Here is a 72,089-nt window from a genome sequence, read left to right as displayed (position 1 = left end):
ATTAATGTAAACCCCCTCCAGCCCCCGCCCCCTCCCAACCTTCCTCCACCACCCACACAGGAGGAGGTTGTGACCCTTGTCTGCAGATCAATCATGAGCTTGCCCTGAGATTTATGCCACTGTGTGTGCTGTGCTGCCTTCTCTCTGCTGCCTGATGCCCTGGTGGCTGGAACGCCGTCTGACAGCTGCAGACGGAGCCGCGGCTGTAAAACTGCACCGTCCTAATCACCTCGATGTGGAATAATCTGCCATAATCAGCCGGGCCTCTGAGGAGAGGCCAAACGACTGATGTCTGTCTCAAAATGCCCTTTTTTTTTTTTACCACCACAGCTGAGTGTTTTATGGTGGAAAGGAGATCAGGGGAGAGAAGATAAAAGTCGCTGTGCTTTTTTTTTTAAAGTCACACAAAGGGGGCGCTATAATAGTCTTCTTTTGCTATTTGGCAGATGGGACTGATGAAAATCAAATTAAAATGTATGTCAAGACATTTATGCTTTTCCTAAAATTGGGAGTAGGATTTAACATTCAAATATCATTCATATTCATATAGTTTATTTAATGTTTTAATCGTTAACTGTACATATCTATCTATCTGTTAATACACATATATATTTTATTTTCAAGGATTCAAGGATTGTACTCAGGTCCTAGTGATTTAAATCAATATATACACATACATATTAATATACTAATATATATATAACATATACTACATATCTATATACATGCAGATACACAAATATGAGATACAATGAGGTAAAGTGACTCATGTTCATATTTATATTACATTGGTATTTATATGTTCTCCTTTTCACACACACAATCATATTTTTTGTGTTTTGTGGTAAAATCCTGGAAAGTAAGGCAACATAGGTTAGTTCAATTAATACCAGGGTTATTATAGTTTTAAAATTTTCATTAGATTTTATTTTTATTTCGTGTTTCAGTTTGCTTTTTGTTGTGTTCTTCATTCATGTAATTCCTGTTTTCTACCACAAGGTGGCACTGTACTGATGTCAAGACTGTGATACACAGTAGAGTTAGATATAGGATTGCTAGTTGTTACTTAACTACGTTTTACATTGTTATTTACTATTGCTTCCTAAGTAAATACACTTGTTGAGGCTCTTGTGTACATTTCAGTTATGAATCAACACTACATTTTTTTTAATTTCAGTTTAGTTTTTCAGGTATTAGGAGGAAAGCCTTGATTAGTTAGAAGCTGTAAAGGATTAGCTAAATGACGCTGACACGGTTAGCTGAGGTACGGTTACCTGTTTGCTAGTAGTGGGATTTTTCCTTTTTAGCTGTATCCCACAAATGTCCTCATCACTCTTCATCACCACACTTTTACTTCTATCTGCTGCGGGGTCGGAGTCTAAATATGTATTGTTTTGTACCTGAAACTTCTTCTTCTTCTTCTTCTTCTTTCTAGTAAATTGTAAAATGCACGTCAAGCAGGCGCCCGCTGTGCTGCCACCTACTGGTGTAATCCCGTTATCTCAAGAAGTCAAACTGAACAGGACACAGTAACAATGGACTGCACTTCAGTTTAGTTTTAGTGTGTTTTGCATTGTTCATTGTATTTTTATTTGGTTTTTAATGGTTTGAGACTAAGCAGATCCTTAGTTGGAGTAAACTCTGTTCTTTTTAACTTTATTATTTATTTTATTTAACAGTGGAAAATAGTTTGTCTGATTTTTTATCTCATTTATTTTTGTTGTTGTTTCATTTTATTTTTCTGCTTTTCATATCTCTATTGATCAGTTGGTTGTTGATTTTAACCCTGGCATATATGATTTTGTGGTGTCTTGTAGGCGCATGTTTACTGGGTATATTCTTATGCATGACACAATGATAACATTTCAATCAATCATATTCATAATCATTATCTCTTCCTCTCTGCTGATGTTTGGGGAGTTTAAACTGGAGTTATGAGGTATGAGCAACATGGATAACTATTATCACATTACAGATAGCCTTCATATGTTTGGCTCACCAGTAATGCACATAGCTGAGTCATGTGTTGGCCCACTATGCTATGATATACACAGTACTAGCACATTGATAGAGAAGTAACCCGTCTGATTTGGAAATAGCTCCCCGTTCACTCCACCGAGGTTCTGACTTGGCATGTGAGTACGATCAATAGCACCCAACACTCACCACAAATCCAGCAGCTGTTTCCCCTGTCGGAGAGAATCTGATGTACTGGTTCTTCAGGCTTGATATTGCCCTAGACACTCTGCAGACAATTCAGCAGACAGCGGAGATGTGTAGGACAAACAGGTTCCCATCCAGAAATATCTAGTGGCATAAAACCTCAGGACTATAAGGAGTTGGAGCCTTGGTGGTTCAGCTGCTTTTCTTTCTGTAACATCGTAAAACTAAATGGGATTGAGTCTGTCCCTTCAACTTACAAGAGAAACTTGCTAATGTTGTTCAAGCCATATCTAAAAGGCAGCCATTGTACAAGTTAAATGTCTTCAAGTGCAAAAAGTAAAGACTGGATCACAATTTAAATTGGAGTTTAAAGCTTTGGTCAAACAGAATTACATTTAAAAACTCATGTGATATCTAAGAGAGATTTAGTTTTAGTCTTAATTTAAAGCTAGTTTTAAAGTTTGGTTCAGCATAATCTAAAGTTAAACCTTGATTTAATTGGGTTTGAAATTTAATCCTTGATGGGATAGGAATCAAGAACTGGCTCCAATCGAGAACCGGTTCCAAATCGGCTGATCAATTGGAATCATAAGCCTCCGAACTTATCTGTTCCTTTTATCGATGTTCCCATCAGTGTCCGTCTATGCTGCTGGGAACTTTCAAGAAGAAGGATTTGTGGCAGTAAAACCGAGACAGTAAATTAAACACACCCAGAATCAGGAGTGTCTGCTGTTGGAGTTAATGGAGCAAACTAACAGTAGACGGTGAACCATTAGCTCTGACCAACCAGAGTTAACAGGCTAGCTGACTGGCCACAATCACTTCTCTGAGTAGAATCACTTCCTCCGGCCTTTTATCTACCAGACTCAGAGATAATAAAACAATTGCACTGATGCTGAACACCTGTGTAGGCCTTCTTTTTTTCCCATGCAGAAAACTGATCAGGAATCGGACAAATAAGCAGAATCGATAAAGGCATCGGTATCAATAAAGGATTATTGACCCCCAATCAATCTCTAGCTGCAACCCAGAGAAAGCCCCACATTTGCTTCCCTTCTATCTGCGTTGAGTTCATTGATTCAGATCTGTAAATGTTGCTGATATAAAATGCAGGTGTGATGATCTCTGTCTCGTCTTCTACCGCCACTTCCCTCCCCCGTCGATAATGAGCCGTGTCTGAGGAAGCCATTAGAGTCAGAGACCAACAACCTCTGTGTTTTACCCACTGAAACCAGATGTACACACAAGACACTCAAATAGCCCTCAAAAGAAATGTTTCCAGAACTAGCAGCAAAGAGAAGCATCATTTTGTCTTCTTACTATGAAGTGAGCGTCTCTGTTTGTGTGCTTGCACGTACTGAAACCGGTGATGCATGTTTCTATAACATCAGATAAAGAAGTGGATAGAAATATTGTAGGAACAGGCCACAGAAAGCGTCCCTTCACTTTTCAAGACATCCGTGGAAAAAGAAGCTTAGCCTGCAGTCTATTTCTGCATTAGTCAGCTCTATTGTGGCACTCTCGCCAACGGAGCACGATAACACACTCTCACTCTCTCACACACACGTCAATGCAAACACAGTTTCACTCACATATTTCAAACCTCAAGAAGAAGCAGCCAAATGAGCGAACATCTCTTCTGACAGCAGGATGATGAAGCGTGAATCACAGAGATGAAACATTTGTAGTCAACCTTTACATGAGGAAGGTTTTTAAAGAAAATAAATGTTCTTTACATGTTACTTGACATCACAGCGGTGCTCACAGTGTTTTAGGAACAGCTCATTAATCAGGGGAATACACAGAGGCCGCCTGGTTGATTTGAATATATTTCCCATCATCACTGGAAAACCGATGAGGCTCAATATTTTCAATATTTCAGTTGCAGAGGTGCTCATCAGTGGGGAAAATGGAGTCGGACTCTTTGTCTCGTTTTGTTTCTCTACCTGATCTCTACATGTGCAGAGGTGTTTTTTTTAATTAACACTTAATGGCTCATTTCCAACACGTTTCTCACTCTGCAGCCTAAACACACAAAGACCTTCAGGCTACATCTGGAACAGGAGCAGATATACATTTACAGATTTAATTTACTGTTGAATTTTACTAGTTTTCCTCCTCTGTTTCTAATACAGTTAGCTTGTTTAATGTAATATCATGATTTTCTTGATGTTTTCTTATTGTCTCTTACTGCAAAATACAAATTTCTAAACAGTTCATAGTCCAAAGTAGTTAAGGGTTCCCTCAACAGATTTTGGATTACGATTTAGATCAATGTGCTAACTATATTATTATCATTATTATTATTTTTATTTTTATTATTATCATTATCATCCATGAACTTGTAGTGTGTGTGTGTCTTGTTTTCATCTGGTTGTCACGCCTTTTATTTGTTTTTAAAGCACAAATGAAGTGACACCTGTAATCTCATTATATGTCAAATATAATGACAATGAAGCTCTCTATATTTCTATTTCTATAATGAAAATGCAGAAAAAAATAGAAATGCATGGCAAAAATAGCATATTGGCAGTATTTTTGAGACTTCCCCGAAATTTCACAAATCATGTTTTCAGGGGAGCTCATGTGCACCCTGATTCAGATGAAAAGGCTAAAAAAATATGATATTTTGTTCTTCTTATTTTGAGGGGGCAGTCGTGGCTTAGGAGGTATAGTGAGCTGTCCACCAGTCAGAAGGTTGGTCACATGTCCAAGTGTCGAATAAATGTAGAATAAACCATGTCAAACACAGCGGTCAGAGCAGGTTGAAGGCCTGACTTTTGACTTGCAGGGAGCATTTCTCTGTTAACCCTCAAGTTTAGGAGCTTTGACCATATTTAACATAACTATCAAACACAATACTAGTATAAAAATGACAGAAATCCACAATGTGTCCACTTTTAAAGACATATAAACACTCTCCTTTGTCTGCTGTGAGCTAAACATGGCTTCCTCTTTGGAGACATATCGCTTTTCCACTACACAGTTCCAGCATGACTTGACTGGACTCGGCTCGACTTGACTGGACTCTTTTTTTGCGTTTCCACTAGAGATAGTACCTGGTACCTGGTACTTTTTTAGTCCTTGCTCTGCTGAAGCGAGCCAAGCCGATACTAAATGTGACGTCAACAGACTGCCGGCCGCTGATTGGTCAGAAGAGTTGTTGCTGGAAGAGTCATGAGCCGTCCCACACAAGAATCAAACCCGGCATTTTTAAATACGGTTTCTCTTTTGTTGCTTTGTGTGTGACAGAAAGCCATGTACAGCAGCAAGTACACCATCGCCTCCATGTCCTCCATTGTTTATGTGTTTGTGTCGCGTATAAAACGAAGTCACGGCAGTTTCGCTGAGCCGTTGCTATGACGACCCCGCCCACGTTGAGTAGGCTACTTCTTTGTAATGGAAAAGGTTGTTCTTGGAACCGTGTCGAGTCGAGTCGAGTCGAGCCGAGTAGTGCTGGAACTGTGTAGTGGAAAAGCGCCAATAAGGTCCAACTATTTAGATTTAGATATTTTGTTTCTCCAAATTTGCTAGCCCCCCAAAAAATTTAGACTTCCCCTTCCTTAAATAAAGCCTGTAACCTCTCTCCTCTTTTCTGTTTCCCTTGTAATTTTCAGACCGTCCCTTTCAATCTCTCCGCCAATATGACCACCTGTCTACATGTGACCAAACTTTCTATAATGCAGAAATCTTGACCTACCTTACGTATATTCGGGTGAACAGTTGTATGGTACAATGAAGCAGAAAGATATGAAATGAATTGAAAACAAAGTCTATTGTTCTAATCTCATCTTGCTAGACTGCAGCTTAACAATTGCTCTTCCAGAAAACAAATTGTTAGTAATTAAGTGGCGGGATGCAGTGAGACGTGTGCATGTTCAGTGGTAATTACAAAACTGCTAATTTAGAGTGTTGCTCCGTAAGCCCATTTAAATTACAGCACTGCAATTAAATTGGCAAAAGACTATAATTACTAACACCACTCACAATATACAGCCTCACAGTCTGTGTCGTGTTCCTGTTTATCTGTCAGAGCCAGTTTGTGCTGCTTCTCATTACGTGCAGATCTTGGAGATGTGGTGCAGAGTAAAAGTAAGCACCAGATTGTTTTTGACTTCATGTGTGACGTGGATTTAATTTAGGTTATTTTTGTTGGTTTTGGTGTTGCAATGGCTAAAAAGAATATCCAGGAACTTGGCAACAACAAACATAACTTTTCTTTTTCCACATAAACTTGACACAGGTCTCTTTTTGGTTTTTGTAACTTGGGTATTTATGAAGAGTTTCCCTTCTTTAAATTGTGCATGTTTTGATACACATAAAAATGCCCTCCTTCAAAATAAAACTTGATCTTAATAATAGCCGATTTGTTTTGTCTGGTTACCTTAACTGGGATTGATTTGAACCAGTGTCTTGTTGTGAGTCCATCAATCTTGAGTCCATCTGTCCAAATCTGAAATCACTTGGAAAGTCCACCTTAATTGACTTAATTCTGTTGGTGTTTTTTTTTTATCCTAAGTGACCATTGACTTATTGCTGCCACCAGGAACACAACAGTACCTAAATTGAATTCATGTGTCATTTAAAAGAAGAATCCTTTTTTTATTATCACAATTTGTTTCATTTTAAATTTAAGTTGAATAGAGCTGATTCCTGACGTGCAGACAGTCTGAATGTTCTGTAATGATGGTTTTATGCCAATCATAAATACACATGCCTCCTGCAACAGAGGATAACTCTGGCAGATACTATTCTTGAGCTTATCTTTGGCTTGGACTAAGACAAAGACAATAGCTTGTACCACTGACTGGCTTGTTTGTGATCAACTAAGAAACAATTGTTCCTCTTTTCAAATCAGAATATTATTTGTATTTATTTCATAACTAAAAATTGAAATGGTCCTTTAAAATCACTTTATGAAGCAGTACCTCATGAAGCATTCTGTTGCTGTTAATGACAAAATGGAAATATTTAATTGTTTTAATGAGCATTTTATATGTCTTGTGGTTTTCTGTTGGACTCCTACAGATGTTTCATTGTTTACTGGATAGTCTTTAAATTTCAGGTTTTTCTCTGTGCAGTTCATTAAATAAACCCTGAATATACCTGATCTTATTGATCCCTACTTTTTAAAACTGACAGTTTTGTAGCAGAGTCTCTTGCAAATCTTTTTAAACTGAAGTGGAAAATAAGGAAATTCCAAGGATATGGAAATCTGCTTTTGTTCTCTCTTTATTAAAGGAGGGCTATCCAACTATTTTAGATAATTATAATTATAGGCCAATATCTAATTTAGCAGTACTGACTAAAAGCCTTGAAGCTCTTGTAAGTGGTCAATTAAAGGCGTTGTATAAGCCATTTTATCAATATATCAGTCAGGCTTTAGAAACATGCCTGTAACTTGAGGCACAGTCATATTTATAACAGGTGAACACGGCTGCAAGTTAAGTTTCTTGAGTAAACCTCTGATGAGTAGATCGAATTTGTTGTTGAGACCTAGAAATTGTGCAGAATATTTTAAATAAGCATAATACCACAGTGCTCATATATTTGTATTATATTAAGCAGTAATGTGACCAGTCTAAATTATTATTTATTGATTCTTACAATAAAACAGACAATCATTTAATGTAATAATGTAATTTAACCCCATGCTCTAGTTTTTGGGGTTTTCTTTATAAGGTAAATGATCTCTCTCTGTATTTAGGGTCCTCTGCTGCCACCGTGTGGAATCTAACAGTAACAGCAGGAAGGCTGATTTATCCCAGTTAATATCTGCTCTTCAAACTGTGATTCAATTCACCCAAAAACAAAATCATTCTTTGAGTAAACTATTGAGATGTAAAACACTTGCACTGTGTTTGAAATGTTTGTCAACTCTCCAGTTTAATGTGATTTTATTTGTGGTTCTTACAACACTGAAAAAATGTGTGTGTTTTTCCAGACTGTGACTATTACTGTGAATAATTAACAGAAAATACTGTAAAAAGGTTATGGTTTGGTGTCAGTTTTATTTCTACATGTGGTGGTTTTATGCATTAATTATTTATTACTAATCATACTTGTCAACATGATCTTTGTACATAAAGTATATTATCACTATCACTTATCATTATGCACATAACTATACTGTATGTCAACATGTAGAAAGAAGAAAAAGAAACAGTGACAAAGCTCAACTTCTTTGTATCTTGTTTAATTCATTGTGTGTGAAAACATGTAAGTCAGAAGTTCAACATGATCAACAGACCAGAAGATGCCACATTATTCCCACAGTTGGCTTGTTTAGACAATATTTAAACATGAGCTGAAAGATCAGTTACAACAACATAAAGACTTCTTATTCACTAACTTTCATCAAACACACATCAAAAGATCAAATGTTTAGCATGTTCCTATTAGAAATGAAACTGTAAAATATTAAAGAATAGTGATGACATGTTAGAAAACATCTGTTTCACATGGTCTTTGTACTTCATCATCATCATCATCATCATCATCATTATGTTTATAGTTGTACACATTAAAAAGTAAAATGAAAAAATATAAAGAAACTAATATTTTCAAAAATAATGAAAAAAGTTAAAATGTTAAAGAATAAAACTGTAAAAAGTAAAAATAAATGTTAATGTAAAAAATGTCATTACATAGCCTTTAAATTATATACTGTAGGCCTTCATCATCATCATCATCATCATCATCATCATTAGATAATTGAACAAAATCTTAGTACTAATACAGAATAAAAATGTAAAAAGTCAAAATGTAAATGTAAAAACTGTCATTACAGAGCCTTTAAACTGTATACTGTAGGCTTTCATCATCTGATTAATAAAACAAAAACCTTTGTATTCATTAAGAAGTAAAGTAAAATAAAACAGAAATACAGAAAAAATATTTTTTTAAAGTTACAAATCAGCATCACATCTTATTAAAAATAGTAAAATAGACATGTTATTATTAGAAATTAAACTAAGAATATAAAATAATAGACATGTTAGAAAACATCTGTTTCACATGGTCTTTGCACTTCTTCATCATCATCATTATTTATATAGTTTTACTCATTAAAAAGTAAAATTAAAAAATATAAAGAAACAATAATATTTTCAAAACACAACAAAACTAGAAAGAAAGAATAAAACGGTAAAAAGTAAAAATACATGTAAAAAATGTCATTACATAGCCTTTAAATTATATACTGTAGGCCTTCATCATCTTCATCATCATCATCATCATCATCATCATTATCTTTAGCACATCATTATGCACTTAGTTGTGTTAAAAGATGAATATAACAAAATCTTTGAACTCATTATAAAGTAAAATAAAAAATAAACTAATACAGAAAAAACAATAATAATATTTTTAAAAGATAACAAAACTGTTTCTGGTGTTTAACTTGACTTGTTCAACACATCATCATCTGTTAAAAATAATGAAAAAAGTTACACATTAAAACATGAAAGGATGTCTCAGTATTTGTTGATGAATCAAAAAGTAATTTATATCAACATGAACACATTTGAACTGATGACAATTAATTTACTCTGCAAGAAAACATGAATAACTTCTTCATTGTAGCATGTTATGATCTGTAAGAAATAAAACTATTAAAAAATGTCAAACATGACAAGCAAAACAAATATGTTTTAGTTGATATTAATGTTTTATCCAAGTTGATCATTTAAAAAAAAAGTATTGATTGATCTTGATTTTGACTGAATCTGCTGAAAGTGTTCAGTCTCCATGTCCTTTAGCTCCTCTCCAAAGTGCTCATTTTTGTTTGAAAGAAACTTGCATATTTCAAATTTGGTTTTGTTTAGATACATTTCTATACTGTTCACTTTATGTTGAAGGCATCTTTTAACCCCTTCAGTGCTTGTTCCTTTGTGATTCTCCTCCAGGCCTCTGGAACATCAGCTGGTTTGGCCTCGTATTGTTGAGCAAATCTGTCATTGTATCGTACCAGTACATACTTCCAGTAGTCAGATGCCTCTATGCTGGGATCTGGAGGAATGAGCCAGTCTGGATAGTAAGTGTAATACTCTTTGTAAGGATGAGGTTCCCATTTAGTATCTATGTTTCTGAATTCAAGTTCACTTTGCACATCAGTTGTACACAGTGTCTCAACCAGCTTCTCAGTGTCTTCATCCCTGTATCTACCAAGACCTTGTGGTCGATGCACAGCTGCATGATGCTGATCGTGTCCTTTTCCTCCAGCCTCACAGGGAACTTTACAAAATGGGCATTGCTTTCCACAACCAAACACTCGCTTGAAAAGCTCATCCTGTGGTTTGATTGGAAGTTTGTTCAGAGTCTCAGTGATGTTTTCAGACTTTAAGAATTCCTCCTGAAGCTGTTTGTTCAAGTCTTCTATTGACATTTTGAGGCTCTTGATAAATGGATGACATGTGCTTTGGATTTGAAAGAGGGTGGTTTTTTCATCCTCCTCTGAGATTGAGATGTCTTTAATCAAATACTTCCGCATGTTGCTGATGAGCTCTGTGATGCTTTCATTGTTGTCTGGCAGTTGAACACCATCTGGTCCTTTTGTGGCCTTCTCTAATGCTTTTGTGATTTTATCAACTATGACTTGAAGGTTCTTCTTCTTCAGTTTGCACACAGTTTTGTCTTTTGACATTTGTTTCTGGATGTGCTGAAATATCCAATCCTTAACATATATTTCATAATTACAAATGTACTTGACAAAACTGTTAAAGTCATCCTTTTGCAGCAACTCTTCCTGAATGTTGTACTGGAAAAAGGAGCGGGAGCTGTACTCTGCTGAATGACAACTTGTCAAAATTTCATCCACAATTTCTATTCCCAAAGATCTATTGATGTACTCTTCCACAGCAGGTTTGATGCAAAACTGGACAAAATCATTTGCTTTGCGTTGACAATGATCTTTCTGTTTGTATAAATCAAGGAAATCTGACAAATACTGCTTCTTGTATTTCTCCAGCTGAATCTGAGGATCTTTATCTGACAAGTATCTTTTATGCATTTTTTGGAATTCCCTTGAGGCAATGCCACAAATATGAAGTTTCAGGTCAATCTCAAACTTTGCATTTGCATTGCAACTTAGTTGAAGGTATTCACCTATTTTTTCAAGAAGATCTCTTGTTAAAGAGTCATGGTAATCTGTGTTTGTCTTTGTTTTATCAAGCAAAAACCTTTTGCAAGACTCAATGACACTGTCAGCAAAGGTTTGCAGATCTCCTAGTCCCCATAACAGAGACCCAGCCTTCTTCAACCAGGAGTCTGTATGTTCACGTGTGGTTTTAAATCGACCCTTCCCAAACTCCTTCAGATCTTTAATGTTTTGAAATTCCTCGTTAACATTCTGGTTTGAGAAATTTCTTCTCAACTGCTCCAGGACACTTGCTGCGATATCTCGCTCTTTCAGGCCAGCCACATTTTTAGTGGCTTCAGTCCACATCTTTTCAAACTCACGTGTCAGCTGATCATCAGACAGTTTGTCTTTGTCTTTACAGGCACTCAGGAGCTTCATGACCTCGTCTTCAATCCTCCCTCTGTATTTCCTCTGAATGTCCAGAGCCTTTTTTGAACTTATTTTTAGCTCAAGAACGTACTCCAGTTTATTTTTCGCTGAATATCGGATTTCGTCAGCAATACTACCGATGCTTTTGAGAAAGTCAGTTTTGTATTTTTCTATCAGATTTACATTCTGATCTTTCTTTTTGTAGTAGTTTTCAAGTTTCTCTTTCATTTCTCTTACTTTAGATTCTATTTTTTTTGACACCTCTGATTTTTTTTGTTCCACCAATATGCTCCAATGCTGGACATCAGATTCATTGTCAGCATTGGTGATTTCCAACTCGGCTTCTTGTTGCCAGGAGAGGATTTCTTTTCTGAACTCCCATTCCCATTCATTGAACTCTTTACACAAATTAACATAGGCCTGAGCCACAAGAGTGTTTCTGAAACTAAAGATGAAGTTCTCATATTTCACAGCTTTCCAGAGACTTCTCATCCATTCTACAAATTCTGGGATCTTTGAGACTCCATTGCTCCTGTTTGTTTTCACCAAAAGATTTTTCTTTAAATCTGCTACAGCTTCACTGTAACCTGTGTTCACTGGTGCCATCGGAGGGGTTCCATGCCAGAGTCCTGGGATGTTCCAGTTGTTTTTGTCCATGTCATAGTCCAGCACATCTGTGAATGCTTTAATAGAAGGCTTCTTTTCCATTTCAGCTGCAATTTGTGTCATTTCATTGAGCTGATCCAAGAGATGCTTTCTTTCTGTTATTGTCTTTGCATGAGCTGAAACTCCAGAAACATTTTGATGCACAAAATGACAAACTGGCTTTTTACCAATTTCCTTCATTCTCAAGAAAGCATGAGCTGCAATTTGCAGGACATCTTTCATTTCTGTTGAGTTCTCCATGGCGATGTTTATAATGGTGACATCACTTAAACCAATCACAAAAGTTGCCATCTGGTTGTCATGCTCATAACTTTCCTCTAGTTCTGCCAGATCAGGAGACTTTAGACCCTCTGTGTCAATGAGAACTATAAAATCACAGTTCAACTCATGTTTCATATCTTCTCCAACTTTGAGGAAGAGCATATAAGCTCCTCTTGTGCATCTGCCGCTGCTGACAGGAAACTGCACACCAAACATGGTGTTGAGGAGTGTTGACTTCCCTGTACTTTGAACACCCAGCACAGTCAGTACTAACAGTCTGCTCTGTTCTCCAACCTTCTTGTGAAGCTCCGTCAGCACATCTGTCACCCATCTCTCTGGGATGTTGGAAGCATCTCCATCCAGGATCTCTAAAGGAAATCCATCCAACAGCATTTCAGCAGCCAGACCAGGGAGACGAGATATTTCAAAAGCAGTGTTTCTTGAGTCATTAATTGAGAACTCATAGATGAGTCCCATCTCTCTCATGTAATGCTCTACTCCTAAAGAGCTTTCCAGCAAATCTTTATCTAACTGTGCAATGAGTTTGATGTCTTTTTTCTTGCATTGCTCTTTGAATTTGTTGCGCAGCTGAGACAGTTCGCTCCGTGAATGTGTATCGAGCTTAAGTTTCATCCACTTAAGAAAAAAATCTCTTTTCTTGTGGTCACTTATGGATATGGTTTTAATAAAACTCTCCATTCCTTTCGACAGTTTTTGTTTGCTTTGTTCCTTCCTAATTTTATCTTTTTCTTCCTGTAGCTGGCATTTATACTCTTCAAGGCCTGAGTCACCAGATTTCAATCTACACTCCTTCTTTTCTAACTGTGATAACCTTTTCCAGTTTTCTCCCTGCAAAGGAAGTTGTTGTTTCTTGTAGTCTGGTATACTCTGCCGCTCAATGGCGACCATGATCTCCTCAGCTGCTTTCTTTTGTTCATCACTTGTGGTTTCATCCACATATAGACCAAGCTCAGCAGCTTTTCGAACCATATTGACAATGTTCAGTGTGGCTGATACGCCTGGCAGTGAGCTCTTGATGGCAGCACAAAGTTTCTCTGTAAGCGCTGCAACATTTACTCTTGAATCTTTAATTTCCACACTGCTCTTTGGTAGCTCTAACTCTTTCAGTGTTGTCTTGATAGACACGATATCCTCTCCAGAGTTCTCCTTGCAATTAACAACCAAGAAGAGTTTGGATTTCACATCTTGAAGAGAAGTCAGAATCTTGTGCTCATTTTCTTCAACTTTGTCCAAGAACACAAAGGTAGCAGTTGACTCTTGAAAAAGAAAATTGAATTGTGCCAGTGACTCACAAATGTCTCCTCTCAAATTGGCAAAGGCAACTGGTCCTGGAAATATGTCAAGATTTTCTCTGCCACAGGGAAGGTACCAACAAACCTCGACCAAACCATTAGCGATTCTTCTTTTAAATGCTCCTCCTTTCATATCTCTGTGTATGAAGATGTTGTGATTCTGTTGGCCACGACTGAGAACATGATTCAACACCTGTGACTTGGAGAGACTACAGTTTTTCAGCCTGACAAAGGTAAAGAATGGTATATTTGCTTGAACAATGTTGTTTTCAACAAATCCTCTTGATTCACATAAATCATGTGGACACCACTCTTTGACGATGTCTCTCAAAGCCCACAGCATCAGAGTAGACTGACTGTTATTGACATAAGGCAACAGCAGTGGGACAGAAAACTGACACATTGACATCTTGAGGGCCATTTCCTGTTGCAAGAAGCTGTCAGCACAAAGAAAGAGTGCAACTATGAGGTCGAGAGGGTTAACCTTGTTGTCATCAGAGTCATCTGCAGTGAGCTGGTCAAAGTCAAACAGATAACTGTTTGTCTTCTCCTCATCATTGTTTGATACTTGTGTACATTTTCTACATTCTGTGTTGATTTGAAAGAGTTTCCTAAGAAAGCACCATGGTATATTCTCAAGTGATTCAACAGTTTCCTCATGAATATTGTTTTTGTTGATTTCCAAGAGAGAACGAAGAGTGAGCTTGTAGGGATAAAATTCCTTCAGTCCCAGTTTGGAGAGAAAGTTGAAAAGGGCTGGGAAAGACAGAAAATATTACTTAATAATTACTTAAAATTAACAGATCTTCTAGGACCTAATGTGATGTAATTATGATGATGACGACGATGATGATAATGATTATAATTATTACATTACTTTTTATATGTGTACTTTTGACACCTACATGTTTGTCTCCACAACATCTGGCATTAATAAGAGTCTTGTTTCACTAATTAACTGCCACTACTAAGTGATAAGTAAATAAATCAGAGATAAATGATTTTAAAGCATATTCATCTTCTCTTCATTTCTCCCCTGTTAGTAGCTACTTATTTTTTATTTTATTCTAACCTTTTGTCTGTGTATTAGTTTTCTTTAAAATTTAAATTATTGTGTTTGCACCATGAATTCCATTTCACCTCCATAAATAAAGTGGAAGCAGAAATTGGTCCAGAGATGGAGATCTTAAAACCTCAGAAGATAAAGATGAACTATTTGCACATGGGTATGTATATTTATATACATATACTTATCTATTTAGGTTTTAGATTATATTTTTTATTCATCACACATAATTTTTAATGTAATTTCAGTATTGTATTGGCATCTTTAATTGTAATATTAATCTTTTAATTTATAACTGGGATTTGTTCTTTGTTTCTTTCTGTTGAATTTATACTTGATAAAACAGTTTTTTATTTCATACACCTGAACTGTGAGTGCATGATAAATCACTGTCAGTCTCATCAATTACTTTCTTTTAATTTTTAAACTTCTACACTTCTTTGTAGTTATCAGGAGTCATTTTTACTGTACTTCAAGATAGATTTATTACAAAAATCACAGAAATCTCATTAAGTCTAGCTATTAGCTCTCCTTCACAGCTCAGACTTCCCCTAAATGTCTCTTGGATAAAAAACAAATCTACACCCATAAATGATGGTAGTCTGTGTAAGAGTGTACTTGGCTAAGCTGAACTCGAATCACTAAACTTGCAGTTATAAGGCATGCACCCTAAGTGGATGGGAGGTTTTTGAGGATGAGAGATTATGGGTCCATGGGCAAGGATGCAACCTTAATGCAATTTTATTTGTTTGTTTAATTTGATGGTTAGAATTATTCAAGTTCCAACATCTATGTTTGCAAACACAGACAATTACTCATATTATCATGTCGACTCATGTTATAAAAAAAAATTAATGCATAACAAATAAATCTTGTGACATTGCAGAAGCTTATCGAAACAATGCCACAGCAAATACGTGCTGTAATCAAAGTTAAAATCGGTCCAACGAAATATTAGAATGTGTGACCTTTTTTTTGGTGGCAATTTTACAAGATTACAAGAATGATGCCATTCTGAATGCATTTAATGGAAACAATGTGAAATGTGAATTGGATAGCGAAGCTGGTTAAAACGTAGTAATTCATTGCTTTATACAAAGACTTTGATTAAAAAATACATTATGATCTGCAAATCAGGATGATCTGTTGTCCATAGCTCTGACCTTTCAGGTAAAAGAGATTAGAAAGATAAATAGGATTAAAAGATTGTTTGACGTTTAAAATGTATAATTTACTTTCTATAACGTTTGGAAAATGCATATTTATGTTTTATTTTGCAATGTTTCCTTGATTCCCTTTTTTCTGAATTTTAAGTATTCGTCTGGTAAAAATGCTGATCTGTTTTTGACTGCTAATGCCTCATTCAGCAGTTAGTGCGAATGTGTGGCTTATGCGCATGTACTGTAACAGTGGAATTTACATTGTGTCCGTGTTCTGTCTTTCTACAGATGTGAAATGCGGGAATCAATTATTTGATACATATGTCGCCACGTCAGATGACATAAATGTCTCCTGGTTAGTACGTAGTGTAAGTACCTGTAGACTCTGGTCCATCTGTGTTCATGGTAGTCAAGGTCAGTCCTTTCTCTTCATTCTCCTGCTCTTCAAAACCTAGAATCACAATTATATATCATCTCTTTTATTTGTTTATTTGTATCTATTTTCATCGTAATAATACATACAAATCAATCCATTAGTCTGTAAAAATATGGCATATATTTCAATTCATTACTAACTTCATACAGTTATGATTAACTTAAAATGAGATTGTATTAAAAAATGTTCCTTTTACATTTTAGTACAAAATTCAACAGAAAACAATAAATTGATGATTGATGATTAATTCATCACTCGCCACTCGCGGAGTGTTTTACTTCACCTGCAGATGGAGCTGAGCTTAGCCGGTATGGGCAGAGACAGAGACAACAGTCTGTCCAAAATCTTCTAAAGTGTCCATTCCCCTGCTCTATAAAACCTGGAGACACAATTATATATCATCTCTTTTATTTGATAGAACCAGTTTTATATTAATACACACAATCCAATCCATTAGTCTGTAAAAATACTGCATATGTTTCAATTTATACATTCATGATCAACTTCAAATGATATTTACTAAAAATATTCCTGTTACATTTGTTACATTATACCATGGGCATCGGAGGCATTACCAGTGCAGGTGTGTGTGTGGTTCCAATCCAAAACTGGACTGGAACCACTAACGCTGCAACTGTAAGACATGAACTGTAACCACTCGGCTACCCGGGCGCACCACAGTATGGTTATTCAACCATTATCTAACAGAACAGTGAGGCTGCTCTCTCTCTGTATTCTGTATTCTATAGACTTTGTAACAAAAACAAAACACAGGCAAAAGAAAATACTAACATTTGGTTAAATGGCAAGCTTTGACTTTAAGTAAGCTAACATCCTTAACATCTTGATGTGACAGTGTGTGACCCACTTTAAGTCCGCTTCCTGACATCTGAACGTCAATTACAAGCCGCTGTCAGCAGCACTCATGTATGAATGTGTGTGAAAGCGGGTTTTCTTTCAACAAGCAAGCAAAATAGACTTGATAACTAAGCACTGACACAGAGGTTTGAAAACAGCCTGATAGCATAGACCAATAGCACAGTGACACACCTTCTTTGTCAGCCTATCATATTGCAGCTGTCTTTTTAAATGTTCTCCCTCTTTCTTTCTGGCGTAACAGTAAGTTAAAAGCTGCAATGGTAGGATAACATTACTTGCAGGCAGGAGCTTCTCGCAGGATTTTGAAGTATCGCGTTAACTCAGAAAAGCTTTTTTTTAAGTGAATGCAATACACTTCCCTATCTATCTATGAATCACAGGAACGGTTGTCTGTCTGTTTGTCTGTTATTCGCATATATCTCAAACCGTTCATCTGATTGATTTCAACCGCGACCAATGTCTTGCTACGGGCGCGAGTAAGTGCAGTGCCAAGTTTGACGTTGTTTGGATAAGAAATGTAAAAGATACAGTTAAATATACAGATAAAAGAAGCACACATTTGCTGTTGGCACTCTAGCTGCTGGCCACTCCCCCTCTCACACAGCACACTGAGCACAGCGCAGGACCAGAGTTAGAGAGGCTATAAGGCAGCGGAGCTTTGGCAGCTACAATGTGAAATACACTTCAGACCCTCAAAAAAATGGATGAAACTTAAAACACTTCGAATAGCCCAGGCTACTTTGTAGTAAACACACACACACAGACATCCCAACTCTCCCGGAAGTTACGGGAGTCTCCCGCATATTGATAGCTGCTCCATGACGTCCGCAAATGAGACACAATCTCCCGGAATCTGGAGTGAGGGAGCAGAGCACGCACTAGAGAGTGTCTGTGCGTGTGTTTGTGTGGCTATCAATGCAGTGTGTGAGAGCAAAGCGTCCTTATAGCTCTGTGTTGGGATGTCTGCACACGCAAAAACAGATTTTGCATGGGCACTGCACTAGTTTTCTAAATGTTAGACTGTGTATTAAAGGCTGTGACACTGTGAAACATCAAATATCAAATCTCTTATGTCTGACGCTGCCCTGTGCACATGAACGCATCATGCTCGCTACGTCTGGACCTACAGAGACATCTAATGGACTTTTTTTTGTGTGTGGTTACTTGGTGTTATTATTTTAGACAGTGACTTTAGGTTTGATAAACAGAAGTTCTATAGTTCTATATGTAAACCCACAATAAGTGGAAGTTTCTCTGAAAATATATTTTTGTAATAAGATTACATGTAGCTACGGTGAGGTTATCAGTCAGACACATGTTAACTTTTTGTGGTTCACTTTTATATTTGTGCTTAATCATTAAATAAGTGAATGGATTTCAATATTGACTCTTGAGAATCACATTTAAAATAGACAGACTGAAACAGTATAAATTCTTGAGGTTGTTTACTAGGGGTGTGACGAAAACGAAAAGTGAATTTTGTCTCGCAACACTATAATTAAGGGGCGCACAAAAAAAAGACGATCGGTTTTCTATCACTCATTCACTTGTTATGTCTTCTTTTTATAAAGTCACGTGAGGATCATTAACCTTGTTGCAGCTTCTACCTGCTGAGAAGATCTCAGTCAGAAGTATGAGATGAGGAGAGGAGCAGGTTAACCTCAGGTCTCTACACTGAGCAAATTTACTTTTTCGTTGTTATTTCCATAAATACCTAAAGTGATTCATTACAAGTTGATTAGTTAAAACATTTCAATTAAAATTTCAATTTTGTGAATTTCAAATAAAAGAACAGTCATTTATTTCCTTATTGAAGTTTTCTTAAAAATATAGTTAAAATCTCATCTCGTCTCGATCTCATGAGCTGAGTGTATCGTCACATCCCTACTTATTACACATTCACACATCTACTGACCAACACCACTGATCTACTGTGTTTCTATTACATACATCTGATTAATATATCTGGTTCAGTTTCTAAAAAAATGTATATAATTGATTGATTTTTCATTACAATCGTATAAATTCCTCTTCATTTATTAAAGCCTCAGAGCTGGTTAATAGGATGAATGTAATCTTCCTGTCTTTACACGGTTAACTAATGTCTCCTTCTGTTTCTCTATGCCACTACAATGCACGAGAATTACATTTTGTATGTGGTGCTCACAGGTGCATCACAAGATTTCCAGGTGTCCTCAAAACTCACTGCCACTGATGATACAGGCACTAAGCAAACTGTTAACTTTGAGATCTGTGTTTGTGGTGGTGAGAGAAAGAGAGAGGGAGAGACAGAATCGAGAGCAGCAGCACACAAACAAAAGGACAAACTTACAGCCTTAAATGTAGGTAATGAGTAGGAGCGTACCTGTAGACACTCGTCTATCTGGGTCCATTGTTGTCCTCTTTCCTCTTTATTCCCCCGCACACCAAAACCTACAGACACAATATCATCTGTTTTGTTTGACACTAGTACTTTGTTTAGTAATACACATACTTAGCAATCCATTAATCAGTCAAAACTGCACATTTTCTATCATTAACTAGACACATTTCACACATCAACTTAAAATTATATTTAAAAAGTTTATACCACATCAAAGTTCAATACAGAAGAGCCAAATAGTTCCAGCATACTGAGGTTCACTGTAACTTACCTCACATCAGGCTTCAGGAGTCTCTGAGACTGTCTGTGTCTGCTTTGATATTTATACTTGAAATCGAAAGCATTTCATACACCTGAACAACCTGTTTCTGTTGACCCGTTTCTTTTAGCTTATTTTGTAATCAGTAAATATTAGCCTGGGGTGTACTCAACTCTTCCATCCATATAGTTTTGATAGAATGATGATATGATAGAATTCTAAATTATTAACACATTTATATGCAGCCTCTTACTGACCATACATGCAGATTTTATTTGGTTATGAAGGTAAAATCCACTTGTCTAAAAGACAAGATTCAAATCTTTGTACACGGTCGCCCATAAAGTTAGAATAATTTCTACATGGTGTGTCCTTTTCTTAAAGAGTCAGTTAATATTGAAACACAAATACTATTCAGAAATCTCTGTCAAAGGGTCATCGGACCCCACTGGGATGTTTTATCATTCTCTGATGATGCTCTGTTTGAGTGTTGCCATTTTTCTGTATAATCGATAATTTATCTGAACAATATTCTCAGCCTTCGTAACGTCTGTACGACACCACATGGACATGCTGGACAAGTTCTCTGTTCAAGTTCATGTTTCTAAGGCAACCGTCTGTCAGGCTGTCACAAATGCAGTATTTGAAGGTGATTGATAGCCAAGTGGTTACTGCGCATGCTTCATAGTGACAGTGTTGCTGGTTCGATACCAGTGAGGAACTTTTGCTGTCTCTCTCTCTCGCCTCTATACCAGCTACTGTTAAATTAAGGTGAAAATGCCCAAACATAAATCCTTAAATAAAACTAAATTTGACTATTGCACTTAAATGTTTACTCTTTTGTAGTGTTGTATGTATAAAGGCATAGGTGTTGCTTTCAAATAGACCATTTCAAATACTGGCAGTGTTGGGATGGCTGAAAAATTCACTTTCTTTTTTGCTTAGAAGATTTCATCAACTACTGAAATATATATAACATGTTGAATGTAGCATTTAAATGCTGTTTAATGAGGCAGGGCAGTAGGCCTACATTTTGTACCTGTTGGGGTCTGCATGAATATTAAATGTGCCACACGCACACACATACACAGAATATAAATGTTGAATAAGTCGACGACTCAAGACAAAATGTTTCCTTTTTTCATGAATACTCAATGTTGACTGTCAGTAATTTTCTGCCACATCAGCTCATGTTCTTTTGCTGCTGCTACTGTATTGCTTTTTTTATTAAATATATATTCATCATCTGCATGTATTCATTAATATTTCTAACTCCTTTTGGGGAGAAGTAGGAGGACTGAGCCCTTTGTTTCTCCTGTTGTCATGGTGAATCTTGTTATCTGTGCTCCATTGATGAGGGCTTGGTATCTCCTCATGCACGAGCTTCACTCAGAGTTACTTTGACTCAGAGTTGATTGAACTAACTGTTAACACTTATTCTGAAACTGAAAACTCTGAGTTTGACAGCTCAGAGTTGGTCAACCTAGAGTTAAGGTTTTAACTCAGAGTTAGTTAAACCTGCTTCCTGAAACAGGCCCCAGATGTGGGTGAGGTAACCAATTATTTATCATTAACCAATTAATCTTCTCAGAGGTACTAAAGAAAACAATATCGGCAATGTGGTTATTTTAATCATTTATGTGGATTAATTTGATCTCTATGCACCACTGGCGGACTGTACATCAGGAGCACTGGGACAATTCCCGAGGCCTGTACTACGACGCTGGATTAACGTACCCAGGATATCTCTCCGTTACCTGGGTTGACTTACCTAGACATTCACAATCCTGATAAACAGTACTATGAAGCTGGTTATCAACTTGCGAATTGAACCCAGGGTTTTCCAATCTGGATCTCTGCACGCTCACATAAAGGGGAGGTGTTTGCAGCGCCTGACCAATCACAAACATGCAGAAACCCTGCAGAGCAGACTACTTTACCATGGAGGAGCAGACAATTATTCTTCAACAATATGAAGAATTCAATCACATCATCCAGGCCAAAAACAACACTGTTGCCACAGCAACCATGAAGGAGTGCTAGCAGAAAGTTACCAACATTAAGTTAGTTTAATTCAATTCAAAATATAAACCTATTCTGCTTCAACTATTTGAGTGAATGATGTCAAACCAACTGTATAACATACAGACTAATATCCCTCATGTGCCACAAGGATTCTTTTTTAAATATATATTTTGGTCAATTTTTATAACAAAAAAAAAAGAATAAAATTCTGCTTTTCTGCACTTTTGCAGCTATTACTCTCAAATTGTTCTTATTGAGACTTTTTGTTTCCTGACACAAGTTCTGAAACTGGAGGTTATTTATGTATTGTATATGTAAAAAATTGACGAAAAGACATATTTGAAAAATAAGCCTGTTTGCACATGAGGGATATTAGTCTGAATGTTATACAGTTGGTTTGACATAATTTAATAGGTTTGTATTTTTAAAGTCAAATGAATGTTGAATATTAAACTAACTTAATGTCACTTGAAAATCATTCTGTACCTTTCATACAGGATCATCTAAAGGATTGCACCTCCCCAGAGGCGGTCCTGGCTAGTCTTGCGCCCTGGGCGGACCGACTATCGGCGCCCCTCCCCACAAATCCTTCATCACACAAAAAATAAGATAAATAAATGAAATATAGTATGTAAACACCAAAGTAAATTACACACATCCGTCATCATACAAATGAATAAAATAAAATAAATACATGAAAAATACTAATAATTAACGTAATCTGACAGACTTTCACCCTTTTTACAACTGGCATTAAAATGTTTTCTGGGTGATTAGATTGCTATCAGGGACTGCTTGACCACATGAAAGTGCAGGTGTAAAGTTATTTATTTATTTATTGCATTTTCACATAACCCAATTACTTACATGTAGCTATAACGGGTCTGTATTCATTTTAAAAATGTATTACTATTTATTTGGAAGCAGCAGTTTGTGTTGTGTGGCCTGGGATCATAATCATCACAGGTCAGTCTATCCCCCGCCCCTCTCCCCCCCTTGCTTTTCCTCTGAGAATGAGGGTAGCCTATTAAAGCCCATAGACTGTATATAAGATAAGTTAAAGCCTTGGCTGTACATCCATGGCTGAGGCTGTATCTGTTGACTGTTATCACAGTGGAAGGCTAAGCTCGAGGGGTGTGGCGATGACATGATCGAAACGCAGGTATGCGTTTTCACCATCCAAACGAACACTCAAGGGCTGCGTTTGCGATTTTTTTAACCTGGGACCAGGTTTCAGAAAGCTTCGTTTTCAGGCAATGCGTTTACAGTATTCATTTGGACGATCGGCCAAAACGATGCAAAACATCTGTGTTTAAACCAAAAAGCGTCTCCGTGTGGATGGCCCCTGAGACTCACTCACAACCTGCTCACAGCCTCTGCAGTCGCAAGTTGATCCCCCTCCCTCCCCTTTGCCTTTTCTTCTGACACACACAACCTGTAAACATGACTGTCAGCAGCAAGTTGACGTGATAGTAGGGGCGCCTCATCGCCCACTGCACCAACTTGATGTGGAAATGAGCGATATTAGTATAGAAAACTGACGATTTTTGTTTTTGAGGACCCACGTTTCTTTTTTTGAGGAGTCGGACAGACTTTTTTTTTCTTTTCTTTTTTTTGAGAGCGCTCGTGCGCCCCCAAGTAGATTGCGCCCTGGGCGGTTGCCCACATTGCCCATAGCAAAAACTGCCACTGCACCTCCCTAAAAACTCTTATCCAGAATAAGTTACAATGGTGATTTACCCCGGTAAGAAGTGAACCAGTGTCGTAGGATGGAAAACCCAGGGTTAACCCTGAAGATACCTAGATCAGAGAAAATCCAGCTTCGTAGTACAGGCCTCCGGTGGCCTGGTGTTCGTTCTGACCTGACTGAAGTGAGTCAACTTCACCAGCAATGATATTATGAGCAAGAATGAGTTGCCGGACGCCTGGGGCCTGTTTCAGGAAGCAGGTTTAACTAACTCTGAGTTAAAACTTAACTCTAGGTTGACCAACTCTGAGCTGTTAAACTCAGAGTTTTCGGTTTCAGAACAAGTGTTAACAGTTAGTTCAATCAACTCTGAGTCAAAGTAACTCTGAGTGAAGCTCGTACATGAGGAGATACCAAGCCCTCATCAATGGAGCACAGATAACAAGATTCACCATGACAACAGGAGAAACAAAGGGCTCAGTCCTCCTACTTCTCCCCAAAAGGAGTTAGAAATATTAATGAATACATGCAGATGATGAATATATATTTAAGAAAAAAAGCAACACAGTAGCAGCAGCAAAAGAACATGAGCTGATGTGGCAGAAAATTACTGACAGTCAACAGTGAGTATTCATGAAAAAAGGAAACATTTTGTCTTGAGTCGTCGACTTATTCAACATTTACATTCTGTGTATGTGTGTGTGCGTGGCACATTTAACATTCATGCAGACCCCAACAGGCATAAAACGTAGGCCTACTCGGCAGCAACTGAATGTGAAATATAAAAATATAGCTCAAACAAGTAAGGTATTGATTACAAACATTTGTGGTGTTGTTTAGCCTGCCCTCATTAAACAGCATTTAAATGCTACATTCAACATGTGATATATATTTCAGTAGTTGATGAAATCTTCTAAGCAAAAAAGAAAGTCAATTTTTCAGCCATCCCAACACTGCCAGTATTTAAAATTGTCTATTTGAAAGCAACACCTATGCCTTTATACATACAGCACTACCTTTACATTACAAGTGTAAACGTTTCAGTGCAATAGTCAAATTTAGTTTTATGTTTGGGCACTTTCACCTGCCTTGGAAACATGAACTTGAACAGAGAACTTATTCTGAACTGAGAGCATGTCCATGTGGTGTCGTACAGAAGATACGAGGGCTGAGAATATTGTTGAGATAAATTATCGGTTGTACAGAAAAATGGCAACACTCAAACAGAACATCATCAGAGAATGATAAAACATCCCAGTGGGGTCCGATCACCCTTTGACAGAGATTTCTGAATAGTATTTGTGTTTCAATATTAACTGACTCTTTAAGAAAAGGACACATCATGTCTAACACCTCCTTCAGTCTGCAGGCTTTAACTAAAAAGGTGGAGAAACTCAGGGTTAGTTGAAGAAAACCTGCTAGCGAGCAGGTTAGGTTCACGGAGTATGTTGCCAGGGTAACTGACTCAGAGTTAAGCTGAACTGGCTTTGTGAAACCGAAAAACCAGAGTTTCCCCTCATCTCAGGGTTAACTAACTCAGAGTTTTCACTAAACCTGCTTTCTGAAACAGGCCCCTGGTGATATAGACACTGATACTGTGTGATTAAAAGCAGCTGAACAAATCAGCGTCATCTGAGAAAGAATTGGGTTTGATCATTGTAAACCAAAGTAAAAGAATCAGCTCCTCTGTGCTGAGGCTGTCACAGTGGAAGTCCTGAGTATCACATTATTATAATTAATCATCTTTGTACAAATATTCCTTATTCAATTGTTTTTCTCCCATCAGGCACAGAACAGAAAAATCACTGATAAAAGTATGACTCACCTTACATTCATCAGTCTGGGAGTTGTTTTCACCCATGCAGCACTCAGCTGGTGAGGTGTCTATTCATCCTGGCTGTGGATAAAATGCTGCACTTCTCTGCATATGCCAAGGGGGTCCTGCATTTATACTGAAGCCACTTTCACTTTTAGTTTGCACGTAATGGTCATCTGGTTTCTCTGACACAAACCCTCCATTTACTGTAAATCACATGATGAAACTTAAGCACGTCTTTGTGCAGAGTTGAAAACTACAATAAAATAAAATAAAATAAAAAATTGATTCAGGGTTAAATTTTGTCAGATTGACATTTCATTTTAATGAAAAACAAACGTTCATTGAAATACAGTACACCAACACATTTGGGACATAAGACCAGAAACAAACACAACTCTCAGGCAAGGCAAGTTCATTTGTTTAACACATTTCAGCAACAAGGCAATTCAAAGAACTTAAAAAACATAAAACTAATCAAAACAAATGCAAAAGCAATAAAAGGCAATAGAAAAAAAAACATTTAACTAGAAACTAATGAGTTGAATAGAACATAAAAGTAAGGTCAAGTAGAACAGGAGATAAAAGTAGAAAAAAGAGAATGAAGTTATTATGTAGGGTAAGATAAGCCTAAATGTTTGATTTAATAAAACAGCAACAAACTGGATTTATTTTTATAAAGTGTTCTACATGACCTTTTAAAATGACTATGTCAAAATTAAATTGACCGATTAATATAAGATACTTAAGAAAAGTTTTTCTACCTTCAGATATAAATTCATAACTACTTTACCTACATGGGTTTGGTTACCCTGCTCTGAATTGCATCTCAAAGACTTGTTAGTTAGTCATAAAGGGGTTTCCAGCATGGAGAACAGAGGCGGCCACCCCTAACAATGTCCCCACTTAAAATGGCACAGCAATTCAGGAGAAAATTCAACATAAGTCTGAATATCACCTTTATGCAGCACCTGAACTTCTGGTGGCTCTGCAGCTCAAACACTTTAAAAACAGCAGATTTGACCTTGGCGTAACTCAAACAGTTAGCAGCACTTTACACCATATATGGTTCTGGAGTCCTACCAGTAAAGACACACTGAAGCATTAAATCCTGTCCGCATCTGGCTAGTTCTCTGTTTTTCAGAGTTTCGTATCTTTTTTTCAGGGTTTCAAATCTTTTTGTCAGAGTTTCAGATCTGTTTTTTCAGAGTTTCAGATATTTTTTTTTCAGAGTTTCAGATCACCATTTTCAAGGTTTCAAAACTGGATAACAAAATTATACTGTGGGAGAAGGGTTAGGGTTAGGGTCAGTGTGTTAACCCTGTGTGGTTGAAACACTGTAAAGACAGTGTTTTAGTTGTGAAGAAGGAAAAGAAAAAACTAACAAAATTTGCAGAGATTTGAAATGAAAATTCAAATACAAAATAATGTTTTCAGAGATTTTAAATTTTTTTCTGCCTATCAAAAGACTATATGGGTCAATGACATGACGCCTACATTTGCAGTCTGACTGCATTTTATTCAGTTAGAAAAAGGTTTAAATGGATAAACAAATACCATATATATGTAGTGGCTTTCCTTTATATGTACTCACTTTAAGTTTTCAAAAACCACAAGTTATTAGTAAGTTTGCTGTTATTTAAAGTGATAAAATATCATGTGGTGCGACCATCTGGCCATGACTCCTGTTATGAAAACGTATTTGAAATGACTCCAAATCTATTCAAATTTATGTTCTGCCCTTTTTGGCATGTTTTCCAGACTGTTTTATATTACTGTACAAAATTACAAACCATTTGTATTTATTTTTCCATCATAACATGTAAAAAAACTTGGTTTGACGATGATGATTTTATGAAATATCATGTGGTGCGACCATAAAGAAACTCTGGGACTTTTATGATAAAAATCATTCAAAGGCAGGATGCTGCATCATACACTAGTTTGCCAAGGACCCATGGATGCAACAAGCAGGTTTGTAACTCGTTCTAAAATATGGAAAAATTAAGCTTTTTAATGGCTGCTATGTAGTTGCCATATTTTGACTCAAGAAGACAATAAATATGACGTTATTTCTAAAAATATATATTTTCATTATAAATTTCATAGTGACCTTTTTGTGGCAAGCTACCTTGTTTTGTTTAGGTGGTCAATTCTGTGCCTGTAAATTTTGACTGAACTTGAAAATATCATGTGGTGCGACCATTGCAGAGTGTTTTCAAAGACAGATATGTCCAAGATTAGACACTTTTATATTCAGTCAATGATTTATTTACATGAATTCCTTTATTTTAGTATTATTTGGAATATATTTGTATGCAATGTGAGTCATTTTTTTCTAAGATTTCAGAAGCAACTGTTCACATTTAATTTTTGTATTATATCATGAGAAAAATGCAATGTCACTTTGGCAATTATGCATTTATTTGTAATGATTATTTATTTCGAACTGTTATAATCTATTTTACCAGATCACACTCCCATGCAAGGTAAAAACTGCTTGTGATTGGCAGCGTGTTAATTCTGACCCTGCAGTAAGAGCGGTGTACCCTGCAAGGAGAAGACAAAGGTAAAAATTGTAAAAATGAAAGCCAAAAATAAAGCACCATGAAGTACATATCGCTTCTGGTATGTTTTTCAATACCTGTAAATGTAAATGATATTGACTAATCTGAATTACAAAATAGTTTTTCTTTTAAATTACTGATTAAAGTGGGTTCACTGGAGTTGTAACTGTTTTTTTCACTTTTGCATGACTGAGTACTACAGTTTATATTATAAAGTTATATTCAGGAATACAGATCATCTTACTTTAGGTTAAAGACTGTATACGATAGAAACGTGAATGTGAAAATGTGAGTCTACCACGTAACATGAAATCAGAGTTCTCTTCTGCATACAGAGGGAAGTCTGAACTAGGGTTGGTGACCGTGATGATGGTCACAGAGCAGATTGTTGCAGGCTGAGAAATGAGGAAGTGCAAACTTCCACTTTACCTAAGCTTCTGTTTACATTCAGTTGTGTCAGCAATCCACCAGCTTTCTCTTTGAGAAAGCAGTTGGGAAAGCTTCAGTTCCTGTGTGAATTGAAACTAAAGAAACAACATGAGAGTGTTGTAACACACTATAGACGTTCACTGAGATCTGTTTTTTAAAGATAAGAATTTTATTGCAGAGAGGTCAAAACTGTATGAGGTGGAAATACGACAACTATCTACAATTAAAGATTCTGTGTGTTTGAATTCAATTGTGTAGCACAGTGGCTGCCACAGAGGGTTCCCTCAGCAGAGAGCAGAGACAGAGTTCAATAAACCCTTTATTTGCCAAACAAAAAAGTTGCACAAGTCCTGTGTGTTGCTGTTGCCCAGTGTTCAGGAACATGGATCTCTGCACGCTCACATAAAGGGGAGGTGTTTGCAGCGTCTGACCAATCGCAAACGAGAAACTCTGCAGAACAGCCTACTTTACCATGGAGGAGCAGACAATTATTCTTAAAAAATATGAAGAATCCGAACACATCATCCAGGCAAAAGCAACACTGTTGATGCAGCAAAAGCCAGGAAGGAGTGCTGGCAGAAAATTGCCGACTCTGTTAATGCGTAAATTTGTGAGATTATACAATATTAATTTATTGGACAATATAAAAACGGACAGCACTCTGATCACTCAATTTCACTTTATTACAGCACAGACGTTTCAGGCAGAGCGCTTCCTCGGTGCCCTTCCTGTCGTTTATATTTTCCATTGAGTTCTTTTGAGGCTCAGCACCCTCTGTGTGAGCACGTTTTGTGTTGGAATATCAATTCCTCACCATGACAGCACAAGTAGTTGTGCCCCTCTTAGAAATTGAAAAAGAACTAACACACCTTGACACTAAATCTTCTGCTATCTCTAACACCTTGTAGAATATTCTTAAGATGAAGCATGAATATAATAACATATTGTCTGATCAGGTACGGGACCAACTGTTTAAACAAAAACAGAAACCATTAGAACTAGGGGACAAGCCCCAGAAACTGTTGGACTAGCAGCTGAGAGGTTTGCAGGCGAGCAGAGCTATACTGAACTCTGACATGAAAATGTTCACAAAATTACTGGCAAACGGGTTAAACAAACATATTGCCTCCATTATTCATACAGATCAAACTGGCTTTATCCCTGGAAGATTCTCTTTAGAACTCGTTAGAAGACTAATAACATAACGTACCATAACTACAAGATGGATCAGAAGGTGGCTGTTCTCTGCTCAGCTAGAATGGGCATATACGTACATATGTTGATGGTCTTGGAGGATGTTGGATTTGGTAGCCAGTTTGTCTCATGGGCCCACCCCTCTTCTTCCATTCTTACAAACCAAGAATGGTCAACTCCACTTACATTACATCGTGGGACACACCAGGGGGGTATTCCAGGTAAGAGGTTCAACAAACTCTGAGTCTAACCCTGAGCTCTGAGTTGACTTACTCTGAAATGGGAAACTCTGAGTATCCAGTTCCAGAACAGCTGACCTGAATTAGTTCAATCAACTCTGAGTGTGTCCACCTTGAGTTTGGCGCGTGCGCGACCACTAGAAAAAGCCATCATCAATGGAGCGCCGATACCTTAGTTCACCATGGCAACTGCTGAGAAAACAAGCTCGAGTTACGTCACCTCACTGTAACTGGAGCTCCCCCTGCAGGTCTGTGGCGAATATGAACAAATGCTTCATTGCTGTAGACGCAGATAAGAAGCATCATGGGAGAAAACGCATTTAACGAATTTGGAAGCAGGTAAAATGAAATAAAAAACATAATTCAGAAAAGTAAGGCACATTTTGCTGGGCCATGATTGTACCTCGCTTTGATTTTATTCATAGTTGACGTAGGCTATTAAACAAAATAAATATTCATTCAGTGGCTATTTCAACATGTAGTAATTTAAACCCCCAACAGAAAGCTGTTTAACATATGTCCTCTCATTTAATATCCTGCTTAGTAGATTAACATTTTACACTATTTTACTTCTTGTACATATTGGAGTCATTGATTTTAAGACAAAAATGTGACGATGTGTACAATAAAATACTTCCTAAAAATAAGATTAACAAGAAGGCAGATATGGCCGGAGAATGTTAAGATGAGATGATTGTAGATGTTCCTGTTTTATATTATAACATGTGTTTGAGACTCTCTCTATTTGTCTCTATTTATATTCTAGCAACACTTGTATTGAAATAGGCTAAGTATCCACTAAATAGCTACATAAATATCTCACATATAGGCCCGTTAAGGAGGATGATAAGTGAAACACAAATTCAATTTAGTGAAGATAGAGATCTGTGTTTGTGGTGGTGAGACAAAAAGAAAGAAATGAGAGCAGCAGCACACAAACAAAGGGATGTACCTGTAGACTCTTGTCTATCTGGATCCACTGTTGTCCTCTTTTCTCTTCATTCTCCTGCACACCAAAACCTACGGACACAAAATCATCTGTTTTGTTTGATAGTAGTAGTTTGTTTAGTAATAAACATACTTAGCAATCCATTAATCAGTCAAAACTGCACGTTTTTAACTAGACACATTTATTTTCAACTTCAAATTATATTTAAAAAAAGTTATGCCACATCAAAGTTCAATACAGAAGAGCCAAATAGTTCCAGCATACTGAGGTTCACTGTAACTTACCTCACATCAGGCTTCAGGAGACTGAGACTGTCTGTGTCTGCTTTGATATTTATACCTGAAATAGAAATGGAAAGCATTTCACACACCTGAGCAACCGGTTTCTGTTGATCTATGTTGAGAATATGGAGGTTAGCTTATCAAACTATATGCCTGTGGAAAAATTCACTAGCAGCCATGATTATGATCATTGTTAGATTATCAGAGATCACTGAACCATTTGTTCTTCTCTTCCTTGTAGTTCTCAGTGTACTGACAGATTGATTGATAAGGATTATTTTATATGTAGGAAAGCACCACCCACACACTGGAATATGAAGACAGACAACAATGTTTTGGATGTTTGATGTGACATCAGGTTGGTCTGGTTTTATGTTTTATACTCAACAGTTTAGTTTGTCATGTAAAAACTTGCCAGCTCTTCCAACCATGTAATTTTTCAGGATTCAAGTCTTGATGACTTTTAGCAAATCAGTTTAAACATTACTTTTGTTTCATTTTATTTGAGTTGTTGTTTAAGTTCAGTTGACAAGTTTGATCATGAATGACAAATCTTTGTACTTGCAGTCCATCAAGTGAAAGAATTACAGTTAAACATAATAACTGACATACAGACTGATTAGATTTAAATTCTGTAAAATTAAGGCACAACGTTAGAAAATATGATTCACAGAGTGGTATACAGGTATTTGGAGGGTTATTCTTACATGCTGGAATATCTCTCTATTTTTTGTTTCATCGTCACAGTTTTTGAGATATTTGTATTAAAACATTTAAAAGACTTTATCAGTTTCATGTCATTCTAAAAAACACCCTTACTTACTCTGGACAATTCACAGGACATATTCCCAACAATTCATTTTCGCAGTATCACAGTCACACTTTCTTGAACAACATTTTTTTAAATGAAATCCCATTCATCTTCACTGAATTGGGTTGGCACCAGAAGTATTACAAACACATTTAAAACACTAAGCAAATAAAATGAAAATGTTTTTGCATGGTCATTGCCAAATAGGCATAACCTCAAGTCCTCTTTGCTCCTTATGCACTCAAAAATCATTGGGCACATATTTACATATGCTGTGGGAATGTCCTGGGGTCCATTCATTTTGAGTTGATGTGGTTGGAGTTCTCTCTGTAATAATTGAAAAAGAAATACCATGTTTGCCACACATTCTATTGTTAAATCATTCATCTCTTAGTTTGAAACTGCAGACAAAAAGAGTTCTTTTGGTTGGTTTAACTGCGGCAAAGACATTATTAGTAAAGAGATGGAAACCCCCCCATAAACTTAATTTACCAATGGATGTTTTTTTTTTATGAGTTATTATCTCTTGAGTCAGCTAATGCTCGTGCACAAGGAGCAAAGATGGAGAATATAGAAAGCCTGCAGAGATCAGCTCAAAAATTGAAATCCCTTCTTTAGACATTTAATTGTTTTAAGAAAGTACATTTTGGTAGCTCATTTCATATTCAATTCTTTATCGTTATGAGATTAGGTCAATCGTTTAATTAAAAAAATTAATTTAAATTTTTTTTTTTTAATTTCTTCCTCTTTTTGACTTCTTCTATTAGATACATATAGGTTATATTGTGAGGCTATTGGAGGGATGAATTTACAGGGACTGATGGGGATCTGTGGGAGGGATAAGGGTGTGTTGTTTTTGTCTTGTTTATTTTGTTCTGGAGTTTCTTTTTTGGGGTGTATGTTGTTGTTGTATTGTACTTATACCACATGTGCACTTCATGAATACATATGTATTCATGTGTATACATACGCAATAATTAATGACATATATCTCTATACTGTTTACACGTATGTGCATGCTATCTACAATTGTTTAGCTCAAGGTATAGACAAGAATTAGTGAATATATTTGAATTTAGTGTATTGATGTGTCAATGTGGATTGGTTTAATATGTGGTTTTCATGTGAAAAATCAATAATAAATTGGTCACAAAAAAAAAAATCTGAATGTTAAAGTGTTTGTCCTGTGGAGCTGTCAGTTAATATAATAACTAATATTCAACAGTTTAAGTGACTCCTGACTCTCTATTACTTATTGACTCATGTGACAATTTAATTTTGACACTCCCAGTCTCTCTCATTGTGCTTAAGATGTAGAAAATTCCTGTTTTATATTCTAACATGTTGATTGAGACTCTCTCTGTTTGTCCAACATATTCTAACAACACATGTATTAAGACAGGCTAAGTATCCACTAAATACCTACATAAATATCTCACATGTAGGCCCGTTAAGGAGGATGATAAGTAAAACACAAATTCAATTTAGTGAAGATAGAAAGAATACATTTATTAAACACAAAAATAAATAAATAAATCAAGATTTTACAGTTTTGTATGTTAACTTAAATTTGACCAACTGAAATAAAGCCCTTTTTTCAAAGCTTTACAAATATTAAACCAAAATAAATAGATAAATTAAATTAAATTGTGCATCTTTCAGCTCTTTTTGTTATCCAGATAGTATCACATTGAAACATTTTTAAAGCCCTTCTTTATTTATTCCTCAGTTGCTAATTGTTTTTTTCTTTGCAAGTATAGTTCAGTTCAGTAAAGTCAGTAGCCAAAGTCTCCTTTTTTTAGTCGACTATGTAGCTTCAGTTCAGTTAGGAGCTTCCTTATTGTCCTTTTATTTTGCTTGAACTTATCTGACATCCAAGTGAAGATCCAGAGCATCCAAGTGCAGCAGCGTCCTGGCTCAGACTCTCCCACACGGACAGCAGGGGTCGCTGTTTTACCTCCAGCTCTCTGAAGATCCTCATTGTCTTCTACAAAACAAAAACAATACCTCAGTTAATGTCAAATTATTTACTTATTTTATGATGCAGATTCATATCAAAATATTATGGTTATTTCTACCCTTTTCTGACCTTATTTCTGGTTTAAATGTTAAAAACAGAACATAATATAACCATAAATAATAAAAAAATAAATCTATGAGGCAATAATGTCTGCTAGCAATAGTATCTCACATCTCATATTACTCACATCACACACATTTTTACAGTGTCTCTGTTATAGTCACAAACACGTTTCTCTGATTGTTTTTTCCACCTACAATCATGACGTGAGCATTAGCGAACATCAGTTTCTTAATCTATCACTGAAAAGAAAAACACACTCACCGGAGAATTTGTCATCAAAAACACATCTAATAGCGATCCTCCTTCATCCTCTAGCAAACAACAAGATCCTTAAAACAAGGTAGGTCTCTTCTGGACAACTTTAACATCGAAGTTTAACAAATATAACAAGTTTTATATTTCGTTATATACAAACTATCTCCTTCTCCCTCTCTGCTAGTTAATGAGGCTCTTACAGGTGTTTACCGCCACCCGCTGGACGTTTAGTGAAACTGCAAAAATAACATTAACACTGAATTAGACTGAATATCTGTTAAATTTAAGTAAATGGGAGTTATATATAAAATGTTTTCCACCTTCAATCATGAAGTGAGCATTAGCTAACATCAGTTTCTTAATCTATCACTTCAAAGAAAAACACACTCACCGGAGAATTTGTCATTAAAAACACATCTAATAGCGATCCTCCTTCATCCTCTAGCAAACAACAAGATCCTTAAAACAAGGTAGATCTCTTCTGGACAACTTTAACATCGAAGTTCAACAAATATAACAGGTTTTAACTTTTTCTCATGCTCGCTATATACACACTATCTCCTTCTCTCTCTCTGCTAGTTAATGAGGCTCTTACAGGTGTTTAACGCCACCCGCTGGACGTTTAGTGAAACTGCAACAATAACATAAACACTCAACTGGACTGAATATCTGTTAAATTTAAGTAAATGAGATTTAAATATGAATCTATATAAATACACAATACAATATGATTCCATAATATACAACGTTAACATCGAAGTTCAACAAATATAACAAGTTTTAACTTTTTTTCATGCTCGTAATACACAGGCTCTTTCTACAGGTGTTTACCGCCACCCGCTGGACGTGTAGTGAAACTGCAACAATAACATAAACACTCAACTGGACTGAATACTTGTTAAATTTAAGTAAATGAGAGTTATATATGAATCTGTATGTACAAAATAAAGATTTAACTTGAGCTGTAAGTTTCTTATGTCTAATGTAAACAACTATAAACAAATGGACTTAAACAATAGCTTAGAGTCTGTTAAATTTATGGAAGTTACAATATTATAACCTCGTATGTACTTTTCAACCCATCAAAACTAATCACACTTGGCTTAATTTAACAGGAAATGTCATTTGAAAATGTAGTCATATACTAATGTCAAGGTTTCCACATACTGGGAAGAGGTTTACCATCAAACAATTCATAAATAACATCAGTAATTATATGCTTACATGCCCCTGTGGACAAACAAAGAGACAAACATCAAATCTCAGAACAGTGGCACAGGTAACATAGAATATGTCACAGCCAAACACTATCATGAAGCCTGTCATGGCTCTCCAGCCACTCTGCATTTAATTGGACTTGAACATGTAACTCCTCCAGCCAGAGGAGGCAATCTACCAAAACTACTCTATCAGAGACAGATTTACTGGGTTTCAACATTCAACACAGTGACACCTGCTGGACTGAATGATGACTTTAGTTTGAAATGCTTCCTCAGAGCAACTAGAGAACATGTTACTTCAGATAGAACTGTTAAATTGTATGGTGTTTGCCATTTTATCTGTTATTAGTAGGATATTATAGGCAAGGCAAGACAGCTTTATTTATATAGCGCATGTCATACCCAATGGCAACTCAATGTGCTTCACATAAAAAAACATTTAACTTAATTTTAATTTGTCATAACTTCTTATGGTTTTTAAAAATATTTCTGAATATTTCCAGGTTTTATATGAAAATATAAATATTTTGGATCCCTTTATGTAATTTTTTGCTCTCTTTTTCTAATGATGAACAAACTGAAAAATTATAAACTGGTTATAATACATTACATAGTAGACAATAAATTAATCTCATCATTAGCATTGTAGATTATGTTGTGTGTTGATGACTGTGTATCTCTGTATATCATGCCCTCATTTCCTCCCCAACATAGCGATGCAGATAGCCAAACCAACTTTTCACTATAAGATAGACAACTTTTATGAAGGTTTAGTTGTTGTCTTCAGTGGCAGAGTGTAAATTGAAACAGATAATACAATTATTAATGTTAATCTGAATGTTTTTTAATTAATGATGCAGTCTGGTAATAAATGTTGCATCTTTTACATACAGTAGGAGATATGGAATTTGATGTCTCCATACGTCTCTTGTCAAGACACTTACAGATGTGAATACACTAATACAAAAGGAGACAGTGGTGGCAGGTTGAATATGATAACTACACACATATTTATAAATGTCTGTCTGCTCTTTTGTTGTGGAAGGAGGTTAGCAGCATAATACCATAGTGCTCAGATATTTGTATTATATTAAGTAGTAATGTCACCAGTCTAAATGATTATTTTTGGATTCTTACAATAGAACAGACAATCATTTAATGTAATAATGTAATTTAATCCCATGCTCTAATTTTTGGGGTTTTCTTTATCAAGTATATTATATCTCTCTGTATTTAGGGTCCTCTGCTGCCACTGTGTGGAATCTAACAGTAACAGCAGGAAGGCTGATTTATCCCAGTTAATATCTGCTCTTCAAACTGTGATTCATTGTTTCACTTTGTATTCACACAACAGATAGTCTCGAATCCTCTTCAGAGTTCATGAGGAACATTAAATTAACAGAGTAGTGACTCCATTTGTTAAAGGAACAATTCACCCAAAAACAAAATCATTCTCTGAGTAAACTATTGAGATGTAAAACACTTGCACTGTGTTTGAGATGTCTGTCAACTCCCCAGTTCAATCCGATTTTACTTGTGGTTCTTACAACACTGAAAAAATACATTAAATTAAATTAAACAGCAGTGTTTTTTTCCAGAAAGTGTGACTGTTACTGTGAATAACATAAAATACTGTAAAAAATGTCAAATGTGTTCAGTAGAAAGTTTTTACACTAAGAATAGTTGATAATTATGTGGATTATCAGAGTAAATGGGGATATTATTTTTAGAAAGATGTGGTACTATTGAACTCTCTTAGTCTCTTAAGTGTCACTTTTAATGAATTTTCATTGTAATGGGGTTTTGACAGAAAACTCAGGGATATATAACTGAAAATAAAACCAAAAGTAGATGTAATAGAATATTCCAGCATGTAAGAATAACCCTCCAAATACCAATGCACCACTCTGTGAATCATATTTTCTAACACTGTGTCTTAATTTTATGCAGTTTAAATCTAAACAGTCTGTAGTGTTGATTAATAATGGATAACTGGTGTTGACACTGTTGACCCATAATGCAATGCACAATGGAAATAAAGGATCTACTGACAGCTGGTAAAGACTTACACCATTGTTGTCAGTAGTGCAGTGGCTTTGATCACAGCTTTAAAAACACTAAAGTAATACATTTGTAGAATTAAACTATATACTCAATATTTGTGAATTTATCAGATTATAAATTGGCAATAGTGTCCTAAAGTTATAGTTTGGTGCATTATATATTTCTACATTCCACATGATCTTTGTATATACAGTATATTATCACTATCACTTATCATTATGCACATAACTATACTGTATGTCAACATGTAAAAAGAAGAAAAAGAAACACTGACAAAGCTCAACTTCTTTGTATCTTGTTTAATTCATTGTGTGTGAAAACATGTAAGTCAGAAGTTCAACATGATCAACAGACCAGAAGATGCCACATTATTCCCACAGTTGACTTGTTTAGACAATATTTAAACATGAGCTGAAAGATCAGTTACAACAACATAAAGACTTCTTATTCACTAACTTTCATCAAACACACATCAAAAGATCAAATGTTTAGCATGTTCCTATTAGAAATGAAACTGTAAAAATATTAAAGTATAGTGATGACATGTTAGAAAACATCTGTTTCACATGGTCTTTGCACTTCATCATCATCATCATCATCATTATGTATATAGTTGTACTCATTAAAAAGTAAAATGAAAAAATATAAAGAAACGATAATATTTTCAAAAATAATGAAAAAAGTTAAAATGTAAAAGTTAAAAAAGTCAATATAAATGTAAATGTAAAAAATGTTTTTACATAGCCTTTAAATTGTATACTGTAGGCCTTCATCTTCATCATCATTATCTTTAGTACATCATGATGCACTTAGTTGTGTTAAGACATGAATATAACAAAATCTTAGTACTAATACAGAATAAAAATGTAAAAAGTCAAAATGTAAATGTAAAATCTGTCATTACAGAGCCTTTAAACTTCATACTGTAGGCCTTCATCATCTGATTAACAACCAAAAACCTTTGTACTCATTAAACAAAATAAAATTGATACAGAAAAAAATATTTAAAAAAGTTACAAATCAGCATCACATCTAATTTAAAGGAGTAAAATAGACCAGACGTGTTCTTATTAGAAATTAAACTAAAATATAAAATAATAGACGTGTTAGAAAACATCTGTTTCACATGGTCTTTGCACTTCATCATCATCATCATTATATTTGCCACGTGTCATTGTGAACATCGTAAAATAAAATAAAAAAAGTTAAAATATTAAAGAATTAAACTGTAAAAAGTAAAAATAAATGTAAATATATAAAAAAAAAATGTTTTCTGGTGTTTAACTTGACTTGTTCAACACATCATAATCTGTCAAAAATAATGACATCGCCATCATTATGTATATAGTTGTACTCATTAAAAAGTAAAATGAAAAAATATAAAGAAACGATAATATTTTCAAAACACAACAAAACTGTTTTCTACGGAGCCCCAGATATGTCATGGGGGGAAAAAATAATAAGTTGTGGCCACGTAATATTAACTCGTTCCCACGAAATAGTAATTCGTTCCCACGAAATAGGTAATTTGTGGCCATGAAATATTAATTCGTTCCCACGAAATATTAATTTGTGGCCACGAAATATAGCTGTGCACAGCTGGATGAGCAAATCAAGCGCAACTGCTCAAACAGGAACAGCTGTCACACAATGGACAGGGATAGTATGGTAGAGTGTTATTTTAGGCTGGGAATGAAATACAAAGACATTTTGAAAAGCCTGGCATTGGAGGGATTCATTATTAGCGAGAGGCATCTCCACAGGAGTTGCGCTTGATTTGCTCATCCAGCTGTGCACAGCTATATTTCGTGGCCACAAATTACCTATTTCGTGGGAACGAATTACTATTTCGTGGGAACGAGTTAATATTTCGTGGCCACAAATTACTACTTTGTGGGAACGAATTGCTATTTCGTGGCCACAACTTATTATTTCCCCCCCCCATGACATATCTGGGGCTCCGTAGTTTTCTGTCAAAAATAATGAAAAAAGTTAGAACTGTAAAGAATAAAACTTTAAAAAGTAAAAATAAATGTAAAATATGTCATTACATAGCCTTTAAATTATATAATGCAGGCCTTCATCATCATCAACATCATCATCATCATTATCTTTAGTACATCATTATGTACTTGTGTTAAGAGATGAATATAACAAAAGCTTAGTACGAATACAGAATAAAAATGTCAAAAAATGTCAAAATGTAAATGTAAAAAATGTCATCTGATTAATAAAACAAAAACCTTTATACTCATTAAACAATACAATAAAAATAATACAGAAAAAAATATTTTTAAAAGTTACAAATCAGCATCACATCTAATTTAAAGGAGTAAAATAATGGCCATGGCCTTTGTACTTCATCATCATTATATTTGCCATGTGTCATCGTGAACATAGTTGTGTTACAAGATGAATAATACAAAAAAGTTAAGTAAAAGTTTAAAAAAAAAAACAAATACAGAAAAACAATAATATGGATTTTAAAATATAACAAAACTGTTTTCTGGTGTTTAACTTGACTTGTTCAAGACATCATCATCTGTCAAAAAAAATGTCTCATCATTAATTTTTTTATTTAAAAGAATAAAATAAACAATAAAAAATATGTTAAATATTTAAAAGTGTGAGTAATAGTTTCTGTGCTTTCTTCTTTGTTTCATGTTCAACTTCTAAACAGCAGAACCAAAAGTCAGTTGTATCAATATTTGTTATTCATTGACTGATAGTAACCTTTAGAAAGTTAACTGTGAACAATGAATAAATCTATGGAGGACTGAAAGTGCCAAAATGAAATAAATAAATATACTATATATATTAAATAATTACTTAAATGTGTCATTAATTAATTAAAATTGGAATGAAATACATAAATGTTTTATTAAATGTGTCATTAATTCATTAAATACCAATTCATTTTATGTAAAAAATATACTTAATTATTTCACTATTTAATTAATTATTTCATGGTCCTGTGTTGCAGCGCATCATGAATTTATTTTATCTGTCAAACTCACCCATCAAAGTCAGTGGGCGGGACTAATGCTGATCTAGCCTGATCCATTGCTTTGGTCTGAAGTAACATGCCTTCGTCCCTGCCCGAGCTGAAATCATCAGGCTGAAGCGGATTTCATTTTAGCTCTAACTCTGTAAATAAACCACTTTATCCACATTTCTAACCTTTTTAGGAAGAAAGTAAAGTAGCCCTTTAGATCCACAATGTGACGCTAATTTGTCCAAATAACACCTGTTTAAAGTTTTGTTCCTGCAAATTCGGAGGTAGCCGTAGTGAGTAACGCACTTCCGGTAATTTTCACAAAATAAAACACCCGTTGCCTTTTATTATTAAGAAAACCATAACGATAGAATCGGTGCTTTTATTTTGAAAACAGGAAGTGAACATACCCTCGCTATAGCTAACTTGAAACAATCGAGGTGGTGATCTGTGACGTTTGTATTTTGGGTTTTTTTCAGAAGTTGCGTTGCATCTTGGGTAATGTGAGTGTGAGTAGTAGTGTTGCATCTTGGGTAATGTGAGTGTGAGTAGTCAGCTCTTGATGCATACTCTGCATTTCTGGAGAATCTAGTAAACCATCCAGGAACTTCTCACATACTCTAAATCGCATACCACAGTTGAAACACACTAAACTACTCCATGAGTTGCTGTAACTGGTGCACTTAGATCATATGTAGAGACTGTACAAGTTTGATCAAGAATCATTGAAGCAGACTGATGTGCAACCAGGACTTCCGTCTCTATACAAGTCAATGGAGAATTCACCAATTTCTCACTTGATTTCTAACCTCAGTAAACGTTGGTCTCAATCGCTAGTTTAAAGCCTTCTTCAATGCAGTATGATGTTCATTTGGGACATTTTGGCCTCCCTGATTTTATATTTGACGATAAAGCAGGGTATGCATTGCTGCTTCTCTCAGCAGCTCCAGGCAAGATTTAAAGCCATCTTGTCCTGCACCTCGCACGCTCTGGACTTTTAGCGTTGAAGAAAAAGTTTTGTTTGACAGAGTATCTAAAACCAACGTAGATGTGAATAGCGGTGTTTAGGAGTGTGTTCACTAGCTCTGCATCAATCCATTATATGGAATCGATATGCCTTGACTTGATGTGCAGGGTAACCAATCAGGTATTAGGAATCCGCCCACTGACTTTGATGGGTGAGTTTGACAGATAAAATAAATTCATGATGCGCTGCAACACAGGACCATGAAATAATTAATTAAATAGTGAAATAATTAAATATATTTTTTACATACAATGAATTGGTATTTAATTAATTATTGACACATTTAATAAAACATTTATGTATTTAATTCCAATTTTAATTAATTAATGACACATTTAAGTAATTATTTAATGGTGTATTTATTTATTTCATTTTGGCACTTTCAGTCCTCCATATAAACCATGCTGACATCTTCATCATCATTATTTTACACACTGGTTACTATTCACATAGTCATATATCAATATGAACAAAGAAAAAACTAAACAAACATTTGCAATCATAAAAACAAAAAATACAACAAATATTTCAAATAGTGACCCTTTTTTCATGTGGTCTTTGTTGTAAATCTTTATAATTGTCATTATTCACTTGAGAATACATTCAAACTTTAAAAAATGAAACAAAACATGTATGATCACAAACCAAAAAGTAGATCTTGAAAAAAACGGTTTAACTGTCTGACATAACTATTTTTATATTTTCATCTTCTCAACGACTTGAATCCTTTCAAAATCAACCCACGTGGTTCAAAAACATTTGTACGTTTGTATGTGTAAGCATCTTTTAACCCATCCAGTGCATCCGTCTTTTTGATTCTCCTCCAGGCCTCTGGAACATCAGCTGGTTTGGCCTCATATTCTTGAGCAAATCTGTCATTGTATCGTACCAGTACATACTTCCAGTAGTCAGATGCCTCTATGCTGGGATCTGGAGGAATGAGCCAGTCTGGATAGTACGTGTAATACTCTTTGTAAGGATGAAACTCCCATTTTGTTTCCATGCTTTGAAATTCACGATCCCCATGTACGTCAGTTGTACACAGTTGCTCAAACAAATGCTTAGTCTCTACATTCCTGTATCTACCAAGACCTTGTGGTCGATGCACGGCTGCATGATGCTTATCGTGTCCTTTTCCTCCAGCCTCACAGGGAACTTTACAAAATGGACATTGCTTTCCACAACCAAACACTTGCTTGAATAGCTCATCCTGTGGTTTGATTGGAAGTTTGATCAGAGTCTCAGTGATGTTTTCAGACTTTGAGAATTCCTCCTGAAGCTGTTCTTTCAGGTCTTTTAATGACTCTTTGAGGCTGTTGATAAATGGATGACATGTGCTTTTGATTTGAAACAAGGCGGTTTTTTCATCCTCCTCTGAGATTGAGATGTCTTCAATCAAATACTTCCGCATGTTGCTGATGAGCTCTGTGATGCTTTCATTGTTGTTTGGCAGTTGAACACCATCTGGTCCTTTTGTGGCTCGCTCTAATGCTGCTGTGATTTTGTCAAGTATGACTTGAAAGTTATTGTTCTTCAGGTTGCACCAAGTTTTGTCCTTTGACATTTGTTTCTCAATTTGCTGAAGTATCCAATCCTTAACATATATTTCATAATTACAAATGTACTTGACAAAACTCTTGAAGTCATCCTTTTGCAGCAACTCTTCCTGAATGTTGTACTGGAAAGAGGAGCGGGAGCTGTACACTTCTGAATGAGAACCTTTAATTGTATCCACAATGTGTATTCCCAAAGATCTATTGATGAACTCTTCCACAGCAGGCTTGATGCAAGACTGGACAAAAGTATCTGCTTTGCGCTGACAATCATCTTTATCTTTGTACAAGTCAAGAAAATCTATCAGGTATTGAGACTTCTTTTTCTCCAGCTGAGTCCGAGGATCTTTATCTGACAAGAATTTTTGATGCATTTTGAGGAATTCCCTTGAGGCAATGCCACAAATGTGAAGTTTCAGGTCAAACTCAAACTTTGCATTTGTTTTGTGACACTTGTAGCTTTGATCGAGTGATTCATTAATTTTTTCAAGAAGATCTCTTGTAAAAGAGTCTTGGTAATCTGTGTTTGACTTTGCTTTATCAAGCACAAACCGTGTGCAAGACTCAATGACACTGTCAGCAAAGGCTTGCAATTCTGCCCATATTAAATGTTTAAGCTTCTCCACATAGGAGTCTATATGGCTATGTTTGGTTTTAAATTTATCCTTCCCAATTTCCTTTAGATCTTTAATCTTTTGGAATTCCTCATTTACATTCCAGTTTGAGAAATGTTTTCTCAACTGGTTGAGAATGCTTGCTGCGATATCTTGTTCTTTCAGGCCAGCCACATTTTTAGTTGCTTCAGTCCACATCTTTTCAAACTCGTCTGTCAGCTGTTCATCAGTCAGTGTGGAGCCTTTACAAGCACTCAGGAGCTTCATGACTTCGTCTTCAATCCTGCCTCTGTATTCGCTCTGAATGTCTTGAGCCTTTTTTGAGTTAATTTTTAGCTCAAGAACACAGTCCAATTTATTGTTTGCTGAATATTTGATTTCCTCAGCAAGATGACTGATGTTGTTGAAAAAGTCAGTTTTGTATTTTTCTATCAGATTGATGTGCTGGTCTTTCATCTTGTAGTAGTTTGTAAGTTTCTCTCTCATTTTTGTTTGTTCAGATGCTATTTTTTCAGAGAACTCTAATTTTTTCGAATCAACCAGTGTGCTCCAAGTTTGAAAATGAGATTCATTGTCAGAATTTAATATTTCCAACTCTGCTTCTTGTTGCCAGGAGAGGATTTCTTTTCTGAGCTGCCATTCCCATTGACTGAACTCTTTGCAAAGGTTGTCATAGGCCTGAGCCACAAGAGTGTTTCTGAAACTAAAGATGAAGTTCTCATATTTCACAGCTTTCCAGAGACTTCTCATCCATTCTAGAAACTCTGGGATCTGTGAGACTTCATTGCTTCTGTTTGTTTTCCCCAAAAGTTTTCTCTTTAAATCTGCTACAGCTTCACTGTAACCTGTGTTCACTGGTGCCATCGGAGGGGTTCCATGCCAGAGTCCTGGGAGGTTCCAGTTGTTTTTGTCCATGTCATAGTCCAGCACATCTGTAAATGCTTTAATGGAAGGCTTCTTTTCCATTTCAGCTGCAATTTGTGTCATTTGATTGAGCTGATCCAGAAGATGCTTTCTGTCTGTTATTGTCTTTTCATGAGCTGAAACTCCAGAAACATTTTGATGCACAAAATGACAAATTGGCTTTCTCCCAATTTCCTTCATTCTTAAGAAGGCATGAACTGCAATTTGCAGAACATCTTTCATTTCAGTTGAGTTCTCCATTGCAATGTTAATAATGGTGACATCACTTAAACCAATCACAAAGGTTGCCATCTGGTTGTCATGCTCACAACTGTCTTCAAGTTGGGCCAAATGTGGAGACTTTAGACCCTCTGTGTCGATGAGAACTATAAAATCATAGTTCAACTCATGTTTCATATCTTCTCCAACTTTGAGGAAGAGCATATAAGCTCCTCTTGTGCATCTGCCGCTGCTGACAGGAAACTGCACACCAAACATGGTGTTAAGGAGTGTTGACTTCCCCGTACTTTGAACACCCAGCACAGTCAGTACTAACAGTCTGCTCTTTCCCCCAACCTTCTTGTGAAGCTCCATCAGCACATCTGTCACCCATCTCTCTGGGATGTTGGAAGCATCTCCATCCACGATCTCTAAAGGAAATCCATCGAACAGCATTTCAGCAGCCAAACCAGGGAGACGAGATATTTCATCAGCAGTGTTTCTTGAGCCATTAACTGAGAACTCATAAATGAGTCCCATCTCTCTCATGTAATGCTCTACTCCTAAAGAGCTTTCCATCAAATCTTTATCTAACTTTTCAATGCGTTTGATGTCTTTTTTCTCACACTGCTCTTTGAACTTGTTGCGCAGCTCAGACAGTTTGCTCTGTGAATGTGCATTAAGTTTGAGTTTCATCCACTTAAGAAAAAAATCTCTTTTCTCTTTGTCACTTGTGGATACGGTTTTAATGAAACTCTGCATTCCTTTAGACACTGTTTGTTTGCTTTGCTCCTCACTCATTTTATTTTTGTCTTCCTGTAGCTGGCATTTATACTCTTCAAGGCCTGAGTCAGTTTTCAATCTACATTCCTCCTTCTCTAACTGTGACAATCTTTTCCAGTTATCTCCCTGTAAAGGAAGATGTCGCTTTTTGTAGTCTGGTATACTCTGCCCCTCAATGTCGACCATGATCTCTTCAACTGTTTTCTTTTGTTCGTCACTTGTGGTTTCATCGACAGATAGACCAAGCTCAACAGCTTTTCCAACCATATTAACAACGTTCAGTGTGTGTGTTACATCTGGCAGTGAGGTCTTGATTGCACCACAAAGTTTCTCTGAAAACTCTGCAACATTTGTGATTGAGTTTTTAATTTCCACTCTGCTCTTTGAAAGCTTTAATTCTCTAAGTATTTTCTTAACAGACATCATGTCCTCTGTAGAATTGTCCTTGCAATTAACAACCAAGAAGAGTTTGGATTTCACATCTTGAAGAGAAGTCAGAATCTTGTGCTCATTTTCTTCAACTTTGTCCAGAAACACAAAGGTAGCAGTTGACACTTGAAAAAGCAATTTGAATTCTGCCAGTGACTCATAAATGTCTCCTCTCAGATTGGCAAAGGCAACTGGTCCTGGAAATATGTCAAGATTTTCTCTGCCACAGGGAAGGTACCAGCAAACCTCAACCAAACCATTGGCAATTCTTCTTTTAAGTGCTCCTCCTTTCATATCTCTGTGTATGAAGATGTTGTGATTCTGTTGGCCATGACTGAGAACATGATTCAAAACCTGTGACTTGGAGAGACTACAGTTCTTCAGCCTGACAAAGGTAAAGAATGGTATATTTGCTTTGACAATGCTATCTTCAACAAATCCTCTTGATTCAGATAAATCCTGTGGACGCCACTCTTTGATGATATCTCTCAGAGCCCACAGCATCAGAGTAGACTGACTGTTATTGACATGAGGCAACAGCAGTGGAACAGAAAACTGACACATTGACATCTTGAGGGCCATTTCCTGTTGCAAGAAGCTGTCAGCACAAAGAAAGAGTGCAACTATGAGGTCAAGAGGGTTAACCTTGTTGTCATCAGAGTCACCTGCAGTGAGCTGGTCAAAGTCTAACAGATCACCGTTTTCCTTCTTTTCATCATCATTGTTTGGTACTTCTGTAAAGTTTCTGCATTCTGCGCTGATTTGAAAGAGTTTCCTGAGAAAGCACCATGGCATTTTCTCCAGTGATTCAACAGTTTCATCATAAATACTGTTTTTGTTTATTTCCAAAAGGGACCGAAGAGTGAGCTTGTTGGGATAAAATTTCTCCAGTCCAAGTTTGGACAGAAAGTTGAGAATGGCTGGGAAAGAGAAAAAATATCACTTTAAAAATGAATAACCTTATCTGACTTCATATGTTTGATTCTGTGGGCCTGGGTGTGTAAAAAACGTGTGCAAACTTGACATCACCTGCAAAAAATGTGCAAGCTGATCTAGCGTCTTTCAAATGTGTAAGATGATACACGCTGTCCATTTAGTACAGTAGTTTGCCTTAATGAATATGTAATATGGGGCGTTTTAACCCCAGTGTGCAAAATACAGGGATTGTTTTTTTTAGCATTATAGATCTTCGAGTATTCTGGTGGTGGTCATACTGTAGCACAATCAGTTCAAACAATTGACAAAGTACTCTTTGGTAACCTAAATATTCTGCCTGAGCATTTGTTAATGCACCTTAGCGCAATATTTTTTCATTTGAAAGTGGGGTGCATCTTCTATACCGGTGTGTCCTATACAGCAGTAAAATACAGAGAGAGGTTGGATCTGCATATGGTTAAAGGTCTGTAAAAGGCTCCACACTAAGAATGATAACTATAATTATAAAGATAATGATTTGAGCGTCCACACTTATGAACTATAACGTCCTATGAACAGTGGTGTAAAGCATGCACTGCGCTCCAGCTGTGTCTGCAGCTAATGACAATAGACTATTGATGAGCCATTAATGATGTATGTTGTACAGAAAAAACAAACAAATTACTGGTTCACCAAATTGAGGGGTACAAATGGAAAATGAAATGAAATGGAAATTAAATGAAAAATAGAGTGATAAATTATCAAATGATTTGATTAATTTAAAGTCTATTTGATTAAAACAGTTGTGATATAATGAAAACAGAGTCATGTTTCATCATTTTCTCCGTACATCATTAATCACTGACAACACAAAACTTTTAATTCATCATTAAAAAAGGCCTCAAGGGTGGAAGTAACAAAAAATAACTTTTCAATTGGTTTGATAAACTTCATTCTACTATTCATCATTCACCACACCTAACTGACATTTATCGTTTACAGCCAGCAATTTTTGTTACTTCTGCCCAAATGTCAATCAAAAACCACGCCCACTGACTAGCTGATCAAGTTTTTTGCTCTTGTGAGCTTAGATATAGAAATGTATTTATTCTTTTAATATTTATTTTGTACAATTTTTTTTTGTAAATATCTGTTTTCGGGAAGAAAAAAACTCATGTCAAATTCCAAAGTCATGATTTTATAAGTAGATACAGGTCTCAGTGTCTAACAGAGCAGAATTTTGGCTGATAAAATGGGAAAGAGAAATGATTTGATACGTAGAAACACAGAATAGTTACACCAGAAAGTATCGAGAAAAGACATTAGAAAAATAAGGGATCTGTAGTTTCTATTTCTTCATCACAGAATATAGCTATTTTGTTTAAAGTTTAACATTTGTCTAAGGAGTTCTTCTGAACTATATACATTGTTAAAACTGATATATATATATATATATATATATATATACAGTCCTGCTCACCATTATTGGCACCCATGAAGTTTAAGTACATAATGTGGAATATCTTCTGAAAAAAATGAATCAAGTGAAATATTTTTTTTCTATAGAGAACTCGTGTTTGAAACAAAAGAGCAAATGATAAACAACAATTTAAAACAATACACAAAGGGAGGAAAAACTAGAAGAAAGTAAAGCTTGCTGTGTCACTGGTGTTGGCACCCTTTGCTGTAAACCAGTATGGAAACACATTATGACACACCTGTGGTAAATCACAAATGAGAATCACCTGTGATAAATTGTCTGTGCCCATGTAACATGAGTTAGCCTATGAATAATGACTTCCATGTTTTAAAAAGCCATCTGTCATCCCCCGTTCCTTTGTCATAATGGTGAAGACAAAGGAGCTGTCTGAGGACATCAGAAGTGTGATTATTAGCAAACACAAGACCTCCAAAGGGTATAAGGCCATCTCCAAAGACCTTGGTATCCCTGTTTCAACAGTGCATAATGTTATTAAGAAGTTTGCCAAGCATGGAACTGTCAAGAACCTCCCTGGACGTGGGGGGAAGAGGGAAATGTATGAGAGAAGTCTTCGAAGGTTGGTGCGAATGGTGGAAAGAACACTACGTCAAACATCCAAAGACCTGAAGGCCAACCTGGAACAGTCTGGGGTCATGGTTTCAACAAGTACCATACGCTGCACACTAAACCAAACAGGGCTTTATGGGCGGAGGCCAAGGAAGACACCATTGCTGAGGAAAAGACATAAAAAGGAATGACTAATCTTTGCAAAAGAGTACCTGGACAAACCACAATCCTTCTGGGAAAATGTTCTGTGGACAGATGAAACAAAAATAGAGTTTTTTGGCAATGCACTCCAACAGTTTGTTTACAGACGCCTACAAGGAAAAGAACACCCTACCAACAGTAAAGCCTGGTGGAAGATCCATAACGCTGTGGGGCTGCTTTGCTGCATCTGGTACTGGAGGCCTTGACCGTATCACAGGAATCATGAAATCAGGGAATTATCAAAAAGTTTAGAGCGAAATGTCCAACCCAGTCCAGTGTGAGAAAACTTGGTTTGAGGCGAAGATCATGGGTCCTCCAGCAAGACAAAGACCCAAAGCCAACATCCAAAAGCACGCAGGAATGGTTGAAAAGGAAAAAATTGACTGTTTTAAAATGGCCAGCAATGAGTCCTGATCTCAATCTGATTGAAAATCTTTGGAATGAGTGGAATCTGGCATTGGAGAAAAGAAACTTACAAACGTTCAAGAGCTTGAACAATTTGCAAAGGAAGAAGTGGGAGAAAATACCAGCTAAGAAGTGCAAGAAGCTTATAGATGGCTACAAGAAACGTAAATATTAAAGAGGGGTGCCATTATTGCTGCACATGCAGTTTTTTCCTGTTTCTAGTAAATTGAAAAAACAATTTTCTTTGTAAAATTACTTTGGACCTCCAATTAAAAGATCCTGATGATATAAATTTGGTACATTTCCATTTATTTCTGAAGATATTATACAGGTTATGCAAAAAATGAAGGGGTGCCAAAAAATATATATATATACTGTATATATATGTATGTATATACATATATATATATATATATATATATATATATATATATATATATATATATATATATATATATACATATGCAAATAAAAGCTGAGAAATATTTTTTTCCCCTCAATGATGCCTCTTGTACATCGTCTTATTATCTTCTGGGAGATGTCTGTGTCATTTCCAATCAAGAAAAAACTTGCCAGGGGTATGAAAAGTTTCTGGATATATATTATGAATAATAATAATCATATGTATATATATATATATATATATATATATATATATATATATATATATAATTATTATTATTATATATTATATATCATATATATATATATATATATATATATATATATATATATATATATATATGTAATATATATATATATATATGTAATATATATATAAGTACACACACAAAAGTGTTAGGCCACCACCATCAAACAAACAAACAAAGTACAGGAACTATGTACACAAAATTTAACATTAATTATTAAATATTATTATTAATTAAGGCTCCATTCAAGTGTAAGAGGAGGTAGGGCTGGGCGATAAACCGAAAATTTATCAATACCGAAATTCACGACGATAACCTATGTTGGTATATTCGGTTTTTAACCTCTTAACGCACGCTGTTCCACCTACGGGACGGGACGGATGTTAGGAGGTAGCCACACATTCTTCTGAATGTTTTAAACACCAACCCTTAAACATATATACTCATGCCATACATTGTTGGAAAGCTTAGATTCTCCTAATTCATTCGAGACCACTCACGACTTATATGGTTGCTCACAGCCGTAATAGTATCAGCGATTAGCTTGGCTAGCCACTCAGCTAAGTGAGAAAAGCTATAATGCCTACATACCTTCAAAGTCTTCCCTTTATCCACAACGATCATCTTATGACACAGGACTTTCTGTACAGCTCGCCAAGTATCCATTCTTGTGAAATATGAAATCCGTTTCCATAAAACCGAAATACTTTCCTCAATATGTCCATGTATTTAGTCCAACACGTAACGTAATAACACAAATAACAAACCATATACGGTCCGTTTACGTAATTTCCTGACCTGCACGTCCATCTCAGAGTACACGTGACTAGATGTTTACGACCGTGAGCCTCTCCTGCTTCGACACCACCAGTCTATGGACACCACACACAAGCCAATCGGTGCTTAGGATTAGGCAGTACATGTTTCCAAAGCCAATGAGGACATGTGACCGACGACAATGACAACGTGGATTTGATTGACAGCTGTTCCAGCCTATGGAAATATTCGGTGAAATTAAGTTGATAACCTTTTAGCCAATAGTCTGAGGTTTCCAACGGTGTATGACACTAAGCTATCAAGTTTAGCTGTCCATAAACAAACTCCAAGCGTAACCTGCGTGCGCCCGGTGCGTAAAAGAGTTGAACCATATATCATTACGCACACGGCATTTTGGTACACGGTTGGTTCTTCTTCGACTTGACATATGACTTATAGCAAAATAAACAGATAGATAGATAGATAGATAGATAGATGGATGGAGGACAGTTCAAACGTCGAAGCGGGAGCTGCAGCGCTGGCGGCAGAGGTACACCTGGTGGAGGAGGAGGAAGAGCAGCAGCTTGTTCCCAAGAAAAACGTGTCTTCAATCGTGTGGCAACATTTTGGTTTCAAAAGGGAAGATACTGCTCAGAAAGATGTAAAATGTAAGTTGTGCAAAAAGACTGGCAATACGTCTAACCTTGAAGTGGAGAAATTATGCTGCCACAGCCCCATCTAGTGGCCAAACTTTTTTTAGCGCATGGGGTGGTGGTAGTCAGAGCGATAGATATAACATATGTTATATCTATTGCTCTGGTGTTAGTTATCGTCCATTTATCATTATCGAGGTGAACTGCTCAATATATTGTGATATTGATTTTAGGCCATATCGCCCAGCCCTAAGAGGAGGTCACACTAAATACCTCCACTTTAACCTATAGAAGCTGTTTTCTTTTCTGTTTTTTTCCCTTCTGTGTTTTAATACTGCATACACATTTCCTGTATTTTCTGGTTGTATTCTAATTAAGAGACTGAGAAATAATTAAAAATGGAAATGATAGCCTTGCTAAAACAACAAGTCTAATGGTGGCCAAAGACTTTTGCACAGTACTGTATATATAAAAGCATGACTTTGCCAATCTCGGGACCCATCAGCTACAGGCCAATGTTTCTGGGCTTCAGGTGTAGACAGCAGCTACACTGGATACTCAGGCCAAGACATGCTCTTCAGTAACATGACACCTGTCATTGTTTACTGTTCAGTTTGCTACTAGCCAAAGCAAATGGTAAGGACAAGTTACTTACACTAATCGAATGTCCACACAATACACCAACATCAATATTTTTTCAGCTAATCTACATCCAGATGACACTTGGCACTTAGTTCTGCTCCTTTAACTCCCTACATTTACTATTTACAGTAAACCAAACATATAAGTAGAAACCAAAACGCTTTCAATATTAAAATCTTGTTCCTTGCCAACAGATTCTCCATTTATATGCAGATAATTATTTATAGAGATTAATAGTTTCCTTACCTGCCCTGTGAAGAAAAGCATGGCCAAATTCCTCAGCAATGATCTGGAATGAGTAGAGAATACATTATTTGTGACTAAAGACAATTTACTTTATGTAAATTCAGACTGTATCAAACCAACTGTGTTCTCCACCTGTGATGTGAGGAACTTCTGTATCCTGCAGCAGAGGAAAGGTTCCTCCAGTATGCTGCTGACTGAGGGTCTCTCTTCAGGATCACGTTTCAACAGCTGATTCAAGAGGGAACGCAGTTCTTGGGAGTAGTGATCAGACACAGGAGGGTATGAGCCACGAAGGATCTTCGTACGTGGCTGCTCCCAAGGTTCAACCTCAAACTGAGAGGAAACATTAGTGTTGCTTTCGTCAACGAAAATTATGACGAAATATCTTCGTCAATGAACCTTTATCACGTGACGAAAATGAGACGAGACGCAACGAAAATGCTGATCACGTGACGATAACAATAATAAAATGTGTAATCCCATTTTGTTGACGAATAAAAACGAGACGAAAATGTGGTTTACAAAATAAAAACTATGCTAAAATGTCTCTTCATTTTCGTTGACAAAAACTTGACGTTGACGTTGTTTCGTCTCGTTTAATAGCTTTTATTATCATTATTTTGCCGTGTATTTCTGTTTCCTATGACTCCTCTGGGGCTGAGCGACGTCACTTCCTCAATCCTGACGAGAGGTATTTGGATTCATTTCTGAAAATGCAGCTCAGGTACACAACTTAATAAATAAAGGTGACACAGAGGAAGGGACCAATGGCCGCCCAGCCGGGGATTGTCTTTGGGACTGAAAGAAAAAGAAGACACGACATTTGGACACACTTTCGTTACATAGACGTGGAAAAGAAAACAGAATGTGATGTGGAAAAAGATGGGGAGGAATGCGGCCACAAAATCACAGGGAAAAACACCACGAATCTTAAGAGACATCTCAAGGCATTCCATAATGAAATTGAGGTAAGTCAAGACATCATTGTAACGTTCATTTATGTTTTAGAAAGTTCATGCCAAATGCCAACTGACGAGACTGGTTAATGTTTCACATTTTAACTCTAGCTGCAAGTTTTAGTAGAAGGGGATCATCCCTATGTTCCCTGGGTCCTATGTTCCCTGCTTTGTATGTGACCGGGGAACATAGGGATGATCCCATCTACAGTTAGCCTGTTAGCTGAGTTAGCCGCCGAGCTAACAGCGGAGTTAGCCGCTGAGCTAGCAACCGAGTTAGCCACGATCAGGGAACATAGGTACGCTCCCAGTAGAAGTTAGCGACTGGAGCTAACGACATGGACAAACGTGTGTTTGCGTATTTGTTGTGAAAGAGTGAAACGTGGGTTAACATGAGAGAGAGAGAGAGCGAGAGAGAGATTGTGTGACTAATGCTACCCACACACCAGAAGACTTTGAAAAGATTTAGAAAAGACTCTCAGCTCACATCTAAGGACTAGTGTTTAGAGTTTTTAGTCTCAGACTAGATTTTACAAAGACTGTGAATCTTATAGGGTCACTATTTACAAGACTACAACTTGATTATTTTAGGGGTTTTTTCCCATCATGCACAGCAGAAATTTTACAAAAATGGAGGAGAATCAGCTTTTAGCTACAGCTGCAGTGGTTTATATCAAAGAGGCATAAAGTATTTTTAAAATTTCCACCCCTTCATTCAAAAACAAAAACATTTTTTCAAATTGACAATGCAAAAAAGTGCTCAAACATGTTACTGCTTGGAAGTCCCTGAGTTGTTAAAGTAATATTAAATTATAAATAATAATTTAAACAAAACAACTACTGTAAATGTTAATGTCTGATAGCTTAATATTTACAAGTGCTGCTTCTGTTCTGACACTGCATTTATTTCTGTTCTAGATTCCAGAAAGAGCTTCAGTGAAGCAAGTCCCACCCAAGCCAATGGACAAGCCAACTACTAGTGCTGTGGATTTCTTTGCCACAAAGATGTACAGCAGCAACTCCCCAGAGCAACGCACCAAAGAGGAGGGGATCGCACAGTAGATAGGCCGCACAGGACTCCCAGCACAAATTGTTGAGGATGAGGAGTTCATCGCCATGATGGCAAAAATGGACAAAAAGTTTAAAGTGCCAAAAAGACAGAAAATGTTAAACTTAATTGAAAACATGTACAAAACATGTACAACATGTACAAACATGTACAAAGAAGAAAAAGAAAAGGTCAAACAAAACCTGGCCAAAGCACGTAGAATAACAACAGGGTTGGATATATTGGACTAAAAAAGGGCTTACAGCATCCTTCCTGGGAGTCATTGTGGTGCCTTTTTATTTAAATGGATGTGTGTGTACTTGTAACATATTTTGTTGGTAAAATAAATATGTTGTAGAACATAATAATTCAAATCAGAGCGTCTTCCGTGTCTGAAATGGATGTATTCTTGAATCTATAAGCTAACAATTGGGTTTGGCTAAAAGAAAATGTTGGTTTCATCTCTCTACCACTAGATACTTATACTATATTGACAGGGTTAGATAGACTAACATTACTGAAAAGCAGGCCTGGACTGGGACAAAAATTGGGCCCTGGACCTTTTGGTCCAAACCGGCCCACTACAATCCGCACGCAGATACTGTGCCAACTCGCGTTGATGTACATTTAAACACACAAGCCCTTAATAACAATAGTATACTGAACAATATCCCTTATATTCTGGAGACTTGAATAGGCTTGAATTAGTTTTAACTGTATCATGTGAAACTGTTGAACGAGCAATAAACCATAAACACTGACTGAAAAAATATGTAAAGCATCATAGATTACATATATGTTATGTTGTTAGATCAATGAAGAAAGGTGCATGTTGACACTTAAAACACTTTAACCCTAACCCTGACCTGATATGGGGGAAGTCATTATAGGAAGAAATGATCAAAAATTGTGAAAATATCAGGTCTATATGCTCAAACCACATCACATTGCAACATGTGAGTTGTAAACTTGCAGTTTTGAAATTGTGTGTGGAATCCTTTGATGAAAATAGTGGTTAAGTGGTTAATAAAAGCTAGGGGCGGACTAGAACATGCGTGGGTGGGACTCCTGGGTCTGTGTAGCCTTAGGTATCCTTTAGACAGACAAGCCAATGGGCCTCTGCTATGTCTGCAGGCTGCAGCGGAGCTCTGTGGGCCGGTGCATATCTCTGTCCCTGGGCCGGGAGAGTTACCCATAGACTGTATGGAGTTACCATGGCAAGACGCAGCAAAAACTAAATGAACAAATAAAAAATAAAAAACGGGCAGCCCATTATTGATCGGCCCACCGGGAAAAATCCCGGTACTCCCTATGGCCAATCCACCCCTGCTGGAAAGAGATTAATACAGTTTTCTTTGACTAAAACTAGACTAAAATAGTCAGGGACAATTCTGACTAAAACTAGACTAAAATGCTCAGACTTTTCGTCGACTAGAAAAACTTGATTAGACTAAAAGGAGTATGAACATGACTAAATAGTTTTAGTATAAAAACTAAAACGACCGCTTGACACAAAGACTAGACTAAAACTAAAAGTAAAATAGGCCGCCAAAAACAACACTTGGAAAAACATGTAGTTATAACCACTGCAGTAAATAGGAGGAAAGAAAGGATGACCCATTCTTGTTTGTCAACCATTAGACACACAGAAGAGATCTAAATCATTGTGTGAGAGAGCATTGCAATACTGTTTATGATACATTCAATCTACATGAATTAGTTAACCTCTCACACACAGGATACTTACTGCAGGCTTAAGAGTGCACATTTCATACAGGACACAGCCAAGGGCCCAAATATCACTGAAAGTCAGAGGAGAGAGCAGACAAACAGACAGGCTGGGATCAGTTCTCTGTATCTCAGTTTCATTACTGAGAAAAATATAAATTGACATTGAGATTGAGAGGTTTAAGTTTGTTAACAACGTTCCAATATATGACATAGTCGATACCCAATAATAAATCTCCACTGAGCCAACAAACCCAGACAGCCTTCACTCCATGACTGCCTGTCTGGCCTCCATAATGTAAGTCATGAGATGAGTGAAAACTCTTTCAAACTGAATGAGGACAAAATTGAGATACGTTGATTTTATACTGAAATACCATTTTTAGTAAACTCAGGAGCTCATCAGACCAAATCTCAAGTGAAAAGTTTAGATATTTCGTTTTAAACCCCATGTTAGTAAAGTGATCCAGGCAGCTTTCTTGCACCTGAGAAATGTTGCCAAAGTACGGCCATTTTTAACCCAACAGTGTGTTAACTAAGAGATCACATCATTCTCATTTTAGCTGATTGCACTGACTTCCTGTTTCTTTTAGAATTGATTTTGAATAAAAAAATAAAAAAATCCTATCAACCACAGAAAGTCCTGAGATCCTCCACAGCTGATCATTTTATCGTGTTTGAAGCTCCACAAAGGAAGAGGAGAAGCTGCTTTCATATTTGCACCAGAAGTGTGGAACACCCTGTAAACTATACAGGCAACCTCTGTGGACATATTTCAAAAAGAACTTAAAATATACACGGTCACCCATAAAGTTGAAATATTTTTTTTACCTCTTTCCATGAAATGATTGTGAAAATGTGATTTATTCTTGATAGATAAAGTGTATATATTCTCAAAATTGTGTCTGACAACAAAATGATTCCAACTTTATGGGCGACCGTGTACCTTTACGGCAAAGCTTTGAATTAGTCTTAATTAGGTTTTTTTTAAATATAGTTTTTAGTACAGTTTTCCCTCTATGCTTTTGAATTTTACTTGTTGTACTTGTTTGTTCTTATTTTATTGTTTCAAATGTAAAGCACGTTGAGCTGCAAGTTATTGTTATTATTATATTTAAAAAACACAACATATCAGACTTTATGAGTTATTGAATGATGGAGTTCTGGACTTATGGCCATTGTTGTCCCTGATGTTGATGTGACTTTAAATTAAATAAATTAATATTAACTTTATTGTCCTGAAGGAACTTTGTCTTGGGCTAAAAGTGTTGAATATAGCTGCACATAAACAATAAACATGACAGACAGTGACAGGACCAAAACATGCAAACAGTGAACACAATAAGTATTCAATGAGGTAGGTGAGTTTCATACTGCTCATAGTTGAATATTGCACATATTTTTAAATAAACATGGACATATTAAAGCACAAGGTAAAGAAAAAATATAATAAGCTACATAAAACCATTCAAGTAAAACCTATTAAATAACCCTTTAAAAAAATCCTAAAGCATGAGCAATAATAAATAGTAAGTGATAAATACATAAAAGTGATTTCAAGCTAAAAGGGATATTTGCTTAACAAACAGGTTTGTTCAGTAAAGAGAAGATATATTTTAACAACTCCCAGAAGTCATCCTGAATGATTTACAGTCAGTGCAGTGAGGAGAGAACTTGTCCACCTGATTATTATTAAATGTTCTTTTACACCATAAATAAGACAAAAACATTATTACCTTTTGTTGTTATATGGTTTCTTCTCATACATCTCTGGTGAAAGATAAAGTCTTGTTCCTATGCATGTTGTTGCCAGTTCTCCAGTGCTAGAAATAAGATGAGAATAGAAATCAGACTGTATTATGATTAACTATTTCCATTTTAATATTGGCTCTACAGAGATCTGCAGATCCACAATATTTTACAAACCTGTTCAGCACTCTTGCAATTCCAAAGTCCCCAAGCTGTACAGTCCCATCTTTAGTCAAAAATATGTTCTGCAGACATCATAAAAGAGATGTGATGTCATTATCATCAAAGTATAAAACACACATAAAAATGCATCACTGAGTCAAGATCATGAGAGGTATGAAGTAATACCTCTGGTTTGATGTCTCTGTGGAGGATTTTTCTATCATGGATGTGTTTTAGTGCCAGACAAATCTGCACAAACCAGTCCAGGATCTAAGAAAGACAGAGGAACGTGAAGACATACTTAAAGTATCAACTTGAACTATACACATCATTTGTAACTATAATGACAGAAAAAGCCAGGAAATAAGACACGGTCGCCCATAAAGTTGGAATAATTTTGTTGTCAGACATGTTCCTCTTTTTATTTTCTATTTATACACATCAGTAATCAGCTTTGACCAGGTGCAATGTCAAACACAATTTTGAGAATATTTACACTTTATCTAGCGACCGTATATAAGGACATGACAAGATTTTAAATACATTTTAAATACATATACAGTGAAGTGAAATAGAAAGTGTTACTTGATGAATTGTATCCACATGTTGAACAGTTTCACCGTAAAGATTAATAGGCAGATCCTAAACATCCATCATTATCTTGAAGAGTTAGTAGCTTACTTGCTCTTCTGAGAAAAGTTCTCCTTTCTGAGAGTTGATCTTCTTGGAGAGGTCTCCACTCTCACAGTAGTCCATCACAATACACAGACAGTTCCTCTCTAAAAGATATTTTATACAGCATAAGGAACATACAGGCAAACATCTGTGTATCAGGATATCTTTGCAGTCGATGATCTCTGTGATTCTTTGAGGTTACAGCTAAGATGTTGGATCATTCATACCTTCAAAAGATTCCTTATACTGGACAATGTTGGGATGACTCATCTTGGAAAGGACTTCAACTTCTTGTTGAGCTTTCTCTCTCTCTTCAGCTGACATCTGTCCAAGTGAGAACAGATAAAGTGAAAGAGGAAAGTAGTGAAGAAGAGATCAAATGAACACTGAAATAGTGGAACATGTTGCATACGGTGCTTACATCAGATATGTCATCATGTATCTCCTTGATGACATATTGGTGTCCATCCTCTTTGGATTTGACAAGGTTGGCTGTTCCAAATCCACCTTTCCCAATTTTCTTCACCTGTTCATACTTGTCCATTTTAGTAGAATGACTGTCACTGCATGTTGGTTCTGCAGAGAGATGAAAGAGAATATTGTAAAGCTGGAGCCTATCGGAGTTTCATTTCAAGAAGTACAGAGACTGTAAAAACTTGATTTAATACATTTTAGTGAACTTTAATCATTTGGACTGTGTGTCATCCTGTAACCTTTCTATATTTGGATTAGCGTTACCAATGTCAAAAAGACAAAAGCTCACTTTTAACTGTTGTTGTGTGTTGATAACCACAACATCCTGGGCTACACTGCCAACCTGCTCCAGACCAGGTTCAATTTGGAGAAACATGATCCAGCTTACTACATGTGAGCTGGATCATGTTGCAACATCAACAGTACAGCACAACAGTTTTTACAACACTTCTGTCCTACTGGGCAGTAAACAAGAGATTCATCTGCAGCAGTGGGCAGTCTGGTCATTGGCTGCTTGCTGCAAGACCTCCAGCCACCGGTGTCTCTGCTTCTGATGCATACGGAGGACTCAGCTCCGCCCCTGCTGAGACTGAGCAGAGGACGAGAAACTAACGTTAACCTCTGTTATAGTTTGCTGTCATTTGTCAGTTGATACTTTTTTCCTCTGTTCTGTATAAAAGGTCCAGACACTAAACGGAGGACAGTTGTCCCACCAGTAAGCGGATACAGAGGTAGTCACAGAGTCGGTGTTTCAGTTTCATTGATTACCGTGTTAAATGGCGACTTTCACGTAGGTGTTCTCTTAAAAGCCTTTAGTAGTTTAATCCATTTTAAATACTCATCTGTGTTTACTATCTAAGTTATGCTAAAGTTCAATTGTGCCAGAAGAGTCATTCACCTCTCGTAACGTATTTTGTAATGTGAGACAGTCACGACTTAACACGGTCACCAGTTAAACCGAAACATCGGATCTACTGACGCTGTGGTCGAGTGAGCTAGAGAGTGAATGAAGAGAGGGAGCGCTGACAGTCAGAAAGCCGTGAATCAGATCAATAAAACCAGGGGCGATTCTAGGATCAGACCTTTAGGAGGGCTCAGCTCCTAATGAGAATGTGACATACAATGATCTGCAAGTGTTCAAACCTCCTGCTAAATGACTCATTTCACTAGATAATGTAAATTACAACAAGAAATATTAATACATAGAGTGTTCCACTATAGTGTCCAATAATAATAATAATGGTTGAGAATAAACAATCACAGATTTCTACAGACAGCAGGGTTTCCCACCGCCAGGCTAAGCATCATTTATTTATTTATTCAAAATAGTTTTTTATACCCCAGTAAAAAAGTTGAAAGTCCAATGGCGACAACTTATTAACACGTGAAAACATGGCGGGTCTGAGGTCATTTGTCTTTTTATCACCTAATACCCCACACCCCACAAACTACTGACTGTCACTACACGCAAACTAGGCTACTTGATTTTTCTTCCGAAGTCGGACTAACAAAGGTGGAGACGTTAAACCCGCTGGTTCACCTGAGCAGCCTTCTCCGTGCCGGATTTAATCAAAATCGGTCGGTGGACCCGAAATTCAACGGATGGCTGTGCGTGACCAAGTATGGTAAGTTTTATTTTGTTTGTTTTGTACTACGTGAAAATATTAACAATATTAAGTGCACTAATTTCACATTGGTTTAGTAGTAGAACACCGCTATTACATTCAGTGTTAGATAAGTTATGCTGTTACCTGTTTTAATAAAGTCAAAGAACAGGATAATACACTGTGATTATTTTGTTTTCACTTCTCCGCTAGCAGTTTATGTATGTATACATTTCCTAATGTCAGATATGTGATTATTTTTCAATAGACCAAGAAACGGGCTGCAAGGGAAAAGCCTTGCTGCCTGCCTTAGGATCAAAATAAATGGACCCCTGTAGCTGAGATTGACCAGAAAGCCCTGGAAGTCTTCTTTGAGAGACCCAGAAGGATGACATGTAGTGATCCAACCTATGGATCCAACATACAATGTGCCAAAAAAAGTAGGAGAGGCCAAATGATACATACCTCTTAATATCAGTGAGCCTCTGTCCCCCTTGGCTTTAGAGTGGTCAGTCTCTCTTGGTTGATTTTCGAGGTTTTTTTTAAAAAAAATTATTGTTATTTATCTTACAATGTGACCAGCATTACAAGTCTTGCATTAAGATTCACGTGCCATCAGGATTTTACTTAAGTTATCAGGTGCAAACATTTATTTAACAGTCACTGTGTCACTGTTTAGAGCAAGTAACTAATTGGATGACCCAACATTTCCTTCAATTAAATCAGGACAAAACTGAGGTCATTGTTTTTGGCAATAAAGAGAAGAGGATTGCTGTCAGTAAACATCTCGAGTCACTCTCTCTAAAAACTAGGGACCAAGTCCGAAACCTTGGCGTGCTGATAGACTCAGATTTGACTTTCAGCAGTCACATCAAATCAATCACCAAAACAGCCTTCTATCAGCTTAAGAACATATCTAGAGTGAAGGGTTTTATGTCTCAAACAGACCAGGAGAAGTTGATTCATGCTTTCATCTCAAGTAGACTCGACTACTGTAACGGTCTTCTGACTGGACTCCCACAAAAAAGCATTAAACAGCTGCAGCTCATTCAGAACGCTGCAGCTCCAGTTTTAACCAGAACAAAGAGATCAGAGCACATTACTCCAGTTCTACAGTCTTTACACTGGCTCCCAGTCAGCTATAGAATAGATTTTGAAGTTCTGCTACTGGTCTACAAATCACTGAATGGTTTAGGTCCAGAATACATTAATGACATGTTAGTAGAACATAAACCCAGAAGAGCTCTGAGATCTACTGACTCAGGTCAGATAGTTGAGCCCAGACTTCAAACTAAACATGGTGAAGGAGCTTTTAGCTGTTATGCTGCACACAACTGGAACAAACTACCAGCAGAACTGAAATCAGCCCCAACCGTGAACACTTTTAAATCCAGGTTAAAAACACTTTTCTTCTCCTGTGCTTATGATTGAGCTCTTTTAAAGCACTTTACATTTTAATCTTTCATTTGCACTCTATGTCCTTTTAATGATTTTAAAGCAAATCATTATTTTATGCTGCAATCTTATATTTAATGCTCAATTCTAGAATTTTATGTATGTCTTTCTATTTTTCTGTACTTTGTTTTTATTATGGGGGGTGGGGGGGGGGTTAATTGTATGTTTTAATGTCTCTGTTTTATGTAAAGCACATTGAGTTGCCATTGTGTATGAAATGCGCTATATAAATAAAACTGCCTTGCCTTGCCTTGCCATTTATTTTGATTGTATTTTTAGTATTAAAACATTAGTGTTGGACAGTAGTTCAAGAGTGGCGCTTTTGTGAGACTATAGTTGGTGCTTAATTATTGTCAAGTTTTCTGGGGGAAACATGGAGAGGTTAGGGTTAGATAGTTAATGAACTCTGAGGGAAAGACAATAGTAATGACAGAACTATTCAAACTACATTAAACCTGTTAAAATAAAACCTATTTGAATTTTAAGTACCACAATGTTGTTTTAAGCTACATCACACATAGCTCTAGCATGCAGTGTGATGGCCCTTTGATTTTGCCATGGCCCTTAGATTTGTGTTTTCCTCATGGTTGCTGTGTTTGGGTTTTGTCTCCCTTCAAGTGCCGGTAAGTGGAGATGAAAGTAGTGCAAGTGGGTGTGCCTGGCACCTGTTCTTCCAGAATGCATTGAGTATTGTTCACCCTCATTCCTTTCTGCCTCACCTTATCGCTGACTTTCCCCTTTCACAACACCTTCCTTTGCTTTTGTGGCTCCTCTCTTTGGCATATTACACATTCACACATCCACTGACCAACACCACTTACCTACTGTCTTTCTATTACATACATTTGATAAATACGTCTCGTTCAGTTTCTAAAAAAAATAATATAATTGATTGATTTTTCATTACAATCGTATGTATTCCTTTTCATTTATTAAAGCCTCAGAGCTGGTTAATAACAGCAAATTGAATGTAATCTTCTTGTCTTTACACAGTTAACTAATGTCTCCTTCAGTTTCTCTATGCCACTACAATGCAGGAGAATTACATTTTACATCACCAGATTCCCAGATGTCCTCAAAACTCACTTTCATGATACAGGCACTAAGAAAACTGTTAACTTTGAGAAAGAGAGAGAAATGAGAGCAGCAGCACACAAACAAAGAGACAAACCTACCCTTAAATGTGGTAAATGAATAGGAGCGTACCTGTAGGATCTCGTCTATCTGGGTCCATTGTTGTCCTCTTTCCTCTTCATTCTCCTACACACCAAAACCTACAGACACAATATCATCCGTTTTGTTTGACAGTAGTAGTTTGTTTAGTAATATACATACTTAGCAATTTATTAATCAGTCAAAACTGTACATTTTCTATCATTAACTAGACACAAGTATTTTCAACTTCAAATTATATTTAAATAAAGTTATGCCACATCAAAGTTCAATACAGAAGAGCCAAATAGTTCCAGCATACTGAGGTTACCTCACATCAGGCTTCAGGAGACTCTGAGACTGTCTGTGTCTGCTTTGATATTTATACTTGAAATAGAAATCGAAAGCATTTCACACACCTGAGCAACCGGTTTCTGTTGACCTTTCTTTCTTTTTAGCTTGTTTTCATAATGGGTAAATATTAGTCTAGAGTGTACTCAACTCTTCCATCCATACAGTTTTGATGATATAATTCTGAATTATTAGCACAACTATTTGCAGCCTCTTATTGATATAACATATTTTATTTGGCTATGAAGGTAAAATCCACTTGTCTAAAAGATAAGATTCAGATTAACAAAATATGGCAGAAATGTTTCTATAACACCATCATCTAAAAACAATAACTGAGCAAATGAATCAATGAGCAAAATGAGCAATCTAAATTATGTTGAGAATCTGGAGGTTAGCTTATCAAACTATATACCTGTGGAAAATTTCACTAGGAGCCATGATTATGATCATTGCCAGATCATTGTTAGCTTATAAAATATCACTAAACCATTTGTTCTTCTCTTCCTTGTAGTTCTCAATGTACTGACAGATTGATTGATTGACAAGGATTATTTTACATGTAGGAAAGCACCACCCATGCACAGGAATATGAAGACAGACAGACAACAGTGTTTTGGATGTTTAATGTGACATCAGGTTGTTCAGATGACAAGTTTGATCATGAATGACAAATCTTTGTACTTGCAGTATCTCCACATAAAATTCCATCAAGTGAAAGAACTACAATTAAAACATAATAACTGAAAGCTATATTTCAGCTGATATTCAAACTATGTCACTTACACAAATTATAACTAAATGGAGTTTAGACTAAAAATACGTTTTATTTGCATAACAGCTGACAGATTTATTACAGTTTACAGGTTGTTCTTGTTTTATGTTTTATACTCAACAGTTTAGTTTTTCATGTAAAAACTTGCCAGCTCTTCCAACCATGTAATTTTTCAGGATTCAAGTCTTGATGACTTTTAGCAAATCAGTTTAAACATTACTTTTGTTTCATTTTATTTGAGTTGATGTTTAAGTTCAGATGACAAGTTTGATCATGAATGACAAATCTTTGTACTTGCAGTATCTCCACATAAAATTCCATCAAGTGAAAGAATTACAATTAAAACATAATAACTGGCATGCAGACTGATTAGATTTAAATTCTGTAAAATTAAGGCACAATGTTAGAAAATAGGATTCACAGAGTGGCATACAGGTATGTGGAGGGTTATTCTTACATGCTGGAATATCTCTCTATTTTTTGTTTCATCGTCACAGTTTTTGAGATATTTGTATTAAAACGTGACATCTAATAGACTTTATCAGTTTCATGTTGTTCTAAAAAACACCCTTACTTACTCTGGAAAATCCACAGGACACATTCTCAACTGTTTTTGTTCACAGTATTTTCTGTGGATTATTCACAGTAACAGTCACTCTTTCTTGAAAAACACTTTCTGTGACCTCCACAAATGAAATCCCATTCATCTTCACTGAATCGGGTTGGCACCAGAAGTATTACAGACACATTTAAAACACTAAGCAAATAAAATGAAAATGTTTTTGCATGGTCATCAGTAGATTCTCTGTAATTTGGTGCTTAAGTATATTATATTATTATCACTATTTTTACTGTATGTTGTGTTATATGGACCTGTGTCTGCAATAAAGTTTATTATTATTATTATTATTATTATTATTATTATTATTATTAATAAAACATATAGTAGATTAAAGGCTAAATCTGTTGTATGAATAAATAGTTCAGCACCACGCCACTATTCGAACAGCACACAGTGAATGCAAGAAAAACATAGTGATACAATGCTGAGCAGTTCAGCTTTCTACCACATGAGGGCACAAGTGTCCAATCTACAGTACAGCTTTTCAAATGGGAAATTAAGAGGTCATATTCTGTATTTAAAGAGAGCGCAGTCTTACATATATTAATAACTCAGGTCAGATCGAACAAGATGAGAATATGTTTTAAAAATCTGAATGTTAAAGTATGAGTATTTGTCCTGTGGAGCTGTCAGTCCCTTATTATTAAACATCATAACTAATATTCAGCAGTTTAACGGACTCTTGACTCTCTATTACTTATTGACTCAGGTGTCAATTTAATTTTGACACTCCCAGTCTCTCTCATTGTGCTTTTAGATGTAGGAAAATTCCTGTTTTATATTCTAACATGTTGTTTGAGACTCTCTCTGTTTGTCCAATATTCTAACACTTGTATTGAAATAGGCGAAGTATCAACTAAATACCTACATAAATATCTCACATAAAGGTCTGTTAAGGAGGATGATGAGTAAAAGACAAATTCAATTTAGTGAAGATAAAGATCTGTGTTTGTGGTGGTGAGAGAAAGAGAAAGAAATGAGAGCAGCAGCACACAAACAAAGGGATGTACCTGTAGACTCTCGTCTATCTGGATCCACTATTGTCCTCTTTTCTCTTCATTCCCCTGCACACCAAAACCTACAGACACAATATCATCTGTTTTGTTTGATAGTAGTAGGTCGTTTAGTAATACACATATTTAACAATCCATTAATCAGTCAAAACTGCACGTTTTTAACTAGACACATTTATTTTCAACTTCAAATTATATTTAAAAAAGTTATGCCACATCAAAGTTCAATACAGAAGAGCCAAATAGTTCCAGCATACTGAGGTTCACTGTAACTTACCTCAAATCAGGCTACAGGAGACTGAGACTGTCTGTGTCTGCTTGATATTTATACCTGAAATAGAAATGGAAAACATTTCACACACCTGAGCAACCCGTTTCTGTTGATCTATGTTGAGAATATGGAGGTTAGCTTATCAAACAATATCCCTGTGGAAAATTTCACTAGGAGCCATGATTCTCTTCTTCTCTTCCTTGTAGTTCTCAGTGTACTGACAGATTGATTGATAAGGATTATTTTACATGTAGGAAAGCACCACCCACACACTGGTATGTGAAGACAGACAACAGTGTTTTGGATGTTTGATGTGTCATCAGGTTGTTCTGATGACAAGTTTGATCATGAATGACCAATCTTTGTACTTGCTGTACCTCCACATAAAAGTCCATCAAGTGAAAGAACTACAATTAAAACATAATAACTGAAAGCTATATTTCAGCTGATATTCAAACTATGTCACTAAATGGAGTTTAGACTAAAAATATGTTTTATTTGCATAACAGCTGACAGATTTATTACAGTTTACAGGTTGTTCTGGTTTTATGTTTTATACTCAACAGTTTAGTTTGTCATGTAAAAACTTTCCAGCTCTTCCAACTACGAGGATTCAAGTCTTGATGACATTTAGCAAATCAGTTTAAACATTACTTTTGTTTCATTTTATTTGAGTTGATGTTTAAGTTCAGAAGTTTGATCATGAATGACAAATATTTGTACATGCAGTCCATCAAGTGAAAGAATTACAATTAAAACATAATAACTGGCATACAGACTGATTAGATTTAAATTCTGTAAAATTAAGGCACAATGTTAGAAAATAGGATTCACAGAGTGGTATACAGGTATTTAGAGGGTTATTCTTACATGCTGGAATATCTCTCTATTTTTTGTTTCATCGTCACAGTTTTTGAGATATTTGTATTAAAACGTGACATCTAATAGACTTTATCAGTTTCATGTCGTTCTAAAAAACATCCTTACTTACTCTGGAAAATCCACAGGACACATTCTCAACTGTTTTTTTTCACAGTATTTTCTGTGGATTATTCACCACACTTTCTTGAAAAACACTTTCTGTGACCTCCACAAATGAAATCCCATTAATCTTCACTGAATTGGGTTAGCACCAGAAGTATTGCAGACACATTTAAAACACTAAGCAAATAAAATGAAAATGTTTTTGCATGGACATCAGTAGATTCTCTCTCTCTACTTGAAATAGAAATCGAAAGCATTTCACGCACCTGAACAACTGGTTTCTGTTGTTCTTTTTTTATGTCTGTAAGTATTGTGAATAAATATAACAGTGAGACAGAAAACATGGAAAATACCCTCTTACTCATTTGGTTTATGGTTTGGAGGTGTGCTGGTGTATAAAACCCCTTCAGATTCTCAACATGACATCTACTGAGTTGGAAAGTGTCTGATTCTAGTTACTATATTTTAATTGTAATTCTTTCACTTTATCTAATTTTATGTTAAGATACAGCAAGTACAAAGATTTGACATGCATGCAATATCAACTTAAGTAAAATGAAACAAAAAACTAATGTATGAATTTATTTGCTAAATGTCATCAAGATAAAGTTTTGGCATGTCAAATGAAACTGTTGAGTATAAAATATAAAACCAGACCAACCTGCTTGTCACAACAAACGCCCAAAACACTGTTGTCTCTCTTTGCATTCCACAGTGTGTACGGGTAGTGCTTTCCTACATGTAAAGTCATTATTATCAATCAGCACATAATAGTGTGCATAAAGAAACATTGCTGCCATATTTTGTTCATCTGAATCTTGTCTGTTAGACAACCTGATTTTACCTTCATAACCAAATATAATCTGCATGTGTTGTCAATAAGAGGCTGGAAATAAATGTGCTACTATTTTAGAGTTCTATCATCAAAACTATATGGATGGGAGAGTTGAGTACACCCTAGACTAATATTCACTGATAACCAAAGCAAAGCTAACTGAAAAGAAAGAAAGGTCAACAGAAACATGTTGTTCAGGTGTGAAATGCTTTTGATTTCAAGTATAAATATCAAAACAGACACAGACAGTCTCAGAGTCTCCTGAAGCCTGATGTGAGGTAAGTTACAGTGAACCTCAGTATGCTGGAACTATTTGGCTCTTCTGTATTGAACTTTGATGTGGTAAAAAGTGTTTAATATATAATTTGAAGTTGTACATAAATGTGTCCAGTTAATGATAGAATATGTGCAGTTGTTACTGGCTAAGGGATTGTTAAGTATATTTTTGAACAAAACTGGTACTATCAAACAGATGATATTGTGTCTGTAGGTTTTGGTGTGCGGGAGAATGAAAAGAAACAAGGACTGAGAGAACAACAATGGACCCAGATAGAAGGGAGTCTACAGGTACGCTCCCACTCATTACTTACATTTAAGGCTATGAGTTTGTCCCTTTGTCTGTAGGCTGCTGCTCCGATGCTCTCTCCCTCACTACCACATATACACAGACCACAAAGTTAACAGTTTGCTTAGTGACTATTTCATCAGTGACAGAGTTTTGAGGAAACCATTTCTGGAGAATTGGTGATGAAACTGTGAGCACCATATACAAAATGTAATTATCCTGCATTGTATTGCCATGGAGGAAATGAAGGAGGTATTGTTTAACCTCTTAAAGACAAAAAGATTACATTCAGTTTGCTGTGACCTGGCTTGCAGGCCATGACAAATGTATGTAATAGAAAGACAGTAGATCAGTGGTGTTGATGAGTTGACGTGTGAATGTGTAATACGCCAAAAAGAAATGCAACAAAAGCTAAGAAAAGGCGTGGTGCAAGGGGAGAGTCAGCAATAAGGAGAGGCAGAAGAGAATGGGGATAAGGCTCCGTCCCAATACTACCACTTCACCCTCGCACTTCACCTTTCCCCTTAATTTGCACGTTCACGTGAAGGGGTAGGGTGTCCCAATTGTTTTAGAACTAAGTTGAAGTGTTGTTCGACCCTTCAAACAATCCCTTCACACCGAGTCCGATCAGAAGCAGACTACGGTTGAAGGGAAAGATTACATTTCCCAGGATGCCCAGTTTGAAGGAAGATGGCTGCCGAGAAAGAAGTTTACAAATGTAAGTAGATCTTCGCAAATAACTGTTTAAAAAATATGAAACACATAAGGATATCTAGCTGTGCATTATGCAAAATAGTATTCCTTACAGTTTAGTAGAATGTGACTGTCAGAAAAAAATCGCTATTTCACCTTGTGAATGCTGAGAGTAGCAGTTAGCTGGCTAGCTGAGTAACGTTAACGTTAGGTTGTAAAAAACCCTGCTATTTATTTATTATGACATGTGGGTAAATATGTTTGCCAAAACCTGAAAGCCTGACGTGTGTTCAAATTCGCAAACATAGGAACACTATTTGCCTTGAGTTTTTGGCAAACGTAACCTACGGTAGAGCTGTATATGAGGTGGACGAAATGTTGAACGGTTGAAAGATAGTTGGTTGCAAGCTGACTGACGGTGTCTAATGTTACAATGTTAGGGACTTCCGACCAGACCAGGGCACTTATAAAGTTCAGGGCAGAAAATGAGGAGCAGTTCACGAAAAAGAAATATGCATCCAAGCAGCTATATGAGTGAGTGACCATTGAACCATGAATATCTCTGCTAAGTCCTGTAACCAGAGCCTAATCTACATCATTGTTTGTTGTCTGATACAGGACACTGATCAAGCAGCTGGGCCTGGAGGGAAAGGTCAATGTACAGCAGGTTGGAAAGAAATGGGAAAATTTAAAAAAGAAATATAAGGTAATTATTTGGTGAGATATGTGTGCTGCATGTTATCGCCATCTGCCTTTACAAATTAATGCGTAATTTAGATATCAGCTATTCACCTGTGTATGCGTGTGTGTGCACGCACATGTATGTTTGCTATTGCAGGATCTGAAAACACCAAGGACAGGTTCAGGGACTGAAAGTGGGGAAAAAACAGCTGCCAACTGGCCGTTCTACCAGGACATGCATGAGGTTCTTGGCGGCAGGCCATGCCTAGAGCCCCCTGCATTGGTGGCATCTTTTTAATGAATGCAATGATGCCACAACATTACTGATGGTAAGTAAGAGAATTACACTAAAACCGGTGCACTTGTCATGTCTGTAGATCTCCAAAACATTCAGTCTGAATGGACCTTCAGGCCCTGGTGAACTGCTGTGGCATGCTTGCAGTGTGCACATGATGTTACTATGTATGGTACTGAACCGATCTGGTTATTAATTTTCTATGTACAGAGCATCGTTGAACCAGGAGAAGATTCTGCCTCCAGTCCTGGTCATCCAACCACTCCCACTGCTCCTGATCCCACAACACCGCCTCCCAGGAAGAAACCCATGAAGACCAATCCTATCCTGGAATTTCTCAAACAGGAATCCGCAAAGGAGCAGAAGAGGCACGAGGAGACTGAGGCCAAAACAGAACGTTTCCTCAGCCTATTTGAGAGACTTGTCAATAAAGCCAGAGCAGTAATTTCTTTGTTCTATTCTGTTTCTTACTTATTTATATATGTTATTGCAGATGTGTAAAAAACTGTGTAATAGCACACCCAAAATCCCAAACAAGTTTTCCAAACATAATAGGAATTACATATTATTTACATACCTGTAAAACAAAGAACTCACAACATGTTTTACAAATGTTTTATCTAGAACAAATATATAAACAATAAATAAGAAAATACAGCACAAAATTATTTAATGATAACAATGTAATTATTTAATGAACTATTTACAAGTTTGAAGAAGCATTACTACTGAGGCACCTCTATATTGCCAGTGATCAGGGCAGCAAGCCTGTCCCTCGTGGCATTCCCTGGCCTCTCATGTGGTGCAGGGGCTTCCTGCAGAGGTCCTGGAGCCATGATGTCCTGTGCCACATCATCGTCAGGTTCAAGGACATCGCCGTTGTCTATGCACACATTGTGGAGGAATGCACACGATGCGATAACCTGAGGCGCAAATGTGGGCTTCACCTCCAAGGCCTTGAAAAGAGTAGACCTCCATCGGGTCTTCATCACACCAAAAGCTCTCTCGACTATCGTACGCCCCTTTGACTGATGGTAATTAAATCGTTGCTGCTCCCGTCCATTCACTGGTTCCATGTATGGCGTGATTAGGCAGATTGGAGTCTCCAAACATGGATATCCACCATCGCCAAGCAGAAAGTATCCATCGTGAGGGTACCTTTTAGACAGGTAAAAGGGGTTATTTTTTAAAATTCGGGTGTCATGTACAGAACCTGGGTATCCAACAAAAACATCTAGGAATCTCCCAG

The 72,089-nt window shown here is 36.4% G+C and overlaps 3 protein-coding genes across 3 annotated transcripts; all 3 read right to left on the bottom strand.

The window, feature by feature from the left end:
• Positions 1 to 10,006: 10,006 nt before the first annotated feature.
• Positions 10,007 to 34,073, bottom strand: LOC128368449 (up-regulator of cell proliferation-like). The gene is made up of 3 exons (XM_053329301.1): positions 33,965 to 34,073; positions 16,514 to 16,588; positions 10,007 to 14,667 (listed from the first exon to the last, which is right to left on the bottom strand). Exons 1-3 carry the CDS (start codon positions 34,071 to 34,073, stop codon positions 10,007 to 10,009), a joined length of 4,845 nt encoding a protein of 1,614 aa, XP_053185276.1.
• An 8,366-nt stretch (positions 34,074 to 42,439) lies between these two features.
• LOC128368361 (up-regulator of cell proliferation-like) lies at positions 42,440 to 48,648 on the bottom strand. Its single transcript, XM_053329188.1, has 2 exons — positions 48,633 to 48,648; positions 42,440 to 47,157 (listed from the first exon to the last, which is right to left on the bottom strand). Exons 1-2 carry the CDS (start codon positions 48,646 to 48,648, stop codon positions 42,440 to 42,442), a joined length of 4,734 nt encoding a protein of 1,577 aa, XP_053185163.1.
• A 742-nt stretch (positions 48,649 to 49,390) lies between these two features.
• On the bottom strand, positions 49,391 to 59,614 carry LOC128368259 (serine/threonine-protein kinase Nek1-like). Its single transcript, XM_053329080.1, has 11 exons — positions 59,492 to 59,614; positions 59,298 to 59,394; positions 59,077 to 59,174; positions 58,582 to 58,665; positions 58,411 to 58,478; positions 58,221 to 58,307; positions 56,504 to 56,558; positions 52,885 to 53,085; positions 52,753 to 52,795; positions 49,534 to 49,601; positions 49,391 to 49,444 (listed from the first exon to the last, which is right to left on the bottom strand). The coding sequence occupies exons 1-11, from the start codon at positions 59,612 to 59,614 to the stop codon at positions 49,391 to 49,393; spliced, it is 978 nt and encodes a 325-aa protein (XP_053185055.1).
• Positions 59,615 to 72,089: the final 12,475 nt, after the last annotated feature.

The sequence above is a fragment of the Scomber japonicus genome, chromosome 1 (assembly GCF_027409825.1).
Source record: "Scomber japonicus isolate fScoJap1 chromosome 1, fScoJap1.pri, whole genome shotgun sequence".
NCBI classification, from domain to species: domain Eukaryota; kingdom Metazoa; phylum Chordata; class Actinopteri; order Scombriformes; family Scombridae; genus Scomber; species Scomber japonicus.
The sequence above is the reverse complement of the archived record's forward strand: the minus strand, read 5'-3'. Positions and strand labels throughout refer to the sequence as shown.

Coding starts and splice junctions, on each gene's coding strand:
- LOC128368259 (XM_053329080.1), bottom strand. CDS start 59,614: ATGGACAAGTATGAACAGGTGAAGAAAATTGGGAAAGGTGGATTTGGA. Junction 59,395..59,491: donor TACATGATGACATATCTGAT/GTAAGCACCGTA, acceptor TCACTTGGACAG/ATGTCAGCTGAAGAGAGAGA. Junction 58,479..58,581: donor ACAGAGACATCAAACCAGAG/GTATTACTTCAT, acceptor TGATGTCTGCAG/AACATATTTTTGACTAAAGA.
- LOC128368449 (XM_053329301.1), bottom strand. CDS start 34,073: ATGAGGATCTTCAGAGAGCTGGAGGTAAAACAGCGACCCCTGCTGTCC. Junction 16,589..33,964: donor CTCTGGATCTTCACTTGGAT/GTCAGATAAGTT, acceptor TTGTGATTCTAG/GTTTTGAAGAGCAGGAGAAT. Junction 14,668..16,513: donor AGATGGACCAGAGTCTACAG/GTACTTACACTA, acceptor TGTCTTTCCCAG/CCCTTTTCAACTTTCTCTCC.